This window comes from Equus caballus, chromosome 1 (assembly GCF_041296265.1).
Source record: "Equus caballus isolate H_3958 breed thoroughbred chromosome 1, TB-T2T, whole genome shotgun sequence".
NCBI classification, from domain to species: Eukaryota; Metazoa; Chordata; class Mammalia; order Perissodactyla; family Equidae; genus Equus; species Equus caballus.
This window is the reverse complement of record NC_091684.1, coordinates 176,334,243-176,406,331: the sequence shown is the minus strand read 5'-3', so window position 1 is coordinate 176,406,331 and position 72,089 is coordinate 176,334,243. Positions and strand designations below refer to the sequence as shown.

At 45.0% G+C, this 72,089-nt stretch overlaps 2 protein-coding genes and 1 long non-coding RNA gene across 3 annotated transcripts in view; all 3 read left to right on the top strand.

Annotated features, from left to right (window-relative positions):
* LOC138919204 (granzyme H-like) overlaps nt 1-3,970 on the top strand; it is a 4,132-nt gene extending 162 nt beyond the window's left edge. Inside the window, exons 2-5 of the mRNA XM_070243662.1 lie at nt 703-885; nt 2,024-2,171; nt 2,699-2,834; nt 3,716-3,970. Of these exons, the coding sequence (XP_070099763.1) occupies nt 703-885; nt 2,024-2,171; nt 2,699-2,834; nt 3,716-3,835 (587 nt within the window). The 3' untranslated portion in view covers nt 3,836-3,970. The remainder of the gene's footprint in view (nt 1-702; nt 886-2,023; nt 2,172-2,698; nt 2,835-3,715) is intronic.
* A 26,583-nt stretch (nt 3,971-30,553) lies between these two features.
* Nucleotides 30,554-56,074, top strand: LOC102150071 (uncharacterized). Its single transcript, XR_289031.4, has 4 exons — nt 30,554-30,684; nt 30,788-30,888; nt 48,321-48,535; nt 54,888-56,074. It is a non-coding gene; the product is annotated as an uncharacterized lncRNA (long non-coding RNA).
* A 4,083-nt stretch (nt 56,075-60,157) lies between these two features.
* On the top strand, nt 60,158-63,499 carry LOC100146748 (granzyme B-like). Its single transcript, XM_070273771.1, is given in 5 exon segments — nt 60,158-60,339; nt 61,409-61,556; nt 62,059-62,194; nt 62,386-62,643; nt 63,282-63,499. Coding segments are annotated over 5 exon segments (741 nt in total). The 5' UTR covers nt 60,158-60,284; the 3' UTR covers nt 63,426-63,499.
* Nucleotides 63,500-72,089: the final 8,590 nt, after the last annotated feature.

Genomic DNA, 72,089 nt, shown 5'->3' with positions numbered 1-72,089 from the left:
ATGCAGTCCCCACCTCAGGCCTAGGGGTGCTAAATGACCCAAGAATGAACCAATCAGGCCACTCAACTCCAATGGACCTGCTGATGGTTTGCTTTGGTCCAATGAATATCAAATCCAGGACTTTTGTTCAAAATTGTGAGATAAGAGAAGCTCTCTTGGTCACAGAATGTAAGGATGTAAAGAGTGAATTCTGAATATTCCAAAAATACGAAGCTGCAATGGTGGTCAGAGAAGAAGTGGGGTTACCGTTTGGGATGTTTGGGTGTGTCCAGCTCTACATGCTCCTAAGGCAGGTCCAGTCTCTATCTCCCACCACCAAGTGGAGGCCCCACCACAGACCTTACCACCCTGTACACTAACCATTGATTTTCAATCTACTCCAGCTGACTGCTGTCTTCTCAAGGGCAGGAGCCATCTTGCCCATCTCCCTGGAGCTAGCTTGCTAAATAAGTATTCATGACTTTATCAGGATGGAAAAAGAGTCAATGGTTTAGAAATGGAGACATTGTAGATTCAGTCACTGAGGGGCTTCTGGAGTCCAGCTCCTCTGCTGGCTGTAGCATAGGCTTCACTTTCTTGTTCTTTCTTCTTGCTTTCACCTTGTGACTCATCACTGGGAGTGCAAGTGTGGTTGGTGACAGGGCTACTGTCACCTAACACAAGACTGAGAACTTTCACAAATCACTTTCCCCAACAACACAGGAAAACCAGAAGCACAGGCCTGGGAGGTCTGCAAGGCCCTGAGCCATACCCCTGCCTTCCCCTCGGGGACCGTGTGTCTTGAAGAAAGAAACACCAGCAGCTCTGACCTGAGCAGAACTTCAGGGAAGATGCAGCGACTCCTGCTCTGCTTGGCCTTTCTTCTGCCCCTCAAGGCTGGGACAGGTGAGTGACCATCCCCATTCCAGAGGCTCCAGCTCATCTCACACAACCCTTTGTACACCTCATCCTTCTGCCCAGTACATTCAGGGATTTTCCTCAATTTCAGGCCAAGAACTTTCTAGACCCCAGCTCCCATCCCAAGCTGAGACTAACAAGCCCAATGCTACATGGACACTTAACAAGGATGGCCAGAAGGGAGGGTGTTCACTGAAATATTTAGTGTGTGAGCCTCTCTCTTGTCACCTGGAAAGTGGATTCTTCATAGCAAGGCATTCAGCAGAGGAAGCAATGCTACAAAAGACAAGTAATTAAGATCCCTCCCTTCAACTCAGGAAAGGGCAGCTCAGACTAACCAACTGTAGTGGTGGAACCTGTCCCTGGACCAGCTCAAGAACTGGTTTCATTTCTCGGTGCCCTCACCCCCTCATCCCTGCCCAGGACGGGAGTCCAGGGTGCAGTAGATCTCAGAAAGGGGTGGAAGACTGCACGCGGGGCTCCCCTGGTGCCTTACATCTGTAACAGCCCTGGGAAGACATTTACAGCCACACTTCCCCTTGCGTTTCCAAGCCCTCAGCTGTTCCACAAAGTTCCTCCCCCCATGCCATTGGCCTTCAATCCTATCAGCACAAAGCCCACCAAACCTCAGTTTAAAGCTAAGAGAAGGCCATTCATTCACGCACGCAAACAATGTTCACCGAGATCCTAGGATGGGTTAGACTGTAGGACACGAGCATTTTATAAAATCAAACTCCATAAGCTCACGGACAGATTATGAGATATGGGCACCAGGTGGGATATTAGCAGAGGCTCAGAGGGGTCAGGAGACTCACTGAGACAGAAGGCATCAGGGGAGCCCTATCCACGATCCCCTGGGCTCTACCATCGTGAAGACAGCTCTTATCTCCTCTATGCAAGGTCGGAAGTAGGACGGGGACAACAAGCACTGTCCTCCCTTTTCTCACAGGGGCTTCTGAGGCTTGGCATTCAGAAAAGGTTATTCTCCTACTAGGAGAACCTGGGAGGACTCTGCCCCCGTGTCTGCAGGGCACTGTAGACCCCACCCTCAATCACCACCTTCCGAAGCCTTCCCTCCTGACCACAGCCACTCCCAAAAAGCACATCATCCAGGCTTCTCTTTCAGAGGACATCATCGTAGGAGACGAGGCCAGACCCCATTCTCGCCCCTATATGGCTTTGCTTCACTTTGTGGAGGAGGAGAATGAAGGCAGGTGCGGCGGTGTCCTCGTGAGAAAGGAGTTTGTTTTGATGGCTGCTCACTGCCGGGGAAGGTGAGGGACCACAGACAACAGACACCTCCTGAGACCCCTACAGGGACCCCTGTCTTCTGCCCAGGGGCTGCAGCCCGGGAGAGCTCCCCTGGCTCCTAGTAACTCAACGCCATGAGAGCTCATGAGAGGACCCATCTGAGAGCATGACTGGGCCATGGAAAGTGAGAAACAGGACAGGGAAGCTTCGGGGTCAGAGGATCAGAGGTGAGAGCAAGTGGCTCAGTTGAGAAGAGAGACCACACTGGTCAACTAAAGCAGCTGTGGAGGATGAAAGCATGCCTTAGATCAAAAGGCAAACTCAGAGTATTTTCACAGTGTTGCCAGAGGGCAAGACAAGCTTCCAGTGTCCTTCCCTCAGTGTTGTTGAGAAGCACAGGGGACAGTCACTCAGCACCCAGAGCTCGTGTTGTCTCGATTGTCCCTTGCTGCAGTCCTGCCCTGCCCTGGTTGTCACCAGCCCTTCATGGCTCTAGGCCTGGATCTTCTGTGACTCCATGCCCCTCGCGTCCCCCTCTATTTTCTGGCAGTTCAATCCATGTGACCCTGAGGGCCTACAATATCCGGGAGCAGGAGAAGACCCAGAAGGTCCTCCCTGTGACAGAAGCTATCCGCCACCCACACTATAATCCTAAGAACTTCTCCAATGGCGTCATGTTACTAAAGGTAAGGGAATCTCCCTGCTGCTCTTGCTCTCCTTGGTCCAGATTGTTTCCCCTCCCACTGGGACCTGTCCCTTCCTTCGTTCCCATCCTGGCCACCTGACTAGTCCCAGTGCCTCAGGGGAGGGGAAATTCAGTGCAGCCCCATTGTGGTGTCCAGGCCCAGGAGGCCATTGGCTGAGCTGGACTTCCTTACCTGTTCCTATCAGCTGAAGAGAAAGGCCAAGCTGACTGCAGCTGTAGGGCCCCTCAGCCTGCCCAAGGGCACAGCCCAGGTGAGGCCTGGACAGGTGTGCAGCCTGGCCAGCTGGGGGGCAGGACTCAATGGGCATTTTAGCAAGCACTCTGCAGGAAGTGATGCTGACCGTGCAGAAGGATAAGGTGTGTGATTCCTGCTTCCCTGACTATTAAAGCGGGGCCAGGCAGACTCGTGTAGGAGACCCAAAGAAGACGAAGACCGACTCTGAGGTAATGTTTCCAGCCTCGACCTAGACAGGCCCTGGGAGAGAGGAAATGGAGTGCTCTCGGGGGTGAGAGGGGTCATATCTTCATGCCTCAGCCTGAGAGGTGGGCTGCTTGGGTCCATGAATCCTGACTTTAGTTTTTTCCCTGTAGTAGATCAGGGGTGAAGGCTGAGGGAGGACCAGTCATCCCACAGCAGAGTTTTCACCAAAATTTCCCTGAGGATTGGAGAGAAAGCATTGGCTTGGGTGGAGCTTCATGTAACAGGCAGAGCCAGGCTGGAGCCCTGGGATGAGGGAGGTGACAAGGCCCGCCCTGCTCTGATTTCACACGTGGCCCCCTAAGACTCTACTGACCCTAGGGGTGGTGAGAAGGGCAAGGCCACGAGGATTCAAGCTCAGTCTTTCCTCTCTCTGCTTCCAGGGATCTCTGGGGGCCCCTTCGTCTGTGAAAATGTGGTCCAGGGCATTTCCTCCTATGGACCAGAGAGCGACACCCCTCCAGGAGTCTCCATGGAGGAGTCACCCTACCTGCCCTGGATAAAGACAACAATGAAGCGCTGCTCATAGCAGGTGTGATGCTAACCTTCCTCTGTGCCTGACCATCTTTCCTGGGGCAGAGGCAGGAATCCCATGGGGCGGGCAGTGGGACTGAGGGGTCATAATAAATGGATCTCTAGCGAGCATGACTGAAGTCTCACTGACTCACTGAACCACTTTCAACACGCAGCAGCATGCTCCAGGCAGCCCTCTGCTGTCAGTTGTGGGTTGGCCTTCCTCCTTTCTTTTCCAGCCCTACTTCCCCCTAAACCTCATGCTGAATAGTTTCTCAGTTACACCTCTGTGGTGCTTGGCCCTGTGCAAGGGCTGAATCTGAAGGGTTCCCATTATAAAAGGACAAACTTCTTCCCCAAAATATATTCCTCCTTGGGACATAGAAAATTCCTACCTTCTCTAAGCCAATCACCATCACCAACCCAACAATTCAGCAGGAAGAGGAGCAGGGCAGTGGAAGGGGAGTAACTCCAAGGACCCGGGAGGCCAGGGCCCAGGCCATGGACACTGAGCTTCCTATTTCCAGTGTTACAGGCTCTTAACATCAGCTCTGATATCAGTTCCCCCACATTGAACCCAGCGTATATGGGGTTAAAACTAAAACCCACCACCCCCTTTCCTGCTTCTCTAGTTCCACTCATATGTAAATACGTGTTTCTTTAAACTTGGGCTCCTTGAGCTTTAGGACTAAATGGGAGTTACAAATTGTTAAAAGCCCAGGTGGCCTAAAGTTGGAGGCACACTAAAATTTAGCCAACCATGTGTCCTTGAAGTTTGCCAGGAAAGCTGCTGTCTCAAGAATATCAAGGAGCGGAGGCTTCCCAGACCTCAACTCCTAACTCCCGGGGCTCGAACCCACCTCAAACAGGAAGACAGGACAACAGCGAAGGACGCCCACCTACCATTCTCCTATCTCACCATCCCCCCTGCCTCTCAAGGCCAAAAGCAGGCTGGTGGAAAAGCACCAAGCTGCACAAGCTACACGGTCCCCCTCCCCTTCCCCAAACCCCAAATGAAAATCCCTACCCATTCCTCATGGGGAAGCTAGCAATTTTCGAGGCATGAGCCCTTGCTTTGCTCCCTGTGCCTGGCATAGTAAAAACCTTTCCTCTTCCACTCAAGTGTCTCTTCTCGTTATTTGGATTGGCATCAGGTTCAGGGACCGAACTTTCGGTTACACCAGGACCTCTCTCTGCTGTGGGGGCAGCTTCTCCCACAGCTAGGACCACCTGCAGCTTTACACACTCAAATGCTCCCTAGATGGCCTCTAGCCTCACCTTCATCCCATTTCCTGCCCCACAACTTGCCAAGCACTGAGCTCATTCTACCTTCCTCCTGGCTGACCGTCCCACACCAGCCCCTGTTTTCCATCTGACTGCCCTGCCCACAAGCTCCTTTCCCTCCAGCCCACCCTGTTTTGCGTCAGCCTCTCTCTCATCTCCTTAACAGAGTTCCCAAAGCCCCTTGTGAATTCTCCTCTATAGCTTGTCCTTGTCATACCACAACCACCAGCCCACCTGATGCCTATTAGAGACCCGGTACCCACTTCCCATCTGAGCAGAGACAGTTCAGGTCCTCCATGCAGCCCAGCATCCCCAGGCCTTCCGCCATAATGGCCTGTGGATTCACTCCAAGAGCCTCAGGCCCTGGCAGACTGTCCTGACTCCTCCTGCTGACAACCTGAGTTTTTGTGCCAGCCCCATAACAGGCTCTGTCCCTGACACTGGGAAACTTACAGTGAGGGGAAATTTCCTCTAAACTCCCCTGGTGACTCGCCTTTCCCCAGGCCAGCCAGTTTGGCCAATGGATCAGTGTTTGGAATCCTCAAGACATCTTGCCTTGAAAATAATTGAATTCTCTGTATTCTATCTCGATTGCACATTAGAGTTTCCCATGGGTGATCTTGTTTCATTCCAGAAGGGCAGTGTGAAAATGAAGAGACTTCGAGACCCACGGGTCCTGAGGTTCCCAGTGTGTGCTCAGTGGAGTCCATGCATGGAGGGGAGGGAGGGAGGAGGGACCTGGGGCATCCTTACTTTTGCTCATTTACATGTGAAAGGCATGACCCTCAGTCCAGAAACCCACAAAGTGCCACATTTCGAGTGCAAGCCTTTTCATTGTGATGAAATAATAACAAGAAGCTTTCACATCTTGAGGTGTATGGGGAAGGCATTCTGGTTCATCAATGATTCAACCTAAAACTTGTTTTTCCCAGAGCAGCCTCACTTCTGACCCACTAAACACACGCTGTACATCTGCTCAAACATTCTCCCAAAGACAAGAATGCACTCTTTAAAGACAGGGATGAATGTCTCCCTTCCTCTGACACCAATACCAGCACTTCTTTCAAGGTAAGCTCTTCTTCCCAGAGGACCAAGGTCAAATTGACCTGCTACGTACATGCTAAACTGCAGCAAAACAGATCCTTGTGACGTGGACCAAAATTATATTCCTGTCATGCTTTCTGTCTGTTCTTTGTTGTGAAATGGTCTACAGCCATGAGGTGACCATGCTTCTCAGGAGAGCTTTCTTCCTTGGGGGAGACAGCACTTCCAGGCTAGTCTGCAGCAAATTGGCTCAATAAATATCACTCCATCTTTCTTATCTACTGATTGGCCATTGATTATTTTCTGCACCAATTATGACCCAGACAACCTTATTTTAGGATCCTGTATCCTTCAAACAGCACCACCAGTGAAGTGGATGTGACAGAACACAGCAAATTCATGATAGCTGGACGAACACTGAATCAACTGGGACTAACCTCAAAAAGAGAAGCACCTTCATTAAAAAGAATAACAAATAAATCACACAGATATGAAAAGCAAAGTCCAGCACATTGAAAACTAAGATGAAAAGCAAAAGAAAACTTATTTGTCATTCAATACTGTCCCCATGATCATCTGCTAAGCCTCCCCTGGGGCTCACAGCACTGGCAGAAGCACAGGGGAGGGAAGAGCTGAATGCACATGCAGAGATGAGCAAGTGAATAGCAGAAGGTGCACGAGCCAGTGGACAGCTTTGGGTCACAGCAAGAGAAATGGACACTCTTAGGAGAAGCTATCACACTACAGAATTAGAGACCACAGAAAGTCGGCCATGAGGAGCTCCACGGAGTCCCAAAGTGTAAGCCAGAGACAGCGAGAGAGTAGCCAGGGAAATACGCCACCAGGGACATGCATGTGTGTCCTCAAAGGACAGTGCCTGGTGGGTCACTTTCCCCTCACACCTGACAGGAACACTTGATATTGAATGACACACATGATGAAGGAAAATGATGACCTTCTAATGCCTGTAGCATCAGGAAGACTGGGCTGCTTCTGATGGCACCTGTTTCCTTAAAACGGCTTCCACGTTATTTTACATCTATTTCTCTCACTCAATCTAGTGATTTTTCTTATTCCTACATGAGATCTAAAAGCGTGTGTGTGTGTACGTATTTGTGTGTTATTCATAAAGATGATCATCACACTATTATTCAATAATGGATGAATAATTTATATTATTCAATAATAAATTAGAATCAGTATTAATTTCCAAGGAGGAAAATGGTAACATATGGTACATGCTCATTATTGATTCTATAGCTCTTATCATCCACATTATCTATGGGTCTAAGAAACTTGACTAAGAACATTAATAGGCAAGTGATAAAAAGATAATAAACATTTGGAAAAAACTAAAAGCTCACGAAAGAATCATGCAAATTAAAATAATAATTTTGTGCTTATCTAATTGGGAAGGATTTACAAAACCCATGATGTTTACACTCAGTATGGACATTGAGAAAATGGCTTTTTCACACCTTGTACACGAAGCTCCTTAAAAGAAAAACAGGACAAAAAGTGTCTTTCACCTAGTGATCAACCACACTGAGAAAAGTGGACAATGTTATTCCTTATAGACCTGTTACAAATGTCAAATCTTCTAAATAGTACCAATGTTCAGCAGCAATCTGAGGATTAGTTTTGGAAAAGTTTCATACCATCAAACACTATGGAAACTTCAATGTTTTGAGATAGAATTACATTTTGTCACATGGAAGAATGTTCATCTGGTCTGTTGAAGTCAACACTAGTTAAAGGTCAGTATAGACTACAATCTTATCTTTGCTTAATAGTACATTTTCCTTTTGGCTTTCATTCCTCCTACATATTCATTTTCATAAGTTTTCTGTATTATTTAGATAACTTTAAGGTGTATTTATTAAATACGAATGAGATCATAAAATGATATTCAATAATAGATTTTTAATAAAATGAGGTTAAGTTTATGTTGAATAATTTAAATTATAGGAAGAAAAACTAAATATATTGTGATCACGCCTATATAAAAATACACATAGAAAAACACCTACATGGAAAAACATCTCTTAACAGTGGTCAGTTGGGTGATGAGATTAGAGCTGACATTTTTCTCCTTTCTATGTTTTAATTTATTTACAATTTTGAAAGGTGTGATGATTAAAATAATTTTGTTTTTATGAATATTACAATTCAGAAAAAGGTAGGCTGCAGTAAGATGGTCCATGTGTCAGTTAACTTTAATTATTCTGACAAACTCTAGCATTTCAGTGACTAACACAATAGAAGTCTAATTCTTGCTCACACACAGTCCAAAAGGAGTTTCGTGGTGAGTGGTGCCCCTCTTACTCTCAAGTGTCCTTGTTTGGCAGTAATTATGTGGTCACTCCATGATCAAAGACCAGGATCAGTCCCCTAAATGTGGCATCTGTGTTCCCCATGTTCACCTGCGTCAAACCCTGGAAGGGGAGGAGTCTACACGGTCAGCGCAGGATGGTATTTGTGGCCTGGTCTGGAAGGTGCCCACAGTGTTTCCACTCACAACCCATTTGTGGCGACAGTCACACAGCCACACCCAAGCTCAAGTGAGGCTGCACAATGTGGCTCACCTGTGTCCCCTGGAAAAAAAGAAGCTGTATCACTAAACTCCTAGCTAATCTTGACCACCGTGCATAATAGTGTTTGCTGTTTATAGGAATCTTGAGCCCTACATTTTTTTTCTGCTTATAAAACTAATATATTTCTATTATAGAGAAAAATTGCATAATATAAAGGTGGAAATTAAAGCCACACAAAATGGTTGTTCTGGTTCTTGTCTTTCACATTACAAAAAAGCGAGTTAAAATTGTATACAGCATTTGACAATCTACTTTTTCAACTTAAAACTGAATGACACAAACCGCCCCATGCCCCAAGCATGATGCTTTTTAACAGCTGGGCAGCATTCCATCCCATGAATATATCACAGCTCTATTACCACTCTCCTCTCTTGGATCATCGGACTTTCTGATGATTTGTGGCAGAGGGTCTTAGGGAACATGTCCACCTCCACATCTTTCTACGTTTACCAAGGGCCCCAGGGCCAGATGCTCAGTCTCAGAAGTACACTTTTCAGCCAAGAAACACTGAGGGTCTTGAAGTTCATTTAAACTGTTCTCTGCCACATCCAGGGTCTGGGTCCCTCTTTCTCACTGACTACTCTGAGGGGGAGACTGTATGCAGACGTCACCGAAGGTTTTATGTCACCTGCTCCTTCCTACAAGGACAACAGCACAGGCCACTTCTTGGAAAGAAGGTTTCTTGCTCCCCGAAGACACACGTGGTGGGAAGACACTGGCATGGGCACAGCCTTCTCCCAGCACTGACACTCCATGAAACATCACAGGCTCATCAGTAGAAACTTCCCAAGGAGCTTCCAAAACGTCCTTCTGAGAGTGACATTAAGGCAGCCCTGAGGACGTCTGGAACGGCTCAGTAGTACACTGCTGTCCTACAAAGCCAAGAGCCACGAGATTGGTTTCTGACGACAGCAGGACCAGAGGGATGAAGGGGAAGGGACCCAGCAGCAGCCTGCCCAGAAGATTTGCGTGGTTGGCAGCCTAGGGGCCCAGGGAGGAGGTGGGAACATGCGACTTTAATGTCCCAGCATCAGAGAAGAGAAAAAGATGTAACTGACAGAAATGTAATAAAACAGTCCAAAGTACACGTAACCAGCTTTGGATGTGGTGAAAGGTTTCACACTCATGTTTGATCTAATATTACAATTTTTACTAAAATGGAAAAAAAAAATTCATATCCATATCTACTCACATACGTTCCATTCTCCATGGACAACTTCAAGAAAGAAATGAGAGAACAGCTAATTTTTTTTAACTAAAGGAGCCAAGAACATACTTCAGAGAAAGTCCTGGCAGCTGAAGGGTGTTCCCGGTATAAGAAGACTGTGCTGATGGCATCTCTCTGCTGGGGAACAGAAGGAACCAAGGAGCCTCCTGGGCAACCAGTCACATGGGCCATGAAGAGTTCATAAGGGGACCGTGAAAACCAGGGTGGTAGCCATGAAGGGGTGAGAAAGAGACCAAGTAGGTCTGGGGGCAGAAACAGGCCAGTGTTAATGAGGAGAAAAGAAGGACATGATCAAGAAGAGTGAGGGGGGAAAATGAAGGCTCCACTGGGGCCCAAAATATGAATTGAAGCTCTCTCTCAATATATTCTGGGTGATGTAAAACTCAAGGTCCCTGTGTACCCCACCATCCTGAGCTCAGGGCTTTGAGGAGCGGAGGGCACAGAGAGCTCAGCCCCAGAGCCATCTCATCCCGTAAATTCCCTCAGCGACTGTCTCACCATCCTCCTTCCCTACAGCGCTGTTGGACCAAGCTGCGGCTGCTCACACCTACCTCTAGGCCACCTTTCCTTCACAGCCCTGTAAATGTCATCATGGGGCCCAGAGCATCAGGAAAGCACCCAGCAGTGCATATCTGTGCTCAGAGCATCCGCTACCCCGAATATGATCAGCAGAACAGCCTGAATGATATCGTGTTACTGCAGGCACTATCTACCTGATGCTCTGTTTCCCCAGCCCAGCTGGCTTTCACCCAGCATGGAGGCTCCATCCTGTCTTGGGGCCAAGGAGGATGAGGCAGGCACAGAGTTGCAGATAATGGTGAGGGCAAGAGGCAAGCTCTGCCCAGGAGTCCCTGAGGGACTTCACTCTTCCTACCAGCTGGAGAATAGAACCAGACTGAACCGCGTCTGAGGACAGCGCTCTGCCTCTGACTCAGGTCAGGTCAAGTCCTGGGACCAAGTGCACCATGGTGGGCTGGGGCCTGGTTGGCCTCTATTGTAGAACAGACATGCTCCAGGAGGAATGGCTGAGAGGGCAGAGGGATCAGGAGTGCAGCAATTGCTTCAATTTCTATACCCGCCCAATGCAGATTTGTATGGGGAATCAGGGGAAGAGGAAGTCCACCTTGCTGGTAAGGCCCCAGGCATCAGCCAACATGGCCCAAAGTAGATGGGCCCGGGTGGTACTGACCAGTCCAAACAGACTACATCCCCACAGCCTCAGTGCAGGGCCCAGACCTGAGTGACATGGGGGCCTTTTCTGAGGAGTCTGATCTCTAGGGGATTTGAGGAGCACCAGATGCAAAGATACACATGTGCAGCCTTGTCCTGAGGAAGGGAAACATACCCTGACTTGGGTTGAGCTACAGACCGTAACCACAGTCAGAAGCAAAGCCCAGTGATGGAAAATCTAGGAGCTTTACTTCTGCACCTCACCACCCTTCTATCTCACACATCCCACACTCAAGGAACGCAGCTGTCCATATCTCCTCTGAGGGCTGTGACTTAGGGAAGCAGGAGTGGGGAGGCCTGACTTCATGTCCCTTCCTCTCGTCATTCATAGGGGGATGCCACAGGCTCCCGGGTGTGTCACTAGGAGGCCCAGGGCATTGGCTCCTATGGAAATAGGATGGGGACTCCTCCAGCAGTCTTCACTATGGTTTGTAGCTTCCTGCTCTAGATAACGAGAACAATGAGATGCTTCATAGAGAGGGGTGAGACTGAGATCCCCCCTGGTGACTCACTCTTCTATGGGACAGAGGCCAGCTCCAGGGGGTTGCCAGAACCTAAACAGATGACCACATCTAGAGAGGAAATATCCAATTTCTCATTTGCTTAGTCAACATGATTCAGGACACAACCAATATATGCCAGGACTGAGTCTCAACAAATCCAAGATTATGGAATCTCTTCCTCAGGACAAATCAAGCCCAGTCAATGTCTTGGAGATCAGTATGGGCTTCTTCCCTCCTCAAAACCATCCATTCTCCCATCTCCCCTCTCTGCATGGTCTTGGGAAGGGATAGAAGGACATCTCTCTCCCTAGGGCGAGGCTCCCCACTCCACCCCTTACCAGCGACCCCCTAATAGATATTCAAGTACAATCCAAATTCCATATTGACCACGGATTCAACCAATGGGGATCAAAAAGCCTATGATCGTAGCGTCCTATTGAACATGCACAGATTTTTTTTGTCATTATTCCCTAAACAATAACTACAGTATTAACAACTATAGCTTTTGCATTGTATTAGGTATTGTAAGTAATCTCAAGATAAGTTGAAATATATAAAAGGGAGGATGCACATAGGTTACATCCAAATAATTTGTCATTTTGTACAAGGAATTGAACAGCTGCAGATTTTGATATCCACGGGCATCCTGGAACCCATCCCCCTTGGATACTGAGGGACGACTGGATGCTCTGAAACTGTGTGCCATTGGTGTGTGTGGGACAGGCAGAACAAAGGGCAGTATTGAAATGCCATACAAGGCCTAATTTAATACATGGTACAGGAGGCATCCCTAATCACTGGGAAACAATAAACTTCTGGTAGATGGTGATGTACAACTAGGTAGTTATTTGGGGAAAACGAGAAAGTTGGATCCACTCTTCACACCATAATCTAAAATAGCTCTCACATGTATCAGACATCTAAATGGAAAAAAAAAAAATACAACACTAGAAGGAAAGAAAAGAAAAAAGATATGTTTGCTTACAAATAGTTAACAACCTACTATGTTCACAGCAGCACTATTCTCAATGGCCAAGAGATGGAAGCAACCCACGTGTCCATCACACCCAGAGTCCTTCTTCTGAACCCTGCACCACACCATCCCCACCGTACTGTGGACCAAAGCTCTCATCGTCAATGTGAGGAGGGTCTGCTTCTTGTTTGGATGCTCTGAAGATACACAAAACTCCACACAAAATGCTCGCCAAAACAAAATGAGGTTTAGCCTACAGATTAGCCCATATTCAAAGAAAAGATTACGTAAGTCACTTAATTTAAAATCATGCTTTAAAAACTTTCTTAAGGTAGGTATATAGAATGAGCTGTCAGATTTTTCTAGCTCCATCAAAATGTGAATTATTCTTACAGAAACCGATCAATAATAATGTACATCTGAAATTACACAATGTTATACACCATGATGACTTCAAAGCTAATTATTTCGATTATTCATAAAATAATTCAAAAAAAAGTATAAGTTACTCTTTGCAGTGTGACATTTACCATCTTCACTTTCGCAGTTTCCATGATCTTACGTAGAATAATCACTTTGGACATATTTTGTCAAATCCAAGTGACTATACACAGAAATTCTCCTGTAAATGTGAACATTATTTTATGGGTTTTGCTTATCAGAAATTCATTAGCCTAACATTCAATGTAAGCCATGTATCAACAAAATTTTAATCAACAATACCTCTTTGAGAATACCCAGGCACTCTCTGTATTTGCTATCATCTACCCAGAGGAATTCTCCTTTACTAGCGAGCTCAGGAGGAGAAAAGTCTCTTTACTAAATGTTTGCACTGGCAAAATGGAAAGAATCCTTGATGTGGGGGAGAGAGCAGTCACAGAGTCCCCCATTCAGCCCTTCCTCTCTGAAACAATTACTTAGAGCCCCAGAGCACCACCCAGCCTCAGGACTCAGTCCCCAGGAAACACCCAGGGCAGACATGTTCCACTCCCATGTCTTTCTCTGCCTGTCAGCACTTTCCAGGTAGCTCTCTGCTCCCAGTGGCCCTGCTGAAAAGCTTTCCAGACATCATGGTGCTCACCTCCAGGAAACAATTCCTTCCTGATCATCCCAGAGGCCAGCCCCACCACCTTGCATTGCTCTGCACTCTTCTCTCTTAAGGAAATCTCAGCAGCAGAGCTCTGGAATTAGTGTTTTGCACATTGACATCTAGTGCAAAAGGACACAATTCCTCCCACTCTTTCTCCAGGTGCAGACTGTGCATTAAAGTCACTACGGACTAGACTGGGAAGCTGTAAAACCATGACAAGCTCATGCTTAGCAACCTCACCTGGAGCTAAAGTAGATTTCCGGTCTGCAGGGAGCACACACTGAACTCGAGCACATTTGTCATCAACTCTCCTCTAAGGCTCCCCTTCTGTCCTCTTCTTACCATTCTACTACTCTCCTTAACACCCCGACTCCACCCCCTGCCCCATTCCCATGCGGCAGCCACACACCCAGGATTCTGCCGTGGTCTGAAACTACCAAGAAGTTGATGGAGGACTGGGCTCTTGGCTAGCATGTTTCAGGTGAGATCAGAGCCAGGCACTATTATTTTTTTTTAAGCATCCTCTTTGCTGAGGAAGTTGAGCCCTGAGCTAACATGTGTTGGCAATTTTCCTCTTTTTTTCTTTTCTCCCCTAAGTCCCAGTAAACAGTCATATGTCCTAGTTGTAGGTCCTTCTACTCCTTATACGTGGGATGTTGCCACAGTGTGACTTGATGAGCAGTGTGTAGGTCCTCGCCCAAAAGCCACACAGGTGAACCCTGAGCCACCAATGTGGAGCCCGTGAACTTAACCACTTGACCAAGGGACAGGCCCCAAGGCCACTCTTGCATGAATACAGAAAAAGGGCTCAGGCTTCAAATAGTGAAAGACTAAAAGGGCAAGGATTGGGTCCAGTGATGATATTTTAGGAAGTAGCTTGATGCTAGTCACACCCAAGGCAATGTGTGGTGATAGTCAGGCTCTTTGAACACCCAGAACTCGCCCAAGGTGGGGAACATCACTTCTGACTTGGGCCAGGGTCCCCCAAAGCCCTATTCATTCCTTCAGAGTTGCCAGTATCTCCTCCTGGTGAGTGTGGTCACGCTGACTCAGCAACGCCTAAGAAGGGGGTTCTTACAACACCTTCAGCACTTGGCAGAGAGCCCCAGCCAGGCTACCTCTGTGACCCATCCTTGTCTCAGTCCTACCATGGAATTTGCCCACCCCAGTGCTATTGTTGACAACAACTCACTGAAACGATGGAAACTTCTCCAAGGGGCAATGGTGGGCCTCTCCGTTTCATGGTCCTCTCACTAGTGACCAGGACATGGATAAAGTATTAGGATGGCACATGATTCTAGTAGAAGGAAAGCTGAAAGGGAGCGATATAACTTTCCATCGTCCAATGCTAAGAATGGCTTTCTATCCCAAGGGCTATTGTCTACATCAAAATAGGAGAGCTTATGAAGAGTTTCCTAGGTGTCCCCTTCACCTTGTCCCTCTACTGCTGAGCCATTCAGCCCTACCAGGTCAGATACCCAGAACCTAACTGGGCCATCAGAGTAGTCCTTCACCACTACTCCGATGTCCCAGGTGGAGAGTGGATCCCACCCAGTCCCTTCCTGCCAATTTCCCCATCTCACTCTGATTTTCTTTCCTTTCTATCCTCACTGATTTTTCTGAGATCTCAATGCCTTAGGATGTTAAATCCATGCAGGAGTTCAGAAACCAATGTGGACATCTCCCACCCTCATGCAAGCCAAAGCAAATTTGTATATTATTCACTCAGGCATCAAACACACTTTATGAGTATTTCGTATGTGTCCAACTCAGGATAGAAGAGAAAGCTACTAGAGTATTCTGCTTGATCAGGTCCAAATAGTCAGGTCTTAGAGACCAGCCTCATCCTGGAAGAGGGCAGGACACAGGGGTCTGAGATAGTCAAGGACAAAGAAGCAACCAGCATAGGCAAGAGAAAGTGATTTCCATTTTTTCTGGACAGTCTACCCTAAAGACAGAACCTTTCCCTGTGAGGTGTGTCTGAAGCATGCTTGATACAGACCAAAGGTGAGTTCCTCATCACAACAGGGAGAAACTGAGAACTAAGGGAGGAGACGGGCCATGCCACAAGGCCACCATGCTGTCCATCGAAGCCAGGAGACCAATCTCAGTGTATAGTGGGCCTGATAAAGGGCTCCCTTCCCCACCATGTCCACCTCCCCAGACTATCCCAGGCCCTAAACATCCTGTCCTCTGGTCACCAAACCTTTCCTCTGGTTTCTAAAATTCTCAGAGCACCAGACCAGGACCCCACAGACCTATCCTCAAGTTGAGATTTCTCAGACCTAATGCCAAGCTAACCTGTCAAGTAGTGAATGAGACCAGACAAGTGGAAGAAGATCCCATCCTCCACCCTACTGAGCAGCTCCCTGAGGATCAGCACTAGGGATGTGGTTTCTGGAGGCAATGCCGCTTATATTCCCATTTCTCAGGGCAGGGAGTTTTGTAGAAAGACCAGAGGAGGCTCAAGCACCTCTCCGTTTTCCCTGATGCCTTTAATACCCCGTCCAGATGAGGAATTTTCTTCTCATCTCTCTTTATCTTCCAAAATACTCAAAAGTGTGGAGAGCCAGGCCTCTCTCTCCCACCTGAACACATTCAGGAGACGCTAGGAGGAAGCTCGGCTTCCTCTTGGTGGTCAGGGGCAGAAGGATGAATTCAGGCAGGCTTGTGTGCCATCGCTTGCCCCTGACTAGCTCGTCCTCTCTCCTTCCACTTCTCTTCAAAACTCTGCTTGTATTACTAGTTAAAATAATAACTCTCCTTATTAGTTTATCTACTGCCTAGTAAGGTCCAATTCCTAAAAAAACAGTGAGATCTGTAAGTCCACAAAGTGAGAACCAGCGGAAGTACAGTGGTGGGCAGGAAGGCAGAGCCATCCCGATACAAGTTCCCAAACAAATTAGCAAGATCTCACATTCCTTTGGGTCTCTCTCCCCCAGGAGCAGGCTTGGCGGTTCTCTCCCTGCCATCCTGGGACCCAGTTCTTCTGGTGGGTCTGGAGGGAAGGAGGGGAGATGGGAGTGACTTTTGGTGAGTAGAGGCATTTCCTTTGAGGTCATTCCAGAGATATTTTATTGATTTATATTTAAATTTTCGTTACAGAGATTTTTGAGCAACAGAAAGATGACTTCCTCAAAGGCAGGGGTGGGGCAGGGGATACTTCCACAGACAAAGGACATTTGAAGGAATCAGCATGATTAGGGTGCTCACCCACCCCCATCCAAATGTGTCCCTGAGCAGTCTTCAGCTCCCCAAGCAAGGTGTTGGAATCCTTGTCACAGAATGGCATTCCACAGCAGTAGCCCCTTCTTGTCAAAGCCCACCACACACTAATTAGCCTGCTCTGACAAATGACACCAGCCTGCGCTGCTGTCTGTCTCCCCACTTGAGCTCTGATACCACCTACTATACCAGCCCCTAGTGTGAACACCCTGCTCACCCGACTTGGGCATCCACTCCCTGCACTGGGCTGCCATCCGCACCTCACAGGTAGTCTGACACCCCAAGCTGTGCTGCCCAGTGCAGGGTGTCTGAGCCAACGTGAGGTGAGGAGGGTGTCCACACAGGAGGGAGGCCTGGCATGAGCACCTTCCCCACCCCACACAGACACGACCTGGACACTTACCTCTGGTTCACTGTGGCTCCCCTGCCAGACTCACCATTGACATTGTGCTTTGTTTCTTTAACTAAGGTTCCATCGATTTTTAAGAGAATTGGGATCAACATGTTTAGAACCAGTAGTATTTTCAATTCCATGACTCACTCCTCTTTTTCCATAATGGGGAGATAATCAAGAGAACTCGTTTAGAGAATGTTACCAGCATATCAGAAATGTCATTCTCTGGGCAGTGGTGTGAAAATACTGCTTTGGCTCCCTGGCATCTGTCCTCATTTCACTTGGTATCAGTAAGTCATTGAGGAGAATAACTTTGGGGAGAATCAGCACTCTTCCATTGTCAGGACCCAGGCTTTGGAGAAAGCAGACTCCAGCCAATCAAAGGCTGTGACCTGGGCTTAGACAGATCAGCGCCCCTGACCAACTCTACAGGCAGCTAAAGCAGCGTGACAGATTGTGCTTTGCTGGGACAGCCTCTGTATATCTCCCATCCCACAGGCTCTTCCTAAAGTACTGCAACATTCCTTCCCCTCACAGGCGGATCTATGCCCTTTCCTATTTAATTGGAGCCAGGGGTGCCTTTTGATGGTCCCAAGCAGTGAAATAGGGTAGAATGGACGCAGTATGACTTCAAAGTCTAGGAAACAAAAAGAACACAGCTTCTGCCTGGCTGTCTTTTGGGAGATGCTCACACTGGGGAAGACATCTAGCACGTTGCAAGGAAGATCCGACAATCCCATGCACAGAGACTGCTTGAGAGGCCCTTGTGGAGAGGAAGGGACGTGCGGAGCAGACAGCCAGCACCAACCTCTGGGCACGTGTGAGCAAGCCTTCAGGCGATTCTGGTCTCTGGGCTTCAAGCCTCCCCTGAGTCCAAGGGGAGAAAAGGGGAGCAAATGGGAGCTGTCCACACTAAAACGTGACCAAAACGCAGTTTTGTGGGCAAAAGCAATGTGGTTTGTTCTTTTAAACCACTCGATCTTTAGTAACTGGATCAAGCCCTCTTCAGCAATACTCCCACTCCATCTGTAAATGCCTCTAACCATGGGTTCCACCAGCGTTATCTGAACACTGATGGCTTTGGCTTTCCAGCAGAAGCAAGGAATCTCATCTCTATGCACCCCAGTCTCACACAGAAAGGGGCTTCCATAAACAATCATCCTCAATAATGACGTCCAAAGAGAGCCAAGGAAATGAAGATGTTCTTGGATCTATCACCACAGGTTACTGGGGCTCAGAGACCTGCTACTGGCTGATCAACATCCCCAACCATCCCACATGTAGTCGACAGTTCCTGCTTTCTGTGGGGATGGTCAGCACTGAGACAAGAGCTGCAAGTGCTGGTGTGGTGACTGATAATCTTTGGTTCCACTCAGGCCCGAGGACTTGAGCAAACAGCAGTGTGAGGCATTCAGAGGGAACCTTATGTGACAAGGCCACAACACTGAGGAGACACTTGGAGTTAAACAACAAGGAGGAAGCACCAGCAGCTGTGACCTGGGCAGCCTTCCTGGGGACATGTGGCCACTGCCACTCCTGGTGGCATGTCTTCTGTCCCACAGGGCAGAGGCAGGTGAGTGATTGTCCCCACCAACAGAGGCGCAGCCTCATCCCTCACTGGCTCAGCCCTACTCCGACGCTATAATCAGACACATCCTAGTGCTGGTCCATCGTGGGAACTTTCCGAACTCCAGGTCAAACCTCCCTCAAACACCAGCAAATCTGATGCATAATGAAAACTCAGCAGGAATGGCAGGGCAGAATGCTGTTCTCCATGAGGGCCAGCAGGTGCTGTTCCTCCTCAGGCCCTACAGTCGTCATCTGGAAAGTGGGTTCTTTTACAAAGGCATCTGGAAGGGGATTGGAAGATGAGAACGCGAATTAATTAACTCCCCAGGAAAGGGCAGCTTGGAGAAAGGGGCTTGCTTCTGAAATCAAAGTAGGGCCCACTAGCTTTCTAACTCAATGTCCTGAAAACTAGCCTCCAATTCCACTCCCTTCTCCAAGCTTTGTCACTCCCATGCCGCCCAGGAAAGAAGCTAAGGATCCAATTGATCACAGAGCTTGTGGCACCTCAGTTCTGTTAACACTGATGTTCAGCTGGATCAGGCTCAAGGTCTCTCTGGTAATTTTTCAGTCAATGGGCACAGCAGCTCTGGCAGGCTCCATCTTGCCTGCTGCTCAGAACTTACCAGGACTATCCCAACACACCCTCCTCAGAGGCTAACTGGGAGCCATTCCTTGGGGCCGACAAGACATTTACTGGGCACCTACGACCTGTCAGGGTCAAGCAGATACAGAGCAAACACAACCCAGCATCTTGAGCTCCTGTACTGAATATTACAGACCAGCAGCCCAGTGAGGTCTGGAAAACAAGAGGGAGGAGAGGACTCAAAGAACGTCAGGGAATGGATATTCCAGGATCCAGCAGGCCTCCATCCTTTGTTCCAAACATCATTCCTGTCTGCCACACATGTGTCTGCAGCAGGAATTAAGGAAAGAGGACTGCTCTTCTCTTTGTCAGACAGAGAATCTGAGTCTGGAGTGTCACTAGGCAAGTCAGGGTTGCCACATCAGGAAGCTGCAGGGCCCCCTTCTTGGTTGCTTCAAGCCACTACATACCCCACTATCTGCCTCCCCAACTCCTTCCCACCCTGCTTTCCTTTGTCCCATTTCCCAGCTCCAGCCTGTGACTCCACGAGCACAATAAGCAAGGTAGAATACTTCTTTCAGGGAAAATCATCAGGTGCCATGAGGCCAATCCTTATTCTTGCCCGTATCTGACATTTCTTCTGATCCGGATTCCAGAGAAAAGAAAAAGCTGAGGGGGTGTCGTCGTGTGTGAGGACTTTGTGCTGACAGCAGCCACTTGCTGCTGAGAAAGGTGAGGAGCAGCGTGTGGCCCCACCCTTCTGGCCACACTTCACAGAAAAGTGCCTTCTCAGGAGCTGCAGAGCTGGGCCGTCTAGGAATGCTGAAGAGCCCTTCAGAGGACAGGTAAGCTTTGGACAGAGAGGAACAGGTCAGTTCAAGGGGACTGTTGAAGTGACAGGTTGATCAAAGTTGGCGTCGGGAGGAGGCTGAGGTCATGCTCCATGCCCAGAGTGCACAGGGGAGAAATTCAAGCTTTTGCTTAGACACAGGAAAGCTCTGTACTTGGCCAAGTCTGCTCCAGGAACCTCCACCCAGCATGGGATGCCAAGAAGCAGAGGACACAGGGATGCTCAGTCCCCGGTCCCCATCCCTGTAATTCTTCCCCACTCCAGTCCTGCTGTGTCCCAAGTTGTCCTGCCTCCTTCATGGCTCCTGGGGTGCATCTCCTGTGACTGCACGTCCCACTCTGCTCTGTGCAGCGTAACCCACTTCACCCTGAGGCTCCACAACATCCAGGAGCAGGAAAGGACCCAGCAGGTCATCCCTGTGAGAAGAGCCATCCCCCAGCCAGACTACAAGCCTAGGAATTTCTCCAATGACATTGTGTCACTAAGGGTAGGGCACATTGTTCCACTGGTTCCTGCACATTTTAATCCTGAGGTTTTGTCATCCCTCACGACCTCATTCCTGTCCCTCCTTCCCAGGATGATCCTTTCACTTGTCTCAGGGCTGTGGAGAAGTCAACCCCATGACTGTCCCTGGAGTCTTTGTGAATTCCTTTCCTCTGCCCTCAGCTTGAAGATGATGGCCAACCTGACTGCCTCTGTGAGCCACCGCAGGCTGCCCAGGAGGAGAGAGCTGGCAAAGCCAGGGATATGGTGCAGTGTGGCTGACTGTGAGCACGTTCGTGGGAAGACTCCCTCCGCCATAAAACTGCGAGAGGTAGAGCTTCATATCCAAAGGGTTGAGCAACGCATCTCTCACTACAAAGACCATTACAACACCGTCGCCCAGATATGTGTGGGGGATCCAACAAAGAGCAAGACTTGTTTTTAAGGTGAGATCCCTAGCACTGTCCACAACCAGCCTGGGGAACAGCCAAGCTTGAGGAGATCTGGGCAGAGGGAACTCGCTATATCCTTATGTACTCAGTCTTGTCACCAACTCAGCCTCTGGTCCTCTCACCATGCAGGGATAGGAGACTATCACACAGCCACTTATAGGCAAAGTCTTCTTTGTGGGGGAGGAGAAGAAGGGAATTGTCAGGGCCAGGCTGGGGCCCCAGAACCGAGGAAGGCCACAAAGTCTGTCCTGGCCCACATCTCACTCACAGCCCCCAAACAGAGACCACTCAACTGCAGGGCATAAGGGGGAGGAGGAGCAGGAGAAGCCCCAGCCCAGCCCCTCCTCCCCTGCCCACGGGGGGAGCCCAATGGCTCCCTCATGTGTAACACAGTGGCCCAGGACATTGTCTCCTTTGGAAAAAAGAAGGAGAAACAACCACGTGTCTACACCAGGACCTCGAGCTATCTACCCTGGGGAAAACTGCCTCCAAGATTGATCCATCCATCTTCTCTGGGGCAGAAGCCAGAAATGCACTGGGTAGAGGAGGATGGAGGGGAGGCTGCCAGGGACTTACTAAACTTCCATCTTTAGAGTGGAAATCATTAATTCTTTCTTTATTCACCAAAATGTCCTAGAGCCTATAGCGTATTGAGTAAATTTTTCAATAATCACTAAATATGGTATATAAGAATGGATTAAGAAAATTAAACTCATTTTTAAAATATCCACCTTAGAGAAGGCTGGACTAGAAAGACGTTGTCTGCTGAATGTTTGTCACTGATGAGTGTGCTTGGACTACGGGACAATGTTTACTGGGTAGAAAAGTAATACATGTTCAGCAGAGAAAGACAGTTAAAAGAAGAACAGAGCAATAAGAACATTAAAATTCCAAAGAATTTCGCCACAACGAGATCATCATCATTAGTGCTTAAGCAGGATGCCTTCCCCTCTTTTTCTGTGTCTTCATAATGTTCCGTTGCTTTAACAGAATTGGGATAGGACTGTTTAGAATTGGTAATCTCTTGTTTTCATCTGTCATCATACTGGAGAGGATGTTGGGATAATCTGTTGGCAAATACTTGTAATCGTTAGGCCCAGGGACATCAGAGCCATGATTCACTGGGCCCAGGAGAGAGAGTACTTAGTGGATATTAATTATTTGGATGATCGGCATCCATTTCCCCATCTGTCACAGTAACCAGCATTTCTCAAGGGGAACTCGCTCTTCAGAAAACAGACACCATGATTTGGGTGGTCCAGGGGCGCCAAATGACTCAAGCATAAACCACTTAGGCATTCAATTCTGATGGACTCAATGATGGTTTGTTTTGGTCCAGTGAATATCAAGTCCAGGATTTTATTCAAAATTGTGGGATAAATGAAGCTCTCTTTGTCACAGGATATTTACATTTAAAAAGGGGATTCTAAATATTCCAAAATAGGAAGCTGAACTTGTGGTCAGAGAGGCAGTGAGGTTACCACTGTGGCTGGCTGCGAGTGTCCAGCTCTACATGCCCCTAAGGCAGGTCCAGACTCTACGTCCCACCACCAAGCAGACCCCCACCACAGCCCCTACTGGCCTACACTCTAGCCACAGATTCTCAGTCTACTCAAGGCGACCGCCATCTTCTCAAGGACAGGAGCCATCTCACTCATCTCCTTGGAGCAAGCTTCCTAAATAGTTATTCATGACTTCATCAGGATGGAAAAGGAGCCAAGAGCTGAGAAATGAAGACATGCTAGATTCAGTCACTGAGGGGCTTTTGGAGTCCAGCTCCTCTGCTGGCTGCAGCACAGGCTTCACTTTCTTCTTCTTTCTTCTTGCTTTCACGTTGTGACTCAGCACTGGGAGTGCAAGTGTGGTTGATGACAGTGTTAGTGTCACCTAAGCCAAGCCAGAGAACTTCAACAAGCCACCTTGTAGATGACAAAAGAAAACCAGAGGAGCACAGGTCTAGGAGGTCTGTGAGGTCTTGAGCCACCCCTCCTGCCTTCCCCTTGGGGACTGTGTGTCTGGAAAGAAGTAATAACAGCAGCTCTGAAGGCAAAACTTCAGGAAGGATGCAGCCACTCCTGCTTCTGTTAGCATTTCTTCTGCCTCCTGAGGCTGAGACATGTGAGTGACCATCCCCATTCAGGAAACCCCAGCCCATCGCACAAAACCCTCTGGACTCCTCACCCTTCTGCCCAGCACAGTCAGGGATTTTCCTCAGTTTGCACCCAAGAACTTTCTTGATGCCAGCCTCTATCCCAAACCTACACTAATAATTCTGATGCTTCATAGACACTCACAAAGGATGGCAGGAAGGAAGGCTGTTCACTAGAAGGTTTAGTATGTAAGCCTCTCTCTTATCACCTAGGAAGTGGGTTGTTCATAGAAAGGCATCTGGCCGAGGACATGAAGCTACAAATCACAAGTAATTAAAATCCTTCACTCCAACCCAAGAAAGGGCAGTTCAGAAAAATCAGGTGCAGTAATGAGAGGTGTCCTGGACCCAGTTTAAGTTTAAGTTTCATTTCCTGGTAACTTCACTCCCTCACCGCCACCGAGGAGAGAAGCCCAGGGAGCAGCTGATCTCTGAAGGGGCTGGATCACTGCATGCACGGCGCCCCGTTGCCATGGCTCTGCTGCGGTCCTGGGCAGCACATTTTCAGCTCCACCTCCCCCTGTTATCTCAGGCCTTCGGCTGCTCCACACAGTGTCCCCTCTCCAGGCCAATGACCTTCAATCCCACCAGCAAGATCCCCACCAAACCTAAGCCTAAAGCTAAGTGAAGGACATTCATTCATGCAGCCAAAAAATGTCTACTGAGATCCTAGGATGGGTTAGACCCTCGGACATGAGGATTTGAGGAAATCCAGCACAATAAGCTCACGGACAGATTATTAGAAACGGGCACCAGTTGAGACATTAGCAGAGGCTCAGAGGGGTTAGGAGACTCACTGAGACAGAAGGCATAGCGGAGCCCTGTCCACGATCCGCTTGGCTCCACCATGGTGAAGACAGCTCTTATGTCTGCCATACATGGTCTGAAATAGGACAGGGATAACAAGCACAGTCCTCCCTTTTCTCACAAGAGGTTCTGAGGCTTGACATTCAGAAAAGGTTATTCTGCTGCAAGGAGAACCTGGGAGGACTCTCCCCTGGTGTCCGCAGGGTACTGTAGTCCCCACCCTCAATCACCACCTTCCAGAGCCTTCCCTCCTGAACACAGCCACTCCTAGACAGCACATCTTCCAGTCTTTTCTTTCAGAGGACATCATCGGAGGACATGAGGCCAAGCCCCACTCCCACCCCTACATCATGTTTGTTCAGTTTCTGCTTTAGAACAAAAAGAGGTGTCACGGTGTCCTTGTGCAAGAGGACTTTGTTCTGATGGCTGCTCACTGCCGGGGAAGGTGAGGGGCCGCAGAAAACTGACACCTCCTGAGACCCCTGCGGGGACCCCTGTCCTCTGCAAAGGGGCCACAGCCCAGGGGAGCTCCCTCAGTTCCTGGTAACTCAAGGCCATGAGAGCTCACGACAGGAGCCATCTGAGAGCATGACTGGTCCATGTTGAAAATGTCATAATTTTTACCAGAATATTTAACATTGTAGTGATTTAGATGTCACATGAGTTTATGAAGCAGGAGTTTTGTTCCAAGTATGTAGCTGGGAAATTTTCCACGTGACTAGTGCCTGCATGATTGACCAGTTTGACAATATTTCCTGTTCCAGATAAACACCCTAAACCTTAGATTACAATAAATAATATTGTGGGGTAGGAAGGCGGTTAACAATTATCCTTTGGGTCAATAAAGGTGAAGAGGAAAGTGGGCATGGATAAGAAGACTTGAAATAGAAGGCACTCCCTATCCCAGAGTGATAAATTTAACTTTTCTGTATCTCCCAGAGTAACGTTTTGGGGAGTTCAGTCACACAGCCACACTGTCATGCAGAGAGGAGGTGAGTCCCCCGCCTACGAGTAGAAGGTCTGAGAGCAAGCTGCTCTGCTGCCTCCTCTCTGCCATGTGTTCCCAGGGCAGCCTCGTCTGTCAGATGCTGCTTCTGAGGCAGGTGCTGCCAACAGCATGCTGCACGTGGACTTCCTGACATCACCTTTGAAGTGGAGGGAGAAAGCTACACTACCATGGGCCCTGGGAGCCACAGGCCTGAGCAGGCCAGTCCTCCTTATGGTTTCTTTAGTATGCAGACTTTTTTTTTTCCACTTAGGCAAATAAATTAGTATTTTCCTTTTTGGTTTGTGCCTTTTGCATCTCATTAAGGAAACATCGCTACCTTACGAACAGAAGTATAGTCTACCTTTTCTTTTACACTTTCAAAAATTTGTTTCTTACATGCAGGTATCTAATAATCTTTAATTTCTATTTGGTGATGGTATGATTTAGGGATGCAACTGAATTTTTCCCCACATGAATACCTGCTTGTTCAGCACCATTGATCAGGGTCCATCTTTTCTCTACTAATTTTTTAGGCTTCTGTAATCTATGGAGTCGAAATGTGAGAAAGGTTTTTCCTGAACTTTCTGCTCTCTTCCACCTGTCTTATTTATTTTTTCTTTATTATTATAATTTTTCTTTTTGATGAGTAAGATTGGCCCTGAGCTACAATCCATTGCCAACCTTCCACTTTTCACTTGAGGAAGATTGTCTTTGAACTAACATCTGTGCCAATCTTCCTCTGTTTTGTATGTAGGGCACTGTCACAGCATGCTTTGATGAACCGTGTATAGGTCTGAGTCTGGGGTCTGAACCCGTGAACCCCTCCTGGTGGAAGCAGAGTGTGCAAACTTCACTGTGCCACTGGGCCAGCCCCCCATTTTTTTAACCCTTGTATAAATACTGCACTGTCCTAATAACTATAGCCTTGTAACAAATATTGATATTTGGTAAGGTAAGCCCTCATCTTATTCTTATTCAATTTTTTCTCGGGTCTTCTAGGCCTTTTAATTTTATATTTAAATTTTAAAAACAAGTTGTTAAGTTGCTTGAAACTCTCTTGGGCTTTTGATGAGAATGCTATTGCATCTGTGAGTTAATTCTGAGAGAAATGACATCTTTAGGAATATTGAATCATGTCATCCACAGGCAAAGTATATGTCACCATTTATTTTCCTTTTCTTTTTTTAAAAACATTTTCTCCAAAACATCCTCACACCTATTATTTATTCCTAAATATCTTGGAAATTTTGTTTCTAATGTAAACAAAATACTTTTTCAAAACTATATTTTATGATTATTTGTTATAGGTGTCTAGAACCTAATTGATTTTTTTTATATTTATTGTATATCCAGCAACATTGCTCAAGTCTTTTATTAGTTTGTAGACCCTATTAGATTGTCCAATGATTTTTTTTCACTACTAAATGACACATTGATATAAAGCATACCTTGGTGCTCACAATTGTCGACACATGGGTATAAAGTTTAAAAACTGCAGCATTTGAAATATATCACCTCTCTTCGTTTCTATCAATTGATGTAATTTTGACTTGTGCCTGCCATACATTTGAGCTGGCAGGGAACTTAAATTAGTTAGCCATTCTTGTGACTAACTTCACACCAGGAGCATGTCATTTAGTTCCAGGGTCTGAAACACAGCCAAAGCCTGGGTCTTGGAGACCTCTCTCTGGTCACATGTCATCAGTACAGTCAGTTTACTGCTGACACATGGCTCTCTCTGTGCAGTCTCCTCCCATTCCCTGGGTCTCTGCAGCATTCACACCCACTAATGACTTCCTCTGGAAGGTGTGATAGGAGGGTGAATCCAAGAGAGGGCTTCATCAGAGCATCAGTGGCTATTCTGCAGCCAGAAAATCAGATTGGAAGTAAGACATTGTGATGGAGAGAGAGCAAACTAGTAAAAGGAAGATTGAGGGAGGGAGAAGTCTTCAATCTTATCATACCATAGTCATACATCATAAGTAGAACTCCTCCAGTCATGAAAGGAAGGGATAAAAGGCGAAAGAGAAGTTGCCCTTTGAAAAATCTCTCCTAGGAACACTGTCAGTGACTTTCATGAGCTAGAATTGTGTCACCTGTAAACCTCTACATACAAATGAGTGGGAGGGTGAGTATGTGTAGCTGGGTACATTACCGCTCTGAGAAAAACTGTAGTTCTTCAGTGAGGAAGAAGGGAAGATGGATATGGGGCAGGTGACTAGCAATGTCAGCGACAAAAAAAGTCCTCCATTTTAAAATTGGGGGCACTGAGACTCACAGCCTTCTCCACAAATGTGAGCCAGGAAGTCCTTGGGACTGCTTAAGGGCTCATAATAAAACTCATCTCCTAAGGCAGGCAAGTATGGACTCTGGAGTGAAATTGCATGCTCAGATTTGCACCCTGTATGAAACGGGACACTGCTACAGTTTGGAGCTGTAAGAGGTGTTTTGGTGTGGTGGTTTTGTCACCAGGGAGGAGACTCATGTGTCTAGACCTGAGGTTGTGCACAGGAAGAAATCTGCCCACCCAACGCACCAAGTCCTCGGGTGGTGACAGCTGAAGAGTTAGTGGAAAAAGCCACAAGGCTGTCATCTTACTTCTTCACCACAGTGTCTTAAACATCTCTAGTCTTATGGTGTCTCCCCAGCCAATGATAGACAGCCTGCTCTGAGACCACCAGGAGTTTGTTTTCATTGGGTGAGGGACATGGGGCAGAGATCTCTCTTGATTACTTGCCGGGGCAGAGTTGGCTGTCCACCTTGGACTGCAGCAGGAGTTTTTTCCCTCAGAATCTCAGGAAGTAGGTCCAAGCAGTGGCAAGTTTCCATGGCCCTCAGACCCACCACCTCACCACCTTCTCCTTCATTCCTTGACCTGATGTTTCTTGTTAATGGCCTGGCCACCTGTGGGGGTCCAGGTGAGCTATGTAACCTTCTGTCTGAGACTTTTCTTTCCGAATTTAACTCTGAAAGCTGCTCAAGGATACTCTCAATGCAAGAAAATCACTCAAGACTAATCTCCCTCACGACCTCCCCTAGGAGGTGCAGGAGATCTCAACTTGTCCTGAGTTGAGGGCAGCTCTAAGGGGTTCAGAAGACAGTCACCATGTGGCTGGTGCAGAGAAGGGTCAGGGGGGCTTGTAATTCACAAGGATACATGCAACACATTACGTTTTCCCCAAAGCAACTTTGACTTGGATGAAGATCTTCCATGTAGTGGGTGCACATTCTATAGTCAGGCAGCTAAGTGTGAATCCTGGTTCCACCACCAGCTAAAAACAACCATGGAAATGTTCCTTAACCTGGCTGTGCCTTGGTGTTCTAAACTGTAAAAGAATGACAAGAATGCTACAGCCTCTCGGATTGTTATAGGATTGAATGAGTTCAGATAAAGCACTTAAAACAGTACCTGATGAAGAATAGGTGCTCTATAAACATCATCTGCTCATCATTATCCCATTCCTATGGCACAAGGCCCTCAAAAGCTCACAGCTCCCACCTCACTGAGGTGCTGATTCCCCCAGAGTTTCTCTAAGAAGAGAAAGCTGGACTGGACCAAAAAATAGAAGGGAGAGCTTGTTTGCTTCAGAAGGTAATACTCCCAATCCGTCAACCCATATCTCTTCTTCACACATTCAAGCACACTCCATATACAATCTCACGTACACAATCTCGATGGAGGCATGAGAGAAAATGGAGAAAAGGAAAGGAAAAAAAGAGGATTCAAAGGAAAGGGAGTCTTTTCACACAGGAGGAGTGCAGAATTTCTTCAGGATCACATTCCAGGGGAGGTGATGGTCGCCTTCTTTCTTCATGTCCCCTTTTCTCCACCTTGCTTTGCCCTAAAAAGATATCACTTTCCTCTCATGTGGATTATCTCTGATTAATGCTTTATTTATTTTCTACTGCTGTGTAACAAACTACTACAAATTTAGCAACTTAAAATAACATCCATTTGTTATCTCATCGTTCTATAGATCAGAAGTCTGGGCAGGCTTAGCTGGGTTCCTGCTCAAGGTCTCTGGAAGCCAAAGTCAAGATGTCAGGCAGGCTGGGCTCTCATCTGGAGGATCTGGAGGAGAATCAGCTGCCAGGCTTATTCAGGATGTTGACAAGACTCAGTTCCTGGCAGTTGTAGCACTGAGGGTCCCATCTCCTTGCTGGCTATTATCAAGGGGCAGCTCTCAGCTTCCAGAGGCTAGATCAGTCCTTGCCACATGGGACCCTCAATCTTTAAGCCAGCATCAAATCCTCCTCAGACTTGGAGTTTCCATAACTTAATCCTCTGTAACCAGCTAGAGACAAGTCTATGGTGTTGAAGGGCTCATGTGATTATGTTAGGCCCACCAAGATCATCTCTTTTATACCATACATAGTCATGGAAGTGATATCTCATTATATTCATGGATTCTAACCACACTCAAAGGCGAGGAGACGACACAAGGGTGAGAGTCACTGGCACTAATTTTAGGATTCTGCCTACCACAAGTGCTATGATTTTCAGCAGTAACAGTGACAGAGCTTTTAAATGAACTGAGGGAGAAAAATGGGGCAGGGATAGTTCAGGGTCATCTGAAGAGTTACATTTGGGAAATCTCCCTCCTGGGACATTAAACTTTTTTTATATCAAGTTCAAAATCACCTCAAGGGCACAGACACTCAAGAAACATGAACACTAACCCAATTAGAAGGCACATGGGCCTTGATAGAAGCAAGAGCAGGTTCCAGAGCAGGCAGAACTGTGAGCAGGCCCAGGGGGACATAAGCCAACACTCACCTGGTTCTGACCTGGGAGGTCGTGACACAGAAGCCCCAGGCCTTAGAGATCATAAGATAGCAGCAGAACGTCAGGACATCCAATAGACATTCAATGGGTTCTGAAAAGGAATATTTTCTTCTCCGTGAGCTTCGCTAGGAAATTTGAAGATTGGCTCAGCCTCCAACGGGAAGGAAAAGTCTAGGTCAGTGGGAGGCAAAGAGGAGGGACTTAATAGTTAGAGAAGAGACTAAGCCCAGTGATCTGAGGCTGTCAACTGAGCATTCCAGCTGAGACCTTATCCACCAGTTGGAGGGGCCCAAGAGAAGGGTCAGTTCCCCTTTAGTAAAGAGCTGAATTCAGACACACCAGGACTTAGACATCTGAGCTACTCACATTGTAGACAGTAGCCAATATATTTACTAATTATAATAATGTATACAACAGATTTCAGCAAAGTGCCTCGTTCTAACTCAGCAAGCACATTTTGATAATTTTCTGACAGAAGGAAGTAAACGGTCTTGAAGAAGGAAGGAGCAGAGCTGTCAAGCTCAGCCAGAGGAGCTGGGCTTCCCCAGAAGGCTGCCCAGAGCAGCAGCTGCTCCACACGCCAGGTGTTTGCCCTTGGAGGCGGAAGGTGAGTCAGAACTCAGGGGCCCCAGACCCTCCCTGCTTGTGTAGGGTCTGTTATCTCACTGGTCCTCACTATATTTTTCTTCTCCTGTTGTCTTTATTGTCAGAAGCAAATAATGGAAGAAAATGAAGAGCTTTTGTTCCCAGCCAGTGCAGTACTCAGGTTTAGAAACCACGGAGGAAGTCTGGACTCCATCTGAGCTAAACTGTGAGCTGCCTGGGTTTTGAAACAATGAGGGGAGCAGGAGTAAGCTGGTCATTCTTCGTTTTGTCTGTTTTTAAACTTTAAAAAAGTAGTTTATCCTATACCAGCACTCTGCAAACTGTTTATTATTTAACATTTAAAAAATGAATTGCATTTTTTTAAAAAGAAATATATTTACTTGGTGTAAAATGTAGGTTTCAAAAGCAGTAAAAAGTAAAACTACTCCTTTCACCTCTGACTCCTTAGTCATCCTGTTTCCCTCGCTGGAAGAAACAAATCAATGATATATTTTTGGGATTTTTCCATGTTGATACACGGAAGTATAATTCATTCATTTTAAGGGACGCATATATTCCAATGCATGCAATTAACACAATTTATTTATCCATTCTTAGGAAATTTAGGCTTTTTCCAATCTTTTGCTAATAGGAAAAGGTTGCAATGAGCATTCTGTGATGTGAATTTCTCTAGGGATGTGAGGGTATATCCTTGAAGTGGAAAGGCTGGGTTAGAGAGTGTATGTACCTTCGCTTGTCTTGGAAATTGCTCAGTTGCTTCACAAAGTTATTGTTCCAGTTAACGCTGCCAACAATACTTAGTATTACAAAGCTTAATAATTTGTGTTAGTCTACTAGGTGTGAAGCGCTGAATCACTGTGGTTTTTATTAGCACTGCCTGACCACCAAATTGTCTTTTCAAATATTTCTTAGCCATTCGAGTTTGCTCTTCTGTCAGTTGTTTGTTGTATCACTTTCACATTTACATTTCATTGTTTTCCTTAAGGATTTTCAAGACTTCTTGATATATTCTAGATGCTATTTTTCAACAGATCACTGTAAATATTGTCTCCCAATCCATAGTTGTTTTATGCATTACGCTGTTGCCTTTGGTTAAACAGAAGATTTGCATTTTCAAGTAGTCCAATTTACTCGTTTCTGTCTATTGCCTTTGAATTCCACATATTTTCTGGAAAATAGAAGAAATTAACTTTTTTCAAAACTCCTCATTATTTCTCATAATGCTCGGGTACTCCAGAACCTCTGGGTGTGTGGTCATCTCAAGATAATTACTTGGACATATCAAAGAATACTTTCCATCTTCAACTGTACATTTGCAGGACTGGTAAATATGACTGCCTCAGGAAGGTCTTTCCTATCTCTTGAAAAGGGTAGGTTAACCTGTCATGTTCTCTTATAGTTGTTTTTCCTTCAGAGCACTTGCTGCCGTTCATAATCATATACGTGTATGCACACTTGGCTAAAGTATGACTCACCCCTTGAGATTAGAAACTAAACCTGTCAGTGCTACTGTCTGATTCCCTGGGCTTTGTAGAGTACCACACACAGAGAAAGTACCCAACGTATCTTTTCAAATGAGACAAGTGCCCGGACTTGGACATTCCATCTCCATCTCTTTTATATAAAACCTTTCACTTAGGGAGTTTTTCTCCAGTGGTCCTATGAGTTGGCCGGCTTCCCCATATCGGCTCAAACAATGGAAAGGTTCAGAATTTGCAGGAAGTTGCATCTCTATTTTTGCTCGAAGGCCCACCGTGGTTTTCTCTTTATGAGGTTACCTAGTGGCAAGTGTGAAGAATCAACAGCTCTTCCGACACAGCAGATCTTAGACGGGTGATTTGTGGTGACAGCAGACAACTGCAAGTTTATGGTTATTGGCTAATCAAAAGGAGTTCTCAGCCTTAATTCATCCCCCAAGCATTTTGCATTTTTGCAATGACAGATTTTCAAGGGACAATTTTATTCTTATTAAATTTAGGGCATTGAAAGTAGTGTCAAGGTTACATTATGACTGATTAGGCCACGTTGGAATGTCTGCCTTCCATCTGGATGCCATGGCACAGGGTTAGCACATATGCACCCCACTCACAATGCTCTATTGTCTGCCTGACACAGGTTTTCCTGAGTATATCATATACCGTCCTCTCCTGAGTCAGGCTAGAGCTTGCTTTGGAAGTGAGAATTCAGATGAGAATATTGCTGTGGCACATCAGGTGTGGGGCATACAGTCGTTTTATATAATGAAGGAAAGATGAGAATGGAAATCACTTAGGAAAGAGGAAGTTCACTGGAATTCCAAATGACAAAATTCCGTCTTTATATAAAAAGTGAATACCAAGATTACACAATTGGTCTTCACTTCTAGAATGTCACGTTCCTGGAAATGAAACTTAGTGGTGGAAGGTGGTGATTTACAAGAAGGGGGCTGCACATCACACCATCTAAAAGCCATCCAAAAAAGGCAAAGAAGATGAGAGCAAATGCCAGAAGTGAAATATCTATAGAGAAACAGAAAAAGTCATAGATCATGTTTTTGTTGCACGGATTGAAAAAAATGTGAAAATGTGCTAATTTTTGACTAGTCAGTTTTAAGAGATTCGTCCAAGCCTGGTACTCTGGAGATCCCAAGAAGCTCCTGGAAAGTCATTCTGCTTTCCAGCACTGATTCTTCAAGAGTCTTCTGAGTACCTACCAAATAATTTATAAACTATCACTTTGTTTCTCACCACTCTCTCCTTACTACTCCACATCCATCTCCTCTTAAAGTCCACATCTTCTCTGTTTTGCATCATGTCTTATCATCTTCATCATTTTTTACAACATTCAATAAAGCTCTCCATGTGCACTGCTCCCAAGGTTGTCATCAAGCAGCCACAGCGCACATCCAGTTATTCTTTCGTTGTTTTAGTCACTCTCTGGTTAGACAATCACACAACTGTAAAACAGGAAGAATGAAGTATGTGGAAGAGTGGAGGAAAATACAACCACTTTTGAGGCCAATAATTTTTTTCTGGTGACTTTGTAGGACTGAGCCCCAACTCTTCCTTTGTTACTAAAGTATTTGCTAATATAGACGTCTCATTTTCCCCACAAGATGCTTGCCTTCAGAAGGCCCAAGTAAACATCCTTCCCTCAGTGAGGCTGAGAATCTCAGAATGCTCTTTGTAAGGCTGCCATGCTGGCTTTACTCTACCTAACAAAGGAGTTAGGTGAAATTTCTGGTTTGTTTCCCAGTAACTCCTTGTAAAAGGAATAAGAAAAGGCCTTCCATCATAAACCCTGGTTAAGTGAGAGGGTAGAAATATCCCAATGCTGCAACAAGGGAATCCCATGTGAAGAAAAGATTGTAATGGAAGGATATCCAGGAGGATTATTTTGTTTGTAACTTATGAGAAGATGTCTTCTGAACTTGAACTTCCAGCTTGAGATACAAGGAAGAAATGCCAAAAATGCTACTTTCCCATTTTGTTCTGTTGTAAGTCCTATAGAAAGCACAGCCTGAAGCAAAGATTATGGTGGGAACCATTTATTTGGGTGGTGCAAGGCTGAAAATGATGGTGAGCAAAAAGGATTAAGTCAAGGAAAGATGCCATGCAATGAGATATGTGACATTGCCTCAGTTGCCCACTACTTCACAGCAAGCTGCTAAGAAAAAAAGGCAAGCTTCTCCGCAAGCTTCATCAGAACATGGAAGTTCTCCAGAACAATTGCAAGGTGTGTCACAGGAGGAGAGGAGCATTCAATGTCTGAAACAAAATCTGAATTAATTGCTTGCTAAGAGAGAGCTGCATTTGTAAAGAACAGTGTCTCTGAACCAAGCAAGAGCAAATCTTGTATAGGATTTGGAAGTGTGAAATCCAGAAATTGGTGAGCTTTCAGCAGTGTGAATGTTTTGGCATTTGCTGTCTTTTCGTCTGTGGTACAATGGACATTGGGATGAGGTTGTAGCCGGCTGGCTGATATGATCTGGCTCCTCACTTGTCCTTCGGGGAACCAAGTTTCCCGCCTCATGGAACTTGCTCTTTCATTCAAGCCCAAAACTGGAGGGGCAACTAGTAGAGATGGGGCATCAACTGAGAGGAAGAAAGAAGAGAGAGAGAAAGAGAGACAGAGAGAGAGAGAGAAAGAGAGAGAGAAAGAGTGCACCCAGCTGGTTTAATCATGAAAGGAAAAGGGGCTTTATCAGTAAGTTAGAGAGTGACTGAGAGAGTCTGGTCCTGGCCAGTAAGGACGAAGGAACAAACTCTTCCTGGGGAGAGGGCCTAAAGGGAACAATATCCCAGAATTACTGGGAATATCACTTCTTCCTTCTCAGTTTTTCTTAAAAATGAACAGATCCTTTGAGCCCAAGCTGCTACCCCCACACTGTATCCAACAGTTTCTGACTCTTGTTGCCCAAAACCTGGAGAAGCCAAAGCTTTTTCCCCCTCCAGCTCAGTGAGGGACCATCACAAGGACCTCTCTCTCTCCTGGACCCACTACTTAGCAGTTGGTTGCAGGTGTGCCCTCTCAGGGCAGGAGAGGAGCTCGGCCTCTGTGCCCTGATGATCTTCCCTGAACAAGAGAACCCAGGGCCCCAAATATGGGAACAACAGGAGAGTCAGAGCACCAGGCCCAGGGAAGCGGCATTAAAGGTAGAAAAAGAGCCAGCAGGGCTCCTCCATTCCAGCCCAGCCCTGCTCCCTTCCTCAGATCTACTCTTCATATTCTCCCCCTTGAATCTCCATAGACTTCCTGAAAGGATCCCACTTGGGGTCATTCCCAGACTCAAGCCTGCCCAAGGGAAAGAGCTGGGAGAACACCAGAGTCGCACACTGCATACAAAGCATCCGAGAGTGAAGGGCTTTCTCACAGTCTTGGGGAAAGGATGGAAACCTTGGTTATCTTACTAGACTAGGGGTTGGTTAAATGGTTTCTGTAGGTTTTACAGATACCATTTGTTAGACTCAGGAAATTTCTTTCTGTTTTGGTCTGATAACAGGTTATCTTTGTTATCATGAGTGGATGTTGATTTTTATCAAATGCCTTTCTGTCTAGTGAGATGATATGATTTTTCTCTTAGATCTGTTTGTGTGGCAAATTGCATTAGTCGATCTTTCTAAGTTTAAATGAGACCTACACTATTGGTATAAACTTCACTTGCCTGTGATGCTTTAACCTTTCTATGTATTGTTGGACTAGTTTTGAGAGTTGATATTGTTTAGGGTTTTGTGTCTATGAATCATGCATGAGGTTGACCTGTACTTTTCCTTTCTTATCCTGTTATTTGTGTCAAGGATATGCCAGCCTTATAGAACGAGATGGTAACATGCCTTCTTTTTCTCTTTTCTGGAAGCATTTGCAGATTAAAAGTTTTCCTTCCACGGGGTGGCTGGCCCCGTGGCCGAGTGGTTGAGTTTGTGTGCTCCACTGCGGCAGCCCAGGGTTTCGCCTGTTCAGATCCTGGGCGCGGACATGGCGCCGCTCATCAAGCCACACTGAGGCAGCGTCCCACATGCCACAACTGGAAGGACCCACAAGTAAACAATATACAGCTATGTTCCAGGGGTCTTCGGGGAGAAAAAGGAAAAATAAAATCTTTAAAAAAACAAAAAAAGTCTTTTTCCTTGAATTTTGGTAGAAATTAACAGTGAAGCCATCTAGGTCAGTTCCCTATGTGGAAAATATTTGATGGCTGATGCAATTTCTTTGATAGCTCCAGTATTACCTAAGGTGGCAATTCCTTCTCGAGAAAGTGTTAGGCAGTGATATTTCTATTTTGTCTAAAATTTAAAATGTGTTAGCATGAAGATCTTAATAAGATCCTTGGCTTATCTTTTAATGGTCTGCAGCTTTGTAAAAATATTCCCTTTTTAGTTCCCGATCTTAAACATTCGCACTTCCTCTCTTTTTTCATGATTAGTTTCTCCAGAGGCTTGTCAATTTTATCAGCCTTTTCAAATAATTAATATTTGCTTTATTAAATCTCTCTCGTGTGTTTTCCTACTATTTCATTAACTTCTGCTACTTATTATTTCTTCCTCCCGTTTCATTAAATTTATTCACTTATCAATTCCTACTTCCTTGGGTTATACGATCACCTCAATAATTTCAGCTTTTTCTAATATGTGAGTTTTAAGACTATAAATTTTTCTCTACATGCTTTAACTGCATTTTGCAATTTTTAATAAGTACTACTGTTGTTATTGTTCAACCAAAAACATGTTCTATTTCTTTTTAAATTTTATTTTGACCTATGGGTTATCTAAAAGTGTATTTCTTTTTTTCTAATATTATAAGAATTTTTCCAGTTACCATTTTATTGATTTCTAGCTTGATTATGTTGTGGTCAGAAAACATTCCAAAGATTTGCATTTTTAGAGTTTCTCAAGATTAGCTTTAGGGCCCAATATATGAGCAATTTTGGCAAATGTTTTGTGTGTATTTTAAAAATTTCTTAACATTGGATGCAATGTTCTAAATCTGCTATTAGGTCCAGGTGGTTCCTTGTTTTCTTTAAATCATCTATATCCTTATGGAATTCTTTTATGGTCTACTCACTATAATAATTCTTGAGGTGATGGTAGGTTTATTTATCTCATTGGAGTTCTTCCAATTTTCGTTTTATAGATTTCCTGGCCATATAATAGGTGCATTAAAATGTAAAATCATTTTGTCTTCCCGATTAATTGATCTGTTTATCGTTGTGTAAGGACCCTATTTCTCTTCACAGACACTTTAGATTTGAAGTCACTTTTGTCTGGTATTGATACACCTACAATGGTTTTCTACGGTTACTGTCAATAATGGTAGATCCATTTCCTTTCTCTTACTTTCAACTTTTTAGACCTGTCTATTGCACAGAGCACATCTTTATGTTTGTTTTCACAGCTGCCTTGAGATTCTTTGAATTGTAACTGGAGTATTCAGGATGCTTACATTTGACATAGTTATGGATATATTTGCTTTTAAGTCTGCTCTGACTTTATGTTTTGCGTTTCTCCCAACTATTCTATGGGTTTTTTCCCCTCTTCTTTCTTACCTTTTCTTGGATGGATTACTTTTTACCTTTCCTTTTTTCCCTTCTACTATGTGGAAGTTATGCATTGTTCATATTATTTTAGTGGTTACATAAAAGTACAGGATGTCTCCACAACTTCTCAAGGATTAAATTTAATCAGTAGGTTTACCCTTCTCCCTGAAAATGCAGGAAATGCAGGTCTTCTAATCTCATTTACCTTCTCCAACAATTTTGGATTTTAATTCTACCCTGTTTTGTTAACACATTAGAAATCGTGATTATCATTTTAAATAAACAATGTTCATTTTTCTTTAATAGTTTCTAGTTACTAGACTAGTTTTGTTTTTGCCATATTGTGCTCTAATAATTTCTTCACATATTTCTTCCACTTTATAATTCTCTAATGTGTTGTCTTCAATGTGCAAGCAAATCTACCCACTTTATTTTTAATTTTGTTATTTTGTCAGGACTAATTACCCTGAAGTATTCAAGAGGGGTGGGGGTGAAAGCATTTAATGATTTTTCCAAATCGTTTTTCTTCCCTTTTGTGATGTTAAGAAGATGCTACCAACCACCCTGAACCAGACCAACCTATGACCTTGGCCTTATTTTAAGTGCTAACATCTCTCCAGGAGGACCTTAGGCCAACCTGCAGTATGTGGAAACCTGTTTTCCATCTGAGCCTGTACAGCCAAATACCCACCTCTCCCTTTCTTTTTTCCTTTTTTGATGAAGATTAGTCCTGAGCTAACATCTGCCACCAATCCTGTTCTTTTTGCTGAGGAAGAGTGGCCCTGAGCTAACAGCAGTGCACATCTTCCTCTACTTTATATGTGGGATGCCTGCCACAGCATGGCTTGAGAAATGGTGCCATGTCTACACCCAGGATCGGAACCAGCAAAGCCCAGGCCACCAAGCAGAAGGTGTGAACTTAACCCCTGCACCACCAGGCCAGATCCATCCACCTCTCCCTTTTGAAACTCCCGGTCTTCATCTGAAATAAAAATCCCTGCTTCCCTTTGTGCGGGGATGCCATGACTCCAGAAATGATTCCTCATGGTCTCCCATTTGCTGCAAAGACGCCTTACTGTGTGAGTCAGCTCCTTCTGGTGGATAGTCTGATTTCACTTGCCAGGAGAAAACCCACTTTCGTTTTGGTAACAATTTCATTTTTTATATTTGGAAATTCTGTCTATTTCTTTATCCAATCACTAATGACACTTCATATTTTCCTGTTCCCTCCATTTTTAAGTTTGTATTATGTTATGTGCAAGATAATTCCAAAATCTCAAGCACGTAGTTGCTGATCTGTCCCCACTAAGAGTTATTTCTGCTGGCTCTCGTTGATGGGGTCACGTTTTCATGTGTTCTTTGGCATTTTGATTATGTGCAGCTTGATACTTTCTAAAAGATTTTGCATGTGTGGTTGGTAGGGGCTGAGGGTAGCAGGCTTCACAAAGCCTGGAATAAAGGTACCTTCTTCAGAGAGGATTTACAATGGCTTTGATGAGGATTTTAGGCTAGTTAATTTTAAAACTGCAGATGAGAAGCAGGCTCTGAGGAGTGGAATTTGCTTGCGCTTTGATGAGAGACAGTTGCATTTGTGAAGGAAATCTCCATGCCTCCCTCTCTGTGCCAGGAGGAAGAGGGGATGGCCTTATCTATGGAAACTCTTAATGGGGAAGGCAAGAACTTGAGTTGTTTACTGACAAATAAAAATGGCAAGGAATAGGCTATATTGGAGTATATGAGGAAGCCATTCTGTATAAACCTAATTCGGCCTGACCTGGTCTTTCCAAAAGGGCCTGACCGAGGCCATTGAGCATGCATTGTATATCTGCTTTAGATATTCCCTATGGCAAGAGCAAAGGCCCTTGAGATAAAGGTGCAATTTCCCTCCCCTTCCCAAAGTTGGCATTTCTTTAAGGATTAAGCATCTTTCCTTAGCCTAGAAACTGATTGCTGTGCTCACCTGTGACCCCCCAGCTTGAGACAATAGACTTGCTTCCTGCTGGGCCCACCAAGATAGCAGACTCACTACCTGCTGTGTCCATCAAGCTCTGTGCTGTCAGGGCAATCTTGTGACTACTGTGGGAGGGACATTTCAATCATATGTGAAACATCCTGTTTGGGGGTATATAACCACTCTGTACACCTCACTTCTTTGGTGCCCTTTCTTCCTTCGGGAAGAAAGGCCCTGGGCCATGGTCCTCAGATTTCAGCTCAGAAAAAACTCACCCAAATTTTCATTTATAGACTGACTATGGATTATTTTCATCGACATTACTGTCTGGCAACCTTATGTAACTGACCCCCCACAACATCCTCCTTTGTCTTTAGCTGAAGATAATATTTAAGCAGTGACTTCTGCCATTTACTCAATCTGGTTTCATTCTTATCTAAAAGTTGTGGGACCACCCAATGGCCAGACCCTACCGGCACTGATACTATTTTAACTGTTTTACATCTTCTTTCCTTTGTCTTGCAAAGAGATGACTCACATACCTATGCCTAAAATTTAGCCTTCCTCTCTACCCATGTTTGCAGCAGCAGTGGCTCCTCCTGCCCATGGGTCCTGTCCCTACACAGCAGCTCTGACTGCCCATGGGTCCTGTCCCCATGCTATTCCACACTATTCTCTAAATAAAAGAACACTACTGCCAGATCTTGAGACTCCAAGAAATCTTCCTTTCGACTCCTCGGCTCACTGACCCCACATCAGCTTCTGCCTGGCCCCAGGAGGCATTTCCCTTCTAAACCACCTGGAAATTGTCGACGAAAATAATCCATAACCAATCTATAAATGAAAATTTGAGTGAGTTTATTCTGAGCTTAAATCTGAGGATTATAACCCAGGAGAGTCTTTCCCATAGGAACAGAGCACTCCAAAGAAGTAGGGGTATACAGGGTGGTTATATACCCTCAAAGAGTATGTTTCACATATGATTGAAATGTCCCTTTTACAGTAGTCATGAGGCTGCTCTGTCAGCACAGCGATTGATGGAAATGGCAGATAGGTCTGCTGTCTTAGTGAACGACGCGGGGTGGCAGGTGTGTTGCCTCAGGCTGGTCTGTCACAGATGAGTGCTGCAATCGGTTCCCAGCCTAAAGAAAGATGCTTAATCTTTAAGGAGATGCCAACGTTGGGAGGGAGAGAGAAGTTGCACCTTTATCTCAAGGGCCTTTGCTCTTGCCATAGGGAATCTCTAAAACAGATGTACAATGCATGCTCAATGGCCTCGTTTAGGCCCTTTTGGAAAGATAAGATCAGGCCGAATTAGGTTTACACAAAATGGCTTCCTCATGTACTCCAATATATCCTATTACTTGCCATTTTTGTTTTATCAAAATCATGCTGGAGACCCAATGAGAACTTGGGCTGTAAATCTTCAGGAAGGCTGTCCCTGGTCACAGCTTCTCAGAATCCGATTGTTTTTCCCTTTCCTCCATTTTCCTGCATTGTTGAGTACCAAGGCTCTCTTCTCTGTGGAGGGTAGAGTTAGTTCTGCTCACTGTTATTCTAAGGGACGGCCTGTGGGGCCCCAGATTAACAGGAGGAGAGTTTCTTACTTGAGTCTCCATATTGGTTGGACCCAGGGCCTTCACTTTTATACCTCTTCCCCCAAGAAATCACCTAAACGGAAGGCCCAATTGTTTACATGGCAAATACCTTCAGGGAAAAACCAGCTTGAGTTATCGTGACTTCTGCTTACCTTTCCGGGTTTCAGAATTAATATCCAAAATTTAACCTGACATTCCCTCGGTGTCTTGTCAGTATGTCAACGCTTTAAAAAGGATGTTTCCCCCTGTTTTTCCTTTAAATTTTTTTCATTCAGTTCGTTGGTCCAAATAACCTGGCCTGCTATCACTAGAGATGGAAGTCAGGGTGTTACTTTTGTATTTATTCAACCATCCTTGATTCAGTTTCTCTTGTGAAGGACACAATTAGAACTATTTCACCTCGTCACTGCCCTATCATTTTGCCAGTTAGTCTTTACCTCACAAAATCACAGAAAATAGTTCAATGATTACGTTTTAGTGGACTCTTGCCCTAGTCACATGTGAAAAGACAGTTTAATCTCAGTGTGCAATCTTCAAATTCATCACAGGTTGGTTTTCTTCTGAGGAAGTTTCCGCTAAAAAGCTAATCCAATCTGGTATGCAAACTCTTCCTTTACTTTGGGATCCTATCCGCTCCTGAATTTCAAAAATTCCCTTTTCTGGATTTGGGGGAGTCTTGTACAACTTAGAAAAATCTATGGTTGTCCAAGGGGCTAACTCCACTTCAGATCACTGATGTTTGATGGTCAGGCCCTTGAGCAATGGAAAAGGGAAAGAGAAAGGCCTGAGAAAGCTGCTGAAGGGAGTGTTCTGACCCAGTAGATGTGAGACCAAGGTTGGAGCAGGAGAGGGGACGGAAATGTCCCCACCCACCCCTTGGTCCTCATGAGGAGGGGTTGAGCCTCTTGCTCCTCCCTATATATTGCTAGTACTTGATGGGAACACTGGCCCCATCTACCTGTGTAAAGGTGAGGTCCTAAAGATGAGAAACACAGTGATGAAATGGTACTGCACTGTGGTAATGACTATGGCAGGGCAAGAACCAGAGAGTAGTTAATGGGCCAGGATCCTGGATGTCTTCTCCATTCCTTAGCAAGTTTCCCAGCAGCAAGGAGAAACAGTTCAATAATTCAATGCCATTTGTTAAAATGTTTATATTATATTGATATCGAGTCAACACAAGGTTGACACAAGGGAAGCCACATTGTAGAAAAGAAACCATATTGTAACTTTGAATGATCTCTGATTAACTAGTCCAGGCGTACCCTATTTTGTGACCCCTCCCAGCTGCTTTAAGATGGTAACTTTGTTCTTTTGAGTTCCTTAGTAATATGATGACCCCCGGGCAGAGAGCCTATGCTGATAGCCATCATCAATGACAACTGAAAAATCAGGGTATAGTGCCTTGTTCCATTCTCTAATGCATATCCAATAAATCAAAGGACTATCAGGAACTGGGACCAGATGTCTGCCCCACCTGGAGATCAGATGGAGGCACCACCCAGAGACCAGCCGTCTTCCCCACCTGGAGACCAACCCCCTATAACCAGCGTGTAGTCTGTGCTCTGTAGATGGTTCTTTTGGACATTAGTCCACCATCATTCCTCTTGCTATCAAGCTGTAACAAAGAAATCCTTTCTCTCCTAGCACTTTGCCTCCTGACTATGGGCATGTGTTGCAGCAAGCAACCTCCCTTGGCCAGTAACATTACGACACAATAATTCCACTACTGCGAATATATCCTGAAAACAGACTGTGAAACACACATACACTCACGTTCACAAATGCCTACAATAAACAACAAACTTTGAGCATAAAGATGCTCATCTCAATATTATTTAAATTTGTCAAAAATTAGAAGCAGCCTAAATAACAAAGTGGAAAGCATTAACTATAGTATATCCACATAATGCAGTATGATATAAACATAAATAAGAATTTTTGGAACCTTACAGAAAACCAGGCTCAAAACCTTAACTGACTATTTGCATCCTCTCACTCCCAAAAGAGAAAATTATTGAAACATCAAGTTAACATTTTAGCATATTGGACTGGCAACGATTTAAAAAAATGACAATACTCACTATGGGCATAGATGTGGAGAAACTGCCGTAGAAATTTCTTGATATTGAGTACATAATTGGTACAATCCTTTTAGATAGCAATTTGATGACTGTGGGCTTTGTTTGTTCTTCTTTCTCTAATTTGGTTAGGTGTAGTTTAAGGTTGCTTATTTGTGACTTTTCTTGTTTCTTAAGATGTGTCTGTATTGCGATGAATTTTCCTCTTAATACAGCTTTTGCTGTATCCCATATGAATTGGTATGGCATTTTATCCTTTTCATTTGTCTCCAGGTATTTTTTGATTTCTTCTTTAATTTCTTCAATGATCCATTGCTTGTTCAGTAGAGTATTGTTTAGTCTCCACATCCTTGTGCCTTTCTCAGCTTTTATCTTGTAATTAATTTCTAGCCTTACAGAATTATGATCAGAGAAGATGCTTGTTATTATTTCAATTTCTTTTAAATTTGTAGAGGCTTGCCTTGTTTCCCAACATATGTTCTATCCTTGAGAATGTTCCATGCGCAATTGTGGAGAATGTGTATTCTGCTGTTTTTGGATGAAGTGTTCTGTATATGTCTATTAAGTCCAATTGTTTTAGCTTTTCGTTTAGCTCCACGATTTCCTTTTTGATTTTCTGTCTTGGTGATCTGTCCACTGATGTGAGTGTGGTGTTGAGGTCCCCTACTATTATTGTGTTGTTTTTAACATCTTCCTTTAGGTCTGTTAATAGTTGCTTTATGAACTTTGGTGCTCCTGTGTTGGGTGCATAGATATTTATAAGCGTTATTTCTTCTTGATGAAGTGTCCCTTTGATCATTATATATTATCCCTCTGTGCCTCTCTTTACCTGCCTTATTTTGAAATGTGTTTCATCTGATATAAGTACTGCAACACCTGCTTTCTTTTGCTTGCTATTAGCTTGAAGTATTGTCTTCCACCCTTTCACTCTGAGCCTGTGTTTGTCCTTGGAGCTGAGGTGTGTTTCCTGGAGGCAACAAATTGTTGGATCTTGTTCTTTAATCCATTTTGCCACTCTGTGTCTTTTTATTGGAGATTCCACTCCATTTACATTGAGGGTGATTATTGATACATGTGGGCTTAATGCTGTCATTCTGTCACTCGTTATCTGGTTTTCCTGCCTTACCTGTGTTTCTCGTCCTGTGTGTTTTAGCCTACCCATTGACTTCTGCAATTTCTTATGCTGGGTTTCTTAGATTTTTCCTTATTTATGTTTTGTGGCTCTGTTCTGTTTTTTAGTTTAGTGGCTACCGTGAAATTTGTATTTTGAGTCTCATGTATAATATAGTCTATTCTCTGGTGGTCTCTTACTTACTTGGCCTAGACTGATTTAGTCCCTTTGCTCTTACCCTCCTAAATTATTATTTTCATCTCTTATTCCAACTCGTGTTATGAGTTTGTAGTCAGAGTGATAAGATCGTCTTTACTTTGGTGGTTTCCTTACCTTTATCCTAATGCTATAGTTGAATATTTGCTATCCTATTCTGGTTCTATCAATCTGTCTCCCTACTCTGTGGTTTGTGACCCCTTTGTCCCTTTTTTCTTTTTTTCAGGTAAGAGAGCCTTCTTGAGGATTTCTTGTAATGGAAGACTTTTGGTTACAGATTCCCTTAACTTTTGTTTGTCTGGAAAAGATTTAATTTCTCCTTCATATCTGAAGGATATTTTTGCTGGATAGAGTATTCTTGGCTGAAGATTTTTATCTTTTAAAGTTTTAAATATATCACTCCAGTCTCTCCTAGCTTGTAAGGTTTCTGTAGAGACATTCGCTGAAAGTCTGATAGGAGTTCCTTTGTAGGTTATTATCTTCTGTCTTGCTGCCCTGAGTATTCTTTCTTTGTCTTTCATTTTTTCCATTTTTACTACTATATGCCTTGCAGTAGGTCCTTTTACATCGACAAATCTAGAAGATCTGAAAGCTTCCTCAACACACATTTCTCCCTCAATCCCTAGATTTGGGAAGTTCCCTTCTATAATTTAATTTAGGACACTTTCTGCTCCATTTTCATTTTCCAAGCCCTCCGGAATTCCGATGATACTTAAATTATTTCTCTTCATTGAATCCGCTATTTCTCTGATATTTTCCTCATTCTTTTTAATTCTTAGTTCTCTTTCTTCCTCTGTCTGGAGCCATTCAGCCTGTCTATCTCCGATTATGCTAATTTGCTCCTCTATGGTATCTACACGGGCATTCAGGGTATCCTTATTCTGTTTTATCTGATCCATTGTATTTTTCATCTCTAGTATTTCTGTTTGATTCTTCTTTATAGTTACAATCTGTTTTGTGAAGTAACTCCAGAACTCCCTGACTTGTTTCTCTATCTTTCCCTCTACCTCATTGAGTTTTTTGATGATAGCTACTCTGAACTCATTTTCACTTAGTTTACCTATTTCCAAGTCCTCAGGACTTAATTCTGTGCTTTTATTGTTTTCCCTCTTGTCTGGAGCTTTTATAAATTGCTAGATGGTAGAGGAGTGGTTTTTGCGGATGATGATAGTATTCGGTTGCAGTTACAGCCTGTTGCCAGTAGATGGGGGATGAGAGCCATGTGTTCAGAGCTCTCCGCCTTCAGGCAAGATGGCCGTGCCCAGCGCGGGTTGGGGAGGAGGGGCACTTTCTCTCGCCCACCGAACTGGATTCTGACCAGCTCTCATTCTCTGGTCAACCGGGGCCCTGGTTTGATGGGTCCTCATGCATGGAAGCTTTCCCCCATCAGCAGGTTTCCACTGCAGTGGCTGTGGGAGTCCTGGATGATCCCTGGTCACACGGCCCCTCCCCCACTCCTTCCCTCACCTGTGGCAGTGATCCCAGTCTCTAGGGGAGGGAGTGAAGTGATCTCTGGTCCCATTACAGCTCCTGCGAGGCCGGCTGCAGCCTCTCCGTCCTCTGTGGTCATGTTTCTGTAGTTTTCTGATGGTCTGGCATTAGGATTATTGGCTGAAATTCAGTTTTTCCAATGCTTTGTTGTGGTTTGGAGGGGAGAGAGTCCCGGGTCAGCTCACCCTGCCATTTTGCTCCACCCTCTCCCTAGATAGCAATTTGCTAATGTGTGCAGTAAGTCAAAAAAATGCTAGGCAGTATGCTCTATGACTTTGGTCTGAGTAGCACATTTTCAAGTCCCATGTCTGACCAGGCAAGGGAAACAAAAAAAAAAAATGAAAAAATGGGACTACATCAAACTAAAAAGTTTCTGCACAGCAAAGGAAACCATCAACAAAACAAAAAGACAACCTAACAATTGGGAGAAGATATTTGCAAACCACATATCAGATAAGGGGTTAATATCCAAAATAGACAAAGAACTCACACAGCTCAACAACAAGAAAACCAACAATCCAATTAGAAAATGGGCAAAAGATCTGAAGAGAGATTTCTCCAAAGAAGATATACTGATGGCCAACAGGCATATGAAAAGATGCTCAACATCATTAGCTATCAGGGAAATGCAAATCAAAACTACAATGAGGTATCACCTCACTCTGGTCAGAATGGCTATTATTAACAAGACAGGAAACAACAAATGTTGGAGAGGGTGTGGAGAGAAGGGAACCCTTGTTCACTGCTGATGGCAGTGCAAACTGGTACAGCCACTATGGAAAGCAGTTTGGAGTATCCTCAGAAAATTAAGGATAGATCTACCATATGATCCAGCTATTTCACTGCTGGGTATTCATCCAAAGAACTTGAAAACACAAAGGCATAAAGATACTTGCACCCCTATGTTCATTGTGGCATTATACACAATAGCCAAGACATGGAAGCAACCTAGGTGCCTCTGAAGGGATGAATAGATAAAGAAGATGTGGTATTTACACATGATGGACTACTACTCAGCCATAAGAAATGATGAATTCTGGCCATTTGTGACAACATGGATGGACCTTGAGGGTATTGTGCTGAGTGAAGTAAGTCAGAAGGAGAAAGTCCAATACCATATGATCTCACTCATAAGTAGAAGACAAAAACAACAACAAAAAAAAACATAGCATTGGAGATTAGCCTGGTGGTTACCATTGGGGAAGGAGAGACGGGGGAGGGCAAAAGGGGTGATTAGGGTCACATGTGAGGGGATGCACTATAATTAGTGTTCGGTTGGTGAACATGATGTAATGTATACAGAATTCGAAATATGATGTACATCCAAAAAAAATAAAAATTGAAAAAAGTAAATAAAAAAATAGAAAACATAATTCATGGAATAATCTATTAAAAATGCAAGTATGCTTTGAACTAGCAAACCCAGTTTATGTACTTATTCTCAGAAAATGGGACAAGTACTTAAAGGTTGTTCATTGCAATGTGGTATATACTAGCAAAAAGTTTAAAAATGAGAGCAACCTTGAACTAAAGCAAAAAGAGCATCAGTAAGTAAATTGCTGTAAGTTCATATGCCACATGCAAATGACAAAATAGAAGCAGCCATTGAAATGATGACTAGTATTTCCTGACAGCCATATATGACCATGTGATAGAAGCAGGTTACAAAATCTCATGTGTGGGAGAGCAATGTCACCAAGATGGCAACATAGGTCATTCCTGACTTTGCTCCCCCTCATGAGAAGAACAACCAACAACTATTCACGAACATAACACCACTGAGAAAATCTTAGAACAGAGGACCGAGGCTGAAGCACCCCCTGCACTGCAGGGACCAAGACAAATCATGTTAGAAGGATGATGGATGTTAACTAAATCATTGCTTTGACTATTTCACAATATACGCAATTCAAGTCATTGTGTTGTATACTTTAAACGTACGCAGTGCTATATGTCAATTACACCTCAATAAAACAAGGGAAAATTCTTATGAGTAACATTATCCCTTTTTTATTTTATGAAGTATACATATTTCCATAGTAAAATACCTATTAAAATAGACAGGAAAATGTTGGTGGCGGTAGTAAGTAGGCGATGAATATTAGATAATGCTATTTTTTTCCTGCTAATTTGGCTTATTGGTATTTCCTTGAATTATATTTTTGTGTATTTTGAAGGTGAAAGAAGGGGCTGTGACCCAAGAAATGCAGTTCCTGAAGCTGGAAGAGGAAAGAAACAGATTCCCTGGGAAACTTATGTTGGATTTCTAGCCTCCAGAACTGTGAGGAAATACATTTCCACCCTTTAGAGACATCAAGTTGGTGAGAATGTGTTGCAGTGGCCATAGGAAAGTAATACGGAGCCTCAGAAAAAGCCGCCCCCACTGACAGCTGTAAGTATGGACAGGCACCCCCTCAGGACTCTCACCATGTGGCTACTGGGTATTAAACTACGCCTTTGTGTGAAGAAAATGGTGGCTATTTCTCCCAGGCTCTGCATCCCCAAGCCGGGGATTAGCCCTAGTGAGCCAAGTTCAAGCTCACACCTGTGTGACAGCACGGCCTGCGCAAAGCCAGGCAGCAGCTCCAGAGGTGCAGCCTCACAGAAGCTCAGTGGGTAGGGGCTAGGCCAGGGTCAAGCTGGGAGAACACTCGAGGCCAGGGCTGGACCCCAGGACTGCCCCTGATCTCCCACACAGACCCAAACAGAGACCACTCACCTCGGGGAGATGGGGAGAGCAGGACCACACGGAGCCCAGCACAGTCCTCCCTTCCTCTGCGTACAGGAGACTCTGGGGGCTCCTCCTGTGTAACAATGCTGCCCAGGGCATGGTCTCCTTTGGATGAAAAATGGAACCCTCGCAGGTCTTCACCAAGATCCCGAGCTTTCTGTCCTGGAGAAAGAGATCAAGGAGAGCCCCCTCTTTGACTGACCATTTTCTTGGGGAAGAGTGCAGACCTCCCTGCATGGAGGCTGCCATGACCTTAATAATTAGATGGAAATGACTGATTTCTCTTCTATTTGTTGAACAACAGTCACTGGGTACCAGCTGTGGGCAGGCTAGCCTCTGCTTATGTTTCTCCACAGTTTTCAGCATGTTCCTCTCTCCCACCTCCCACCACCTCCTCATAAACCCTTGCTGTGTTATGAGCCGGCTTGCTGCTTTTCCACACCTCTTCCTGGATGAGCTCCTCACATCCAGCCCCATGGCCCCTATGGGCTAGAATTGGCTCATAGACCATTCACTCAGAGCCTGTCTCTTTGTCACCTGTGGTAACCTGGCTTCTGCCCTCAGACTTTTGCTGCCCACCTGGGCTATAGCTGCCAGTCAAGTAAGGGAGGGAGTCTTTGCAGAGGGACTGATCAGCATTACTTTTGCCATCAATCAGCAAGCAAACGAATATCGAGCACCCGCTATGTGCCAGGCACTGGAGGCTCAGAAGTGAACGTGGCAGACACCAGTCCTACCCTCATGAAACTTACAGCCCAAAGGACTTTCATCAGAATTTCCCCAAGTTTCCTTTCTTGTCCAGGCTGGTCAGATTGCTCTGAATCTGTGGGGGAAATCCAAACAAGTGAAAATCATCTTGTCAGAGAATAACAACATCCATCTGTCTTACCACTTCCAGTTTTCATGTGCACTGTCACATTTGTCTCCTGAACAGCAGTGTTTGGGATTAGAAATGAAGTTTCCAGTCCTGTGGTCAGTGGAGCCCCACCTCTGGATGGAAGAGAGATACAAGGAGGAAAACACAACCAGGACAGCCATTTCTTTATGGTTTACATCTAGGGTGCCCTATGGGTAAAAAGTTCAGTACAAACACTGACTTGGAAGACATACCCCAGTTCCTTATCTTCCTTAAATCACACCAGATCAGGGAGGCTCACGTGGTGTCAGAAAAATGGAGAACAGCCTCCAACCCACAGGCCACCATGGTTACTGCTCCTTAGCATTCAAGGTCACAGTGACCCTCAAAATTGGCCAGCTCTTAACTTGGAGGCCACATGTGTGATAAGAGCCTCTGTGTTGACACTGGTTCCCATGGACCTGGTCAGTGGAGCTGGGCATGCAGGTCAGGAATCCCCTCCCAGATCTTGATGCTTATCTGGCTTTAGAGTTCAGTCCAGTCACAGCAGTAGATGAATATCCCCCGACCAAAACACACACACAGCAGACTCACTTTCACATGTGGTAAGATCTCCCTCTGGGTTCTCGTCACCCTGGCAGGTGTGCCTTCTCACATCTTATTGCCACAAAGACCTCTGCAGCAGAATATTTTAACGATCTTGGCCACTTTCATAACATGGGGAGAACAGTTGTGTTCACACAGCTTTGGTCTGAGGGCTGAAAATCCTCCTGAAGCAAAGATATTCCAAGATCATGCTCAGAAAGAGAAAAGGAAGGGAACAAAACAAACAAAAATACACAACTATACACACACAAATATATATGATACACAAGTATATATGAACACATACAGACATATATTTCAGTGTGTATCATATGTGAAATATGCATACATGTGTCCATGTACATATGTGTAGATACAGGTATAGGTATGGAAATGTGATTTCAAAAAGCTACCTGGGCACATGCATAACCCATTTGAGAGAGATTTCTATGGCTAACAATGTTTACAAAGCCTCTGCTATAGCCCGATGCTCTTATGTTAGAGGAGGACATGAGGCCCAGAAATTGATATGACTGAGCAGGAGCTCAGGGCTCTTAAGCTCCAGGTCAGGTCGTCCTCAACTGAGAGATAAAGGCTCAGAGCTGCAAAGTTTTAAGTGATCTTATGTCTACACCCAAGATAACCTTCCTGGCCCCTGAGGAATCTGTTTGCCAGCCTCTCTCACAACAATTCCGTGGAGAGGAAGCTCCTGGGCCACCTGAGTGCCATTCTAAGAGAACTCTGATTGTCAGAACACTCTCCTTTGCTGAGCTAAGATCTGCCCGCTGTGGCTTCCACCACCTCTTAGAGTGATATAAAAGAGAGTTTGCAGCTGGGCATGCATGTGTGCTGTGCATGTATGTGTGTGTACACATTTTCTGTAACCATGTGACCTTGAGCACATCATTTAATTTCTCTGGGTCTATTTCACTTTACAATGTGATTCCTGAGAATGCCCATGCAGAGAGTGGAGAATTCAGTGAGATCATATATATGAATCACATATGCCTGGGAACATAGTGAGGTGTCGATTCATAGTAATGCCCTTGGCCTTCTCTCTTCCCTGATTTCCCCCAAGCTGTATTGTGTTAAAAAGCAGAGACCAAATAAAGACCCATTTGAAGATAGCATGATGCACACCCCCTCCCCCACCCATCTTTTCCTACACATGTATGCTGGGAGTTGGTTTACCAGTGGGGACCCTCTCTTTTGAGACACTCAGCAGAGCCCAGGGTGGCACCCTCTTGGGACAAAGCTTTCTGCCTCTTATCTGTTATATCCTCTATGGGGTCAACAAAAATGTCTAACTTCCCTGCCCCCGTGAGACTTCAGGAAAGATGAGATTTCTGGGAGGCAAGGGCCAAGCCAAAGACACAAGCCAATGCTAATTCCACTCATCCTGGTCCCCATCATCTCCTCAGGAGTTATCGAACGTCACTCATGACTAGGTATTTATGTGTAGGTATTTAAGATGCTCAGAGCTGCTCAGCCAAAGTCTTAACATTTCATCACCAGGGGGCCAGAAAGCTGACTCCTAAAACCCTCAGTGGTGGAGTTCAATGACTTCATGAATTAAGTGTGGTCCAGTAACAGGTCCATCCTCCATTTTCCTCGCTTAGGAACCTGAGACAAGGCAACATTAAAAATGTTTAGAGTGTTGCAATCATATGCTGGAGGTTCTGGCAAATTCAGCCAGAGAGAGCACAGAGAGAATAATAGTCTTTGGTATCTCAGTAAATTATCCTGCAGCAGGTTGAAGGGTAAAATGCTCTCAGTGGCCCAGCAGGTTTCTACAATTCCTGATTTCTCATGTGCAGCCTTTGAAGGGCAGGCTAGAATGGTCCAGATCTTCTGCTTTGTCCACATGTGGTTCCAGTGCTACTTCCTAGTACTTGGTCAGAAATAGAAGTTTAATAGCAGTGGGGGGCGGGGGCCCTACTAATAGCAAATGTCATGTCAAGACTGGAGGACAGATAGGAGACATGACACAAGAATTCTTAGGTGTGAATTATATTCTGCAAATATAAAACTTCCTTATATCTACGCTGAACCATGAGACAGAAAGAAAGACAAAGACCCACCAATTTTGCACGCGTATACTAGAGGTTCTCGTAAATGATTCAGCAGCACCCCACTTATCTACCCCAAACCAAACCATTTGCCACATCCCGTAATGACACAGTAAGAAAGCACACTGCACTAGCTCCTGAGTGAGATGGGAGAAGAAAGAACTTATTTACTCCAGAAGGTTAAGGTGTGACCTTTAGGCCCTGTGGGAATGAATGCTTTGGGGAAAGGAAATGGCCTAGGTGGGCTAAATTAATGGGGAGTTAAAGACTCTCAGGTAGAGATTTGGGGGAGAGGAGTCTTGAGTGTGATCCAAGGTCACATCAAAACTGACATCACAACCCAGAACATCACTCCCTTCCAACCTGCTCCCACCCAGAAGTGCGGTCAACACCTGCCCCCCGTGGGGAGGAGGTGGGCACACTGTTCTCACCCAAGCCCACTTCTCCTCCCCCTTCCTCTATAGTCCTCTGTCTACTCTCACCCCAGACATTGACCCACACCAGAGCTTTACTGAATTATCCCCAAGCCAACATCCACACGTTGCTCTTTGTTGGAGGCTAGGCAATGATTAGAGTGGGCAACAAGGAGAAATTAAAGGGTGTTCTAGTGGTTACCAAAACTCTGGGAATCTCATAAATTTATATCTGTCTTATAGACATTTTTCTCTCCCCAATCCTGCCCTCTCTCCCTTATCCTTACCACTACAGAGGCAAAACGGAAGTACAATCTTCCTCACTCCCACACATAGCCTAGGTTCTCCTTCACTGACACGTCTTTCCCTGAAAACTGTTTTTGATGCCCTGGAAACACCCCAGAAATTCTAAATATCATCCCAGCTTCCTAATAGGAATGTAGAGACAACTCCTATCTGAGGCAGGAATCTATTCTCAAGAGCATGGCTGAGTCTCATGGTCAAATGAAATCACCTCGGGCCCTTTATGCTTGTAGGTTCAGATTTCAGGCTGAACTTAAGAGAATGATCAGACTCAAGGAAAGTGGTTTATAGCAGCAGACTCAAATGCCATGTATGAGTACAGGAATGTCATGTCATTGTGCCATTGTCATTTCTGCAAGGAATGGCCCTGACCACATCCAATAAGTACCAGATGTGATTCGGTAAGAGGCTAAGGCCCAAGGGGATTGCCCCTCATGGGCCAAGCATGACATTCTCTTACACGTCAGGGAAGAAAATCAGGAGAATGAAGAATAAAAGCAAAGGGATTGTGTGATGTCAAGGACATTTTCCATCACAATATGATGGAATTTCCATCACAGTATGGTGGACACTGAGGAATCTTTCTTTTCTAAGAGAACTAGAGTCACATATTAAAGATAGAGATAGAAACTTTTACTCCTCAGCACCTGCTTAAATTTCCCCCAGATTCCTTGAACTCTATATGATATGGTTAAGCTTGTAGAGGTGTGGAGAAGATCCCAGACTTTGGAATCAGATCCCTGCATTCTCATCCCAAGTCCCCCTCCATTCTCATGAGCTGAGTCATGTGGAACAAGTCCCTTAGCTCTTCAGGGTCTTAGCTTTCTCATTTGTGAAATGGAAGAAACATCAGTAGGAACTCAGATGGTGGGGCAAGGATCAGTGGTTGGTGATCAATAAATATTAGCCGATATTATGACATTGGATATTATTGTCTCATTTGTTCAACAAACTGAAGAATCATATCTTCTTTTCTAGATATATTTTTATTATAAACTTTCACTTCAACACAGCTTCTTAAAATTACAAGTCATAAATGCTTTTCACCATCTTTTAGTCTTTCTCTATTTGGTCAAATCTGAGAAGAAATTTAGTCTCTCCACTGAGGCTTCTTCCAAGTAGGATTCTTTCTAGGAAGGCGCCTGTACTATACACTTTTCCACATGTCTGCCTCCTCACTGAGCTTTTCACTCCCTTAAATTTGTATTACAACTTCTGGATTTGTGAGGATGTTCTTCCATGACCTTGGCCATTTGACTAGCCATTGAGGTTAAAAGAAAATTTTCCTTGAATTTCCCACTCCCTCCATTCTTAGGCTTATCAGTCTATGCTGTAAAGGTGGCTAAGTTCAGCGCCCTAGCCTCACTGTTAAACAGCCAAACCAAGTTGGGTGAGGGCCAGGAATGAGGGTGGTGGGAAAGGGCAGGGCCTGAGACTCAGGGGTTTCATGTCCTCCTCTAACTTTTCCTTCCTATATGAGGAGCTGGTGCTTTCCAAATATACTAAAGCATGGGAGTGATTAATGAAATTATGGGACCTCTAGCAATTCCGAGGAGAGTCATTTTGGGCTGGAGTGGACATAAAGCCCTGAATTTTCTAGCTTCCAGTCAGCAGAATGACCACCAGTCATCCCAGAAACAGAGCAAATAAAGTTGCCATAGTGTTGTGCTGTGTTGACCCGGTCATGCCTTGTCTTATCAAGGGACTGACTTGTTACTTGAGACTTCAAACACCACCAAAGCCATGAACTGTATTCTGAAATATTTCTCTGCTTCTTGTCTTGACAGAGATTGAAGCAGTTTTCTCAGACACAACTAGATAGAGATAAGGTAACAGAGACTCCAGTGACCACACAAACAAGGAATATAGTCCTTGTAAAAAAGTTTGGAAAAGTCACTAAACAAATGGATAACTGTACCACTCTACAAGAAATATGCCCATCCCTTGGGCAGAGGGACAGCATTATTTCCAGAGCTACCACATTACAATATGCAAAATTCCCACTTTTCATTGGAAAATTGCAGGCACAAAGAAACAAAAAAAATATGATCCATTCACAGGGGGAAAAATAAATTGACAGAAAACATTTTGAAGAAACACAGACATTGTTCATATAAGACAAAATGTAAATTGGCTGTCTTTAAAATATTCAAAGAACTAAAGGAAAATATGAAAGGAACTCTGGAAATCAAGAACAATGTATGAAAAAGTAGATAATATCCATAGATAAACAGAAATTATAATTTAGAAGCTAAAAAGTACAACAGCCGTCATGAAAATTCCACAAGAGAGATTCAACAATAGATTGACCAGGCAGAAGAAAGAATCAATGAATTTTCAGGGCAAAGAAAAGAATCCAGTCTGAGGAGCAGAAAGAAAAAAGAATGAAGAAAATGAACAGAGCCTAAGGGACCCGTGGGAAACTATCAAGAATACTAACAGATGCATTATGGGAGTCCCAGAAGGAGAAAAAGGAAAGGATCAGAAAAAAATATGTGAAGAAATAATGGCCCAAAGCTTCCTAAATCTGGTGAAACATAGGAATATGCAAATCCAGGAAGCTCAACAAATTTCAAGGAGGACAAACTCAGAGATCGACACTGAGATACACTATAATCAAACTGTCAAATGCCAAGATAAAGAGTAAATACAGAAAGTATCAAGAAGAAGTGACTTATCATGGACGTATGATTCAAAGTAAGATTGTCAATTTCTCATCAGAAATCACTCAGGGCAGGATGCAGTGTGATGATATAGTTAAAGTACTGAAAGGAAAAAAAAGCCTGTTAACCAAGAATTCTATATCTGGTGAAATTGCCCTGCAAAAAAAATGGAGAAATACAGATATCCCCAGATAAACTAAAGCTAAGGGAATTCATCATTAGTAGACCTGCCCTACAAGAGATGCTAACAGGAGTCCTTCAGGCTGAAACAAGGGCATTAGATGGCAACTTGAATCCAAATGAAGAAAAAAGATCTCTAGTAAAAAGAACTACAAAGATAAATATAAAAGCTAGTATTAGTCTACTCTGGGTTTGTAACTCTTCTTTTTGTTTCCTATATGATTTAAAATACATAAATGCATAATAATAAATAATTATCAAATAAGAAATGCATCAACCAATACTTGTAAAACTTATGGGTACACATGTATAAAGATATCAATATGACATTAACAACATAAAGGGGAGTAGACCTGAACAGGAGATCAGAAATGAATTAAAAAATGTGTAGGGTAGGAGATCAGTTGTGTTTCTATATACCAGCCATGAACAATCCAAAAAGGAAAATAAGAAAACAATTCCTTTACAATAGCATCTAAAAGAACAAAAATCCTAGGACTAAATGTAACCAAGGAGGTGAACAAATCGTATGTTGAAAACTACAAAACGTTGCTGAAAAAAATTGAAGAAGGACTAATTCAACAGAAAGACATCGCATGTTCATGGATTGGAAGACATATAGTGCTAAGGTGGCAATAATCTTCAAAGCCACCTACAGAGTCAATGCCATCTCTATCAAAACTCCAAAGGCCATTTTTGCTGAACTGGAAAAGCCAATTCTAAAATTCATATGGAATTGCAAGGGGCCCCAAATATCCAAAACAATATTGAAAAAGGAAAACAAAGTTAGAGGACTCATACTTTTTGGCTTCAAAACTTACTACAAAGCTGGAGCCAGCCCAGTGGCACAGTGGTTAAGTTTGCTTGTTCTGCTTCTGTGGCCTGGGGTTTACCGGTTCAGATCCCAGGTGCGGACGCCTACACCACTTGTCAAGCCATGATGTGGTAGGCATCCCATGTATAAAGTAGAGGAAGATGGGCATGGATGTTAGCTAAGGGCCAGTCTTCCTCAGCAAAAAGGGGGAGGATTGGCAGCGGATGTTAGCTCAGGGCTAATCTTCCTCAAAAAAACAATCTTACTACAAAGTGACAGAAATCGAAAACACTGTGGTACTGGATAAGGATAGACATTTAGACCAATAGACTATAATTGAGAACGCAGAAATGAATCTGAACATCTATGGCCAATTCATTTTTGACAAGGGTGCCAAGACCATTCAGTGGGGAAAGAATGCTATTTTCAATAAATGGCGCTGGTACAACCTGATAACTACATGAAAAGAATGTTGTTGGATCCCTACCTAACTCCATACACAATAATAATTCAAAATGGATCAACAGCCTAAATGCAAGAGCTTAAACCATAAAACTCTTAGAAGAAAACATAGAGAAAATCTTCATGACCTCTGATTTGGCACTAGATTCTTAGATTTGACACCAAAAACACAAGCAACAAAAGATAAACTAGACAAATTGGATTTCATAAAAATTAAAAAGTTTTGTGTACTAAAGATAGTATCACTAAAGTGAAAAGACAATCTACAGAATGGGAGGAAATGTTTACAAATCATGTATCTCATAAAGGTTGAGTATCCAGAATACATAAAGAACTCTTACATCTCAACAACAAAAAGACAAAGAACTCAATTAAGAAATGGGCAAAGGACTTGAACTGACATTTTCCCAAGATATACAAATGACCAACAAACAGAGGAAAAGATACAAACATCAGTAGTTATTAAGGAAATGTAAATCAAAACCACAGTGAAATATCACTTCATAACAATTTGAATGGCTATAATCACAAAGAAAGAAAGAAAAATACGTGTTGGCGAAGATGTGGACAAATGGGAAGCCTTGTACATTGGTGGTTGGAATGTAAAATGGTGCAACCACTGAGGTAAAAACTTTGATGGCTCCTCAAAAATGTAAACATAGGATTACCATATGATCTAGAAATTCTGCTCCAAGGTATGTATCCAAGAGAAATGAAAACATATGATCCACACAGAAATGTCTACACAAATATTTACAGCAGAATTAGACATAATAGCCAAAAGGTGGGAAAAACCCAAATGTCTACCTACAGATGAATGGATAAATTGTAGTATATGTGTACAAAGGAGTACTATTTACCTTTAAAAAAAATGAATACTGATACATGCCACAGCTTGGATGGATCACAAAATCATTATGCTAAGTGAAAGAAGCCAGATACAACAGGTCAAATACCGCTTGATTCCTTTTATATGAAGTATCCAGAATGCGAAAATCCATAGAGACGGAAAGAAGATTATAGGCTGCCAGGGGGCGGGACCAGGGGTGGGAGAGGGAGGAGGGAAAGTGATTCGATACTCACTGTGCTGTGGAGCCACAGCTTACCAGGTACATTTGGTTGTTCTTCTGGGTGATGAAAAAGTTTCAAAAGTAGGGAGAGGTGGTAGTTGCACAATATTTTGAATGCACTAAATGCCGCTGAGTTGTACTTTAAAATACTTAACTGTGTGTTATGTGAATTTCATCTCAATTTTTAATAAAGGGTCATAGAGTTGTGTTTAGCATAACTCCCTTTGAATTTTAAAATATGCAGATATACAAGAGAGGAAAAATGTTAGATCATACTTCAAGTCATTGAAGATGATTATCAATGAGTGATGGGAAATCAGGTAATTTTAATTGTTTCCTCTTCACTTAACTCATTTTTAAAATTTTCCAACATGTTAGGAAATAGTTGCATGTTGAATTCTTTAGTATCTGGGAAAGAAATACTATAGTGATACTGACTACCAGATTTTTAAGAGCATGAGGAAGATGCTTAAATTGTAGAGTTAAATGAGGACAAAAGAAAACTGTACTGTGTATATAATATGATCCCAAGTATTTAAAAACGCACTGCTCATAGTAACAGGCTGTCTGCTGGTGAGAGGAAAAGGAGTGGCATTGTTCCTTTCTAGTCTCCAAATTTTCTTATCGAACATTTATCACCACTATAATCAGAAGGTGATTTCATTCTTAAAATGTCTACTACTGGGTAAGCTAGGTGCAAAAAGGTAGAGGTTTGATAAATGTGCTTGGTTTGATGAGGAGAATATTTACACCGGAATCAAGGTATTTTGATACAGAATATTCTTCGTAGAAAAATTGTGAAGTACAGAAAATGTAAAGAGGGAAATTAAATCACCAGGCCGTAAGCGCTCAGATATGCTTAGTTGTTCTCTAAACAGGATTGGGCTTGGGCTGTTAGAAACAACAGTCCTTCACTTCCATCATAGCGAGATCATCGGCAGAGTTTGTTGAGCGAATGTGAGTCTATGATGTGCCAGGCCGGCTCCATCAGAAGTGTGGCTCTCTAGATGGAGAACACAGAATATTGAAAGGATAATTACTGGTCTTTGGTTGCCTGGTAAGCTTTCTCACTTCACACGGTATTGGCAATTTAGTCATCTGAACTTCCTTTGGGGACTCAGCCCTTTCCCAGTCTTAGTCCATGTGGTTTGGGTGGGACTGACTCCAGCCTACCCAAAGGAAACTGACCTAGGATTGAGTCAATTAGTGGGTTCAATTCCTAGGGTCATAATGATTTGTTAATTTAGGCCAATAAATGTCAAGTGCAGGACTTTTGTTAAAAACATGGACAAGAGAGATGGACTCTATCACTCTGAGCATTTGTAACTTAAAAAGAGATGTTAAAAATCCCCTAGGAAGGAAGCTGTGCTGATGCATGGGTTGCTACATGGATTTGGTAGATGGTGGCCATGCTTTCTTCTCATCTTCTGCATCCCTCTGCTATGGCCCTTCCCATACTGTGCTCTGGTCACTGATGTTTCTGTCTCCTCCTCCAGACAGACGGCTCTCTAAGGGAAGGAGACACACCTCCAATGTGTTTGGTCATGGCACAGAGAAGGGCCCAAAAACACATCTGCTAAACAAATCATCCTGATAGACTTAGCAACTTGGAAATGAGGCACTGCTGGTTCTATCAGTGGAGACTCAGATTTCCGGGGCTCCAATACCTCGACTTGTCGATACCACAGCCCACAGTCTCCACTTTGTACCCTTGGGTTCCTGCTCTAGGCTGGAACAGGTGATCCGCCCTGAGTCATCCACTGTGGGTTCTCATGTGGTCATTGCATGGTTCTCACACAACCAGCCAGAGGACATCATCAGGCAGAAGGAGTGGGGGCGGGGAAGCTCTCATAGAAAGCCGTCTCTGATGAAGCACCACACAACCACAGGGGGACTTGAGGTCACTGAGCCCACGTGTACCTCCTTCCTCTCCTGGGGGCTAAAACAGAGCAAGGAAGCAGCAGCCTCCCCAACCTCAGCAACCTTCCTGGAAAGATGCAGCCTCTCCTGCTCCTGCTGGCCTTTTTACTGTCCCCTGGGACAGAGGCAGGTGAGTGACCATCCCCTCCCTCAGATGCCCAACCCCTCCCCCCAAACACAGTGGGTACAGATCTCCTGCCCCTTCTGCATATCCCTGATCCATCCATCCACCAGCAACATTCTGAATCTCAGCTCCCCTCGCACCTCAGAATCCCGAGTATGACGCTGGATAAGCTACCAGCAGGAACCGCAGGGCAGAAGGCTGTTCTCAAGAACAGCCAGTGGGTGCTATTCCCTCCCTAGGCCCTACGTTTGCCATCTGCAAAGTGGAACTTAACTGGAAGTGCATGGCAGAGGGAGGGAAACTGGAAAAGAGAAAATAATCAATTCCCCCGCGGAGGGCAGAGTGGGCCTGGCTTCCAGGTCTGGGATGACACAGATGCTCCCCTCAGCGTCTGCTTAGGAGAGAAGTCTGAGCTCTGCAGACCCCGGAGTTGGTGGGACTACTGACCCCAGAGGACTGCTGGTGCCTTGCTCAGTCCCAAGGCCCCTCAGTCCCTTCTCCAACTCTGCTTTTCTTCCCAGGCCTTTAGCAGCTCCCTTCTTTCCAGGATGGAGCCACTGTTTGCAGACCTGAACTTCTCTGCTTTCCAGAATCCCACAAGCACTGGCCCTACAAACTCTCCTTCAGGCCCATTGGTGGCCATTCCTTCATGCAGACAACAAACAGATTTTGGGCCCCCACTATGTGTCAGGCCATGGGAAACAGGCTATGACAACATCTAGATCCCTAAAGTTAAGTCCTGGCTGCTGGAAAGCAGCATCATCCCAGACATCACGGGACAACAGGGCCTTAGAAACGCTCTTGAAACAAAGCAAAGTCAGGAGAGGAATGCTCAGGAGCCCCTAGGACTTTGCTGTCCCTAAGATGCAGAAGCTCACCTCCAATTATCTGTGGAGGACACATTCACAGGCCAGCCTGCTCCTCTTCCTTTTTCTAGAGGGAAAGCCCCACCCCAGCCCCTCTCAACTCCAGGCCATCTCGGGCTCCCAGATGCCCAGCAATCCTGAGCCATCAAGGTGACGCATGCCTAGTGGACTCGCTGGGTGCACACAAGTAGATAAGACTTTTCCTTCAGGGGAGATCATCGGGGGACATGAGGCCGCTCCCCACTCCCGCTCCTACATGGCATTTGTTCTGTCTGTGACTGAAAAAGAAGGGAAGAGCTGCGGCGGTGTCCTTGTGCGAGAGGACTTTGTTCTGACGGCGGCTCACTGCAGGGGAAGGTGAGGTGCCACAGTCAATTAACCCTCCTGAGACCCCCAAGGGACCCCTGTTCTCTGCCCAGGGCCTACAGCCCAGGGTAGCTCCCCCGGCTCCTGGGAACTCAAGGCCATGAGAGCTCATCAGAGGAGCCATCTGAGAGCATGACTGGGTGATGGAAAGTGAGAAATAGGACAGGTCAGCTTGGGGTCAAAGGGTCAGAGGTGAGAGCTAGTGGTCCAGTTGAGAAGAGAGACCATACTGGTCAAATGAAGCAGCTGTAGAAGATGATTCCATGCACTAGGGTCAAAAGGCAAACTCAGAGTCCTTCACAATATTGCCTGAGGGCTAGAGAAAGCTCCCAGAATCCCTCTCAGAGTCACCCACTGCCCAGTACTCCTGATGTTTCGATTTCTCCTACCGGCATCCCTGCCCTGCCCCAGCTGTCACTTTCCCTTCATGGTTCCCGGGCTGGATCTCCTTTGACTTCATGCCTCCCACATCCCCACCCTGCTTTCTGTGTAGCTCAATGATGGTGACCCTGGGGGCCCACAACATTAAGAAGCAAGAGAGGACCTAGCAGGTCATCTCTGTGAGGGGAGCCATCCACCACCCACACTATAATTCTGAGAACATCAACAATGACATCATGTTGCTAAAGGTAAGGGAACCTCCCTGCTGCTCTTGCTGTCCTGGGTCCAGGTTTCTTCCCCTCCCACTGCATCCTTCCCATCCTGGCCTCCTGATGAGTCCCAGTGGCTCAGGGGAGAGGGAAGTCAGTGCAGCCCCATCGCGGTGTCCAGGCCCAGGAGGCCAGTGGCTGAGCTGGACTTTCTTGCCTCTTCCCATCAGCTGGAGAGAAAGGCCAAGCTGACTGCAGCTGTGCAGCCCCTCAGCCTGCACTGGGGCAAGACTCAGGTGAGGCCTGGAGAGGTGTGCAGTGTGGCAGGCTGGGGGAGAGTCACCCCAAATGGCAGAGAGTCAGACACTCTGCAGGAGGTGGAGCTGACCGTGCAGCAGGACCGGGTGTGCGAATCCTACTTACGCAATTACAACAGTAACACTCAGCTTTGTGTGGGTGACCCGAAGGAAAGGAAGTCTTCCTTTAAGGTGAGACTGGGCATCTGCCTAGGTCACCTTTGGGGAGAGGGGTGTTTCGGGACCTGGAGACCCAAGCAATAGGGACTCCTTCACCCCCTAGCGTCTGATCTTTCTCCCGGGAAGAGAAGAGCGGAGCAGGCAGAGTGGGGAGTCACAGGCCTTCTGGGAGCCTACCAGGGGTCTGAGATACATCCAAACATGGTGTTCCACCTGAAAGATGAATTTGCAACACTCTGCCCCACGCTGGGCACAGGTGCCAGAAAACTGCTCCCTGGGTATGCAGCAGTAAACCCAGGTGGCTCCTCAGAGCTGGCTCCCATCTTGGTTAAATGGCTCACCCTCCAAGCTGATTGTCAGCCCCACCTGCCTGCTTCCATGTCCTTAAATGGTAGACCGAAGCACAGTCCCACAGCGCCCTCATGGGAGAGGATCTGGGACCTGGGGGAGGAGAGGGAGCCACCCCCTGAATGAAATGAAGCCATGACAATGTCCAGGGTCAGCACTGGGCAGCTGAGGGGCCCACAGGGGCTTGCTGTGCCCTCTGATCTCCCACGTGGAGGCCAGGCCAGGTGGCCTTCACTGAGAAGGCATGTGGGATGTAGGTGGGCAGGAGCAGAGGGTCAGTCCTCCCTGGACTCCGTCCACAGGGGGACTCCGGAGGCCCTCTCGTGTGTGACAACGTGATCCAGGGCATTGTCTCCTATGGACAAAACAACGGGAAACCTCCACGGGTCTTCACCAAAGTCTCGAGTTTTCTGCCCTGGATAAAGAGAATCATGAAAAACCTCTAACTCTGGGAACCAGCCAACCTTCTCTGGAGTTGATCCAGAAACACCCAGCAACTAAATAAATGTCTCTGAACTGACTGGGAAGGGCTGGTTTCTTGTTTATTCACTGACCCTCATTCACAGGCACCTACTCTGTGCTTAGAAGGCCAATGACACAAATCTGCTGTTTCCTGCTTCCTCCTCTTCCCCCTCCCACCACCACCTCCCCCAAACCTCAAGCAAAGCTGTTCCCCAGCTCCTTCTGACCCACACCTTTCTCTGGGCCTGCCCTTCTGCCAGGGCTGCAGCTGAGCACCATCAGGAGAAAACATGAACCTCTCTGGTCATGGGCTCAGGGTGAACTTCTTATCTCCTTCCCTGTGTTATATGGCAGAGTGGAAGGGGGATGACACCATGGGCCTCGGACACCAAGCAGGCAAGCCTGGGGCTGCAGCTCAATGGCATAGGCCCCACACTAGGGAGGGGAGAGGCTGCCTGAGCAGGACAGTTCTCTCCCACAGCCAGGGAGCTGGTGCGGAGTCAGGGTGGGTCTCTGGAGAAGCTCCTCGTTCTCACCCCTGAGTTTCCTCCCTGCCCTCCTGTGACCTTGGGGCCCAGCTTGCCCTCCAGTCTCCGGGCTGCCCCTTCTTCTCCATCCCTACTTTCCACTGATTGTCCTCAGAGTCCACCAACTCCTGTCCCCTCCACACAAGTCTGATCTGAGCTGACCCCTTCCTTGTAACCCTCCTGCTTAGGACACCCAGTGCTCCATGGACTTCCAACAGGGCCCCTCCACTGAGATGCCAGCCCAGGTCATGCTCTGGTGGAGAGGGGCACAAGACACCAGGCTTGTGCTGGCAACAGGTGGACCCATGGAGGACACAGCAGGCAGGCTGTCTCTCCAGAACCCTTGCCCCATCTCTCACCAGGCAAGGCCAGCTCAACCCCTCACATCCAGCCCAGTGTCCCCCAAGTAGTCAGAGTGCATTGGTCACCTGGTCGCTTGATAGCTTGAGTCCCTTTCAGCCTGTCCCTCTTACTCATTGCTGGCCTCTAGGCTAAGACCCCTCCCTGGCCACCTAGGGCTGTCTCAGCCTTTTGAGTTAGCCCTGCCCTCTCTGCAATAGGACTGGAAAGCACAATTTTCCATCAATAAACAAACACACACTGAGTGAGCTCCTAAGAGCCCGGCGCTGGGGATCCACAGTGGACCTAACACAGACTCTGTCATCAGAACCCAAGTGACAATGACAGTGTGAGTTTCACCCAAATCATCTAACTCTCTCTCCCTCCTCACATGAGCACACATGGCCTAGATCTCGTGGGAAATCCACAGGAATAAAGTACTTGTGTTCTGTTTCTATTGCTGTTCACAGTCCGTGTGAGCGTGAGCACATGTGACTCTAGAACAGCAGGTGTGGGATTTGGAAATGACATCAGTCATTTACTTTCTAGGGGTGAAGTCACCAAATTCTCTCCACTGGAGCCTCATCTTCACCTAGAGGAGAGGGCAGCCCGTAGGGAGGGAGAAGGGCAGTGAGGGCAGCCCTACATTCATTTGCCTTAAAAGTGGGAGGTAGGGGGGCTGGTTCCACGGCCAAATGGTTAAGTTTGCACGCTCAGCTTCGGCGGCGCAGGGTTTTGCCAGTTCACCTGCTGGGTGCAGACATGGCTCCACTCATCAGGCCATGCTGAGGTGGCATCCCACATAGCACAACCAGAAGGACCACAACTATGATATACAACTATGTACTGGGGGGCTTCGAGAAAACAAGAAGAAGAAGAAAAAATGATTGGTGACAGATGTGAGCTCAGGTGCCACTCTTAAAAAGAATGTAGCAGGTAGGAATGTCATTGTACAGATTCAGATGGTAGGAAAAACTGTGTTACGTATTTGCTCTCAGGCAATTAGAGTCAGACTCTAAACACCCATCCAACTGGACTGGCCGGAAAGCTGATCCCTGTGGTTACTGTACCTCCTGCCTGTGGAGAATCAAACCAGAATCAGGGAGGTTTACATACTCTGGAAAAATGGAGAAAGGCCTCTGCTTTTTTGGCCACCGTGGTTGCTGCTTCATCCATAGTTTCCAGACCACCCTATTTTTCAACTTTAGGTTTTTGGCTTGGAGCCCACACATAGAGTACAGGATTCTTTGCTGAATGAGGATCTCCCTGTCTTGGGCTCAGCTCAGGAAACACTCCCAGCAGCCATCTCTCCAAGGGCTTTTCATGTCATATGGAGCACGACCTGGGAGCTGAGCATACGTTCCAGCTCTGAGCTCCTGTTCCAAACACACACAGCACTACCCTCTCACCACAAGGGGTACATACTCTGCAGTCGTGTAACCCTCACAGGCACGGCCTTTCCCAGCTTGCTGTGCACAAAGCAGGAAGCAACACAGTGTCTTCATGACTGCGGGCACTTTCACAAGGGCAGAGCAGTGAGGACTCACAGCTTCTGACCTGGAGCTGAAACAATATCCCTGCATCTAAGACATACTAAGAACCTGGCTCCTTGATGGAAACAGACAAAAATGAAAATGCATAAAGCAAAACAAAAATAATATCTGAAAGGTTGCCCTGCCACATGCATATCTTGTTTAGATATCACATTTACTTTGAGGAAATGGTTCTGTGGTTTGGATACGAGTTTGAGGACCCTGCTGCAGGTCTTCCTCCTGTGAGAGATGAGAGAGGGACACAGTCCCAGGAGGGGGCAGTGGCCGACTGAAGGCACCACAGAATTAGAACAGAGCCTGGACTGAGCCCAGGCGCCCTGACAGCCAGGCCAGCAAGAGCCCTGACATGTAGTCTAACCCCTGCCCTGTGATGACTTCCTGGCATCCCTGAACAAGAGCTGAGCTTCTGCTCAGACACCTCCCTGGAGAGGAAACCTGTGGGCTGCTGTGCAGCCATTCTGTGACAAGGATTCCAACACCTCTCTTGGTGAGCTGATGTCTGTTCAGGGGCACATTTGGATGGGGGTGGGTCAGCACCCTAATCATGCTGATTCCTTCAAATCCCCTTGTCTGTGGAAGTGTCCCCTGCCCCACCCCTGCCTTTGAGGAAACAATCCTTCTGTTCCTCAAGTACCTCTGTAATGAAAATTTAAATATAAATCAATAAAATATCTCTGGAATGACCTCAAAGGAAATGCCTCTACTCACCAAAAGTCACTCCCATCTCCCCTCCTTCCCTCCAGACCCACCAGAAGAGCTGGGTCCCAGGATGGCAGGAAGAGGACCGCCAAGACAGCTCCTGGGGAGAGTGGCCCAAAGGAATGTGAGATCTTCCTCATTTCTTTTGGGGACATGTGTCAGGATGGCTCTGCCTTTCTGCCCACCACCTTACTTCTGCCGGTTCCCCCTGTAGGGGAGGAAGACTTTTCCTTTATACAATGTGGGTTCGTCGGGCCAGAAAACAAATTAAATTCACATGAGACAGAATAGCAAGAGAAAATTAAACAAAGCTTTATGAGGAAGCATGGTCCGAGGCCTTTCTTCCCAAAGGAAGAAATGGCACCAAAGAAGTGAGGTATACAGAGTGGTTATATACCCCCAAACAGGACGTTTCACATGTGATTGAAATGTCCCTCCCACAATAGTCACAAGATTGCCCTGTCAGCACAGCTCTTGATGGACACAGCAGGTAGTGGGTCTGCTATCTCAGAGGGCGTAGCAGGTGGCAAGTCTATTGTCTTGAGCTGGGGGTCACAGCTGAGCACAGCAATCAGTTCCTAGCCTAAGGAAAGATGCTTAATCCTTAAGGAGATGCCAACGTTGGGAGGGGGAGGGAAGTTGCACCTTTATCTCAAGGGCCTTTGTTCTTGCCATAGGGATTATCTAAGCAGATATACAATACATGCTCAACAGCCTCAGTCAGGCCCTTTTGGAAAGACAAGGTCAGGCCAAATTAGGTTTACACAAAATGGCTTCCTCATATACTCCAATATATCCTATTACTTGCCATTTTTATTTGTCACACCATAAAAGAAGTGCACCAACCAGTTCCTTTTTATCGTAGGCCTATTGCTAGACTACATTCCTCATTCACAGATTCAGGAAGCTCAGTGAACATCCGCGAGGATAAAGAAAGCCACATCTCAGCACACAATAGTCAAACTGGTAAAAACCAAAGATAGTGGCCGTCCCAGCAGTGCAGTGATTCAGTTTGTGCACTCCGCTTTGGTGGCCCTGAGTTTGCTGGTTTGGATCCCAGGAGTGGACCTACACACCGCTTATGAAACCATGCTGTGGCAGGCATCCCATATATAAAAAATAGAGGAGGATGGGCATAGGTGTCAACTCAGGGCCAATCTTCTTCAGAAAAAAAAGAAAACAAAGATGAAGACAAAAGGCTGAAAGTGGACAGAGAGGAAAGCAATATATATTACTTTAAGAGAAACAACAAGAGTAACAATGAGTTCTCATCAGAAATGATGGAAGTCAGAAGACAGGGAGATGACATTTCTAAATGTTTGGAAAGAAAAGGAAATAGGCAACCTCCTTATGGAACTCTATGTTCAGTGAACATATTGTTGAAAAATGAAGGCAAAGTAAAGACATTTTCAGAAAAACAAGGGTATGAGAATATGTTGTCATTGGACCTGCACTGCAAGACAGACTAAAAGCAGCTCCTCAGGCTGAAGGGAAATGATCCCCATCGTAGGCAGGAAGGACAAAAGAGAAATAAAAGTGTAAATGTGACCAAATGTAGAAGATTTTATATAAATTTCTTTCAAAGATTAATGACTATATAAGGCAAAAATGCTTTAGGATTTATGGAAGATAGTAGCAAAATGTATGACAAAAATAACTCAAAGGGTGGGAGGGAGGATAAATGGAAATATTTTATTACAGTATTCTTATATGAAGTGGTATAACATTAATTCAAAGTAAACTGTGATATATGAAGGAGGCATATTGCAATCCTTCAGTACCCACTAAAATATTAGATAGAGATGTAACCAAAAGCTGATAAAGAAGACAAAATGAGATACAACAAAAGAAGACAGGAAAAGAAGGACAAAGGAACAAAAAATTAATCACACAAATAGAAATCAAATAGCAATATGATATTCTTCAACCTAACCCTATCAGTGGTTGCATTAAATGTAAGCAGATTAAACATTCCAACTAAAGGGCAGAGATTGTCAGTGTGGATAAAAAATGCAAGACCAATTTTGTGCTGTTTACGGGAGACACTTAAATATAAAGACACAGATAGGATAAAGTAAAATTATGGAAGAAAAAATAAAGACATATCCTGCACCACCAATCCAAAGAAAACAGCCTTGCCCATGGAGTGCGCTCTTTAATTTTAGAATTTTGGTCCCTTGTGAGATGAAATACAGTGCCCTGGTAGAATTATTATTTCCGTTTTTTCCCATATTTTATTTCTATGTCTCTTAATATGAGTGAGCTGAGACTCTTCATTATGTTTTAATTATATTTTACTGTGAACTGTCTTGTCTTTTGCCCATTCTTCTATCAGGTCTCAGTCTTTTTCTTCTGAATTTTCAGAGTTCTTTATATATTAGATAGATTAGCTCTTTAATTATAGCATATGTTGCAATAGTTTTCTTTCCAAATTTGCTGTCTGTACTTTGCATTTACTTACATTGCTTTTTGGCATACAAATTAAAAAAGTTTTTATTTATATGTCAAAGTTTATCAATCTTTTCTCTCAATGTTTTTATATTTAGAGTCATTGCTAGAAAGGCGTTCCCCTTTCTAAGTTTATAAAGGAATTTACCTAGGTTTATTTCTAGTGTATGCATGGTATTATTTTGTATATTTGAATCTCTTGTCTATTTAGAGTTTATTCTGGTGGTTTACGTGAAATGTGACTCCACCTTAATCTCTTAGCAAATCACTGTGTACTTGATCCAGTATCATTTATTAAAAAGTCCATCATTTCCCCAATGATCTGAAATACCCCTTTACGAAAAACTGCATTTCCATATGTGCTTGGGAATGTTTCTGGATTTTCTGTTCTGTCTGATGGTCTCTGTCTTTCCATGAGTCACTGCCAGAGTGTTTTCAGGAAAGAAGTTTTATAAGATGCTTTTAATATCTGACAAGGTTAATCCTCTCCCTTACTAGTCCTTTTTCTTTTCATCACAATTTTCCTAGCTAATCTTGCTTGCTTATCTTCCAGGAAATTTAGAATATTAGGAAAAAAATTGATATTTTTATAGGATTTTTATAATTTTTTTATTTATATTATTTTATAGAATTTTTAGAATATTCCTATATTAATATTAATATATAATAAATATATTAATTAATAAATTAATTAATTCCTATATTAATTAAATGTATATATTACTTTGAGGAGAAATTCTACCGTTTTGATGTAGATCTATCCTGAGAACTAATCCTAGCTTTCTATAATTCATCTATTTTTGTGTTTTTAGGAGCATTTAAAAGTTTTCCTCAAACAGATTTTTCACAATTCGGGTTAAGCTTTTCCTAGCATCCTGGTTTTTTTGTTGCTACTAACAGATTTTCTTTTCAGGTATATCTTCAAACTGATGGTTGTTTGTATATGTGAAAGTTATGAATTTCCTCCTAATTTTAAAACAATCTCAAGTTTATAGAGAAGCTGCAAATACAATACAAAGAACTTTTGTTTTCTTAAGCCATTAGAGAGTAAAGTTACTGACAGGGCGCTCTGTCACTTCCCAAATACTTTAGTGTGTAATTCCTACAAACAAGGACACTCTTCTGTAACCACAATCCAGACATCAAACCCAGGAAACTAACACTATACCAGCAAGATCATCTAATCTTTAGACATCTAATCATTAGGCTTAATATGTTTAGTTATTAGATTAATCCCCACAGAGATTTATGTAACAAATCTCCCACATCCCCATCGTCCCCTATGTGGGTCCCCTCCTTCCTCCATGTAGGCTGTGGCATTCCACATCAGCAGCCCCTTCATGCCAAAGCCCACCTCACCCTAATCAGCCTGCTCCAACAAACTGCACCAGTCCACACCCCTGTAGAGGCCCCTGACTCCCCACGTGAGCTCTAATACCACCTGCTAGGCTGGCCCCTAGTGTGAACACCCTGCTCACCTCACTTGGGCATCCACTCCCTGCACTGGGCTGCCATCATCACCTCACATGTATTCTGACACTCCAAGCCATGCAGCCCAGTGCAGGGTGTCTGAGCCAATGTGGGGTGAGTAAGGTGTCCACAAAGGAGGGAGGCCTGGCAGGAGCACCTTCCCTACCCAACAAAGGCACGACTTGGACACCTTGCTCTGGTTCACTGAGGCTCTCCTGCCAGAGTCACCAATGATATTGTGCTTTGTTTATTTATCTAAGGTTCTATTGCTTTTTAAGAGAATTGGGATCAACACGTTTAGAACCAACAGTATTTTCCATTCCATGCCTGTCTCCTCTTTTTCCATTATGGAGAGATAATCAAGATAACTTGTTTAGAAAATGGTGGTATCAGAAACGTCGTTCTCTGGGAAGTCTTGTGAGAATACTTCCTTGGTTCCCTGACACCTGTTCCCACTTCAGGTGGTGTCAGTAATTCATTGAGGAGAATACCTTTGGGGCAAAGCAACACTCTTCCATTCTCAGAAGACAAGAGTTGGAGAAAGCCGACTCCAGACAATCAAAGGCTGTGACCTGGGCTTAGACACATCAGAGCCTCTGACCAACTCTACAGGCATGTAGAACAGCGTGACATATTGTGCTTTGCTGGGATGGCCTCTGTATATCTCCATCCCACGGGATCTTCTTATAGGACTTCAAACCTCCTCGAACTCACAGGTTGGATCTATGCCCTTTCCTATTTAGTTGGGGCCGGAGTGCCTTTTGATTGCCCCAAGCAGTGAAATAGAGTAGAATGGATGCATTATGACTTCAAAGTCTAGGAAATAAAAAGAACACAGCTTCTGCCTGGCTTGCTTTTGGGAGATGCTCACTCTGGGGAAGCCAGGCATCACCTTGGGAGGAAGACCCGACATCCCCATGCACAGAGACTACTTGACAGGCCCTCATGGAGAGGAAGGGACGTACCTAGTGGACAGCCGCTGGGCACGTGTGAGTGAGCCTTCAGGTGATTCTGGCCTCCGGGCTTCAAGCCTCCTCTGACTCCAAGGGGAGCAAAGGGGAGCTGTCCACACCAAAACCTGACCACAACACAGATTTGTGGGCAAATCAATGTGGTTTGTTGTTTTAAACCACTCGCTCTTTAGCAACAGGAACAAGCCCTCTTCAGCAATACTCCCACTCTATCTGTAAATGCCTCTGACCATGCGTTCCACCAGCGTTATCTGATCACTGATGGCTTTGGTTTTCCAGCAGAAGCAAGGAATCTCACCTCAATGCCCCCCAGTCTCACACAGAAAGGGGTTTCCATAAATGATCATCCTCAATAATGATGTCCAAAGAGAGCCAAGGAAATGAAGATGTTCTTGGATCTATCACCATAGGTTGCTGGGGCTCAAAGACCTGCTACTGGCTGATCAACATCCCCAACCATCCCACGTGCAGCCGGCAGTTCCTGCTTTCTGTGGGGATGGTCAGCACTGAGACAAGAGCTGCAAGTGCTTGTATGGTGACTGATAAGCTCTTGCTCCACTCAGGCCCGAGGACTTGAGCAAACAGCAGTGTGAGGCATTCAGAGGGAACCTTATGTGACAAAGCCACAACACTGAGGAGAC